Below are 72,089 nucleotides of genomic sequence, written 5' to 3'. Positions count from 1 at the left end.
AGGAAGACTGAAAATCAGATTGTGTTTATTCTTTCCACAATACATTAAGTTGAATGAAATAAGGTAGCAAATCCAAACTGTGAAGCTCGAAAGCAGACACATTTCTCATTCACACTGCTATGAATTAGGTCTAATTAAAACAACTTCAAGTTGATTTATCAATTAATCAACTGAACAACTGGGATCTGCAGCAAAATGTTGTAGTGTATTTGCAGTGTATTTGCAGTGGTCTTATTCAGACAGCCTCCAAGATACATCATTTTTCTCTCACACACCTTTTCTTTCTCTTTCCCAACTGAGATGCAATATTGCATGGCTTCTGAGTATGTTCAGTCCTTACTGCTAGTGTGCTGCTGCTGTTGTTTTTAAGGAGGGTTTCCCTTCTAAAAACAGCATCCCTGAATAATCTGAGGTCCCAAGGGACCTTTCGGCCTTCCAGATGCATTGGCTGTGGCTATTGCTTGCCTACAGTGGCCTCTTATGAATTGCTTTTAAAAAAGGACAGAAAATGCATTTTTCAGAGGACACAGATCTACATCAAAAATTGCATGTGCTAGACTTCCGGCGGCGACGCCATCGCCGGGTGGTCGAAGGCTGCCTCGGTTCCGAGGCGCCTTGTCCATCCCGGGGGTTAGGAGCCGCGCTACCGCAGCGCGCGGCTCCGTTTGGGGTGCGGGAAGAGCGTCCCGCACCCTGGGCTCCCCGGCTGTGCCCGCGGAGGCTCCGAACCCTTCCCCTGCCCCCCCTGTAAAGGGGGAGTGGGGGTGAAGGGACAACCGGAGCCGGGCTTCAGGGGACATGCCCCAACCGGGATGCAAATGCGGCGACAAAGCCCGCGGTGAGCGTCCAAGTTCTACCTGCGAAGAATGGAGCTAAAAACCCGGTGGTCGTGAGTAAAGATTTGGATTAAAAATCGCGCTTTTGGAACGATCCGGGGGGAAGGGGAAAGGTAGCCTGCCTCCCTCCCTTCGAGCCGAAGAATGTAACCAATTGAGGGTTTACTGCTACAGAACTGGTTTCAATGTAGCTAAAATTGACACATGAGACTGGCAAACTCTTTTTTCGGGCAGTTAATTAGAGGAAAATATCTCCATTTAAAGTTGCGGTGTTTGCGCTTCAGCACAGAAAAATGGCGTTGAACAAAGAGGAGAGCAGAAATACAACACCCACTTCCTCCTCCTCTGCCAGTATGCTGGGTTTTGTCCTTGAACTGGTATTGAACTCTGGACTAACAGATGAACAGAGACTCACTGCCTTGAAGGTGGAACTGGTTTATAGAAAAGTCAAAGTCTTGTGTGGGGATCTGAAAGGGAACCAATTGCCCACAGAGGAGGCTTTTAAAACTTTTGACACTTATGAAGAATGTCTTGCTAATGAGCTGAGAGAGTGGATGGAAAGATGGAGAGAACTGAGTGAGCAACTTCGGAGAAGAAATTCGCTTTTTGGGGGTGGCAGCCCCAAGGCGACGTTAAGATTTGTTATATCCAGTCCCCGGGGTGTGAGCTCGGGGGCCAGGGACAGAGAATTAAGGTATTTACAAGAAGAAAAGGAACGTTACAAAGAACCGAAGAAGCAGGGAGATGATGAGATGGACACCTCTGAACTCGTGGCAAGAAGAGACATGGACTGTGCCTGGATCTGTGGACGTTGGGAGAGAGAAGTTACACGGATGTTCAGTGCCGATGCCACCAGGAGAAGAATAATGGACAGAGGGGGTGTGGGGTGAAGTCTTAAACAAAATTTAAAGTAGTCTAACACGGCAAATCGAAAGTGGAGGGTGAATACTGTCAACAATATTCTGTTATATTTTTATTTGTATATGAAAGGAGATATTTCAAGTTTTTATGTTATTAGCAGTAATCTTAAGGATAGAAGAATTAGATTTGATGCGAGGAGCAAGATTAAGACTTAGATTAAGTTAAGAAATTGATAAGATTGAATTAAGAAGAACTAGGATGAGGTATTATTATGGTGATGTATTTACTAGTAAGGTGTTGAAAAGATAATTTGATGTAAATATATAATTGAACCAATTTTTTTTTTTTTTTTTTTTTTTTTTCTCAGAAGAAATGGTTATAAAATAGATTAAGGATATAAAATCGAAGGTGAAAAGGCAGGGGAAGTCAATGGTCAAGATATGGAAAAAGAAATTTTTCTTTTTAGAAAGATGCTATAAGAATTTTGATACCGTTTGTATTTGTCATATTTGTTTTGTATTTGTGGGTGTGGGTGAGGGTATATGTTGTTTGGAAAAATGCCAATAAATTCTTATAAAAAAAAAAAAAAAAAACAAAAATTGCATGTGCTAATATATGTGTATAATTAAAAATCCTTACTATAATTTAAATAGAAATATATCTTACTATAGTGGCTGGGACCAAATAACCTGTGTGCCTGCTTAGATGATGGGCAACTCACACACCCCAACATTTCTCTGGTGAAAATAGGGATGCCCTATTCAATAACAATAACAATAATAATAAATAATTTTATTTATACCCTGGCCATCTGACTGGGTTGCCCCAGCCACTCTGGGCAGCTCCCAACATATATAAAAACATAATAAAACATTAAAAAGATTCCCTATACAGGGCTGCCTTCAGATGTCTTCTAAAGGTTGTGTAGTTCCTTACCTCCTTGTCTCAGGGGTCACATCAATCTATACCAGGCTTCCTCAAACTCGCCCCTCCAGATGTTTTTGGCCTACAACTCCCATGATCCCTAGCTAGCAGGACCAGCGGTCCGGGATGATGGGAACTGTAGTCTCAAAACATCTAGAGGGCCAAGTTTGAGGAAGCCTGATCTATACCCACCAACATTTCTCAGGTGAAAATAGGGACGTCCTAAAGAAACGTGGGACATTCCACGATCAAATCAGAAACCGGGATGGTTTCTGTAAATCTTGGACTGTCCCTGGAAAATAGGGACACATGGAGGGTCTGGCAGCTTTGAGGCCCCTCCTGAACACAGCTGTCAACTTTTCCCTTTTCTTGTGAGGAATCCTATTCAGAATAAGGGAATTTCCCTTTTAAAAGGGGGGGGGGGAGTTGACAGCTATGCTCCTGAAATCCCTTCTTGTGGTTTGTTCTCTTTAAACTGAGCTGCCCTCTCTAAAATAGAAGTCATGACCCTCCTTTGTTTGCCACATTTCTAGAATCAACCAAAAACTGAACCTACAGCTTGTTCGTTTGCTTTTCAGGACTTAAGCACGTTGAATCCCAGGACTGGGCTTTTCCGTTTATAACTCAAGCCATAAGCGAGAGTCTGGCGGCAGCAGAACTGAAAAACAAAGAGTTCCTGCAGCAGCTCAGCTATCTGCAGACAAGGGTATTGCAAAATGTGTCATTTGAGGTGGATGCTTCTGATGAAGGAGCCTCTCAGAAGACCAAGAAGAAAAAAGAATTTGCTTGCAGGCTAGGCCTCGGCCCAGTTTCTCTCGCGGTTTGGGCGCCCCAGGGTTGGTTTGCAGATGTTGCAAAGTGCAACTTAGTGCCACCCAGTGTTGGCAACTCGAAAAGGAAAGGTTATGTTGGGTCACAACCGAGCGTTGCTGAGTGAAAAGCAGGAAAAAATGTAATCCTGCCTCTTACTCAGTGTGTCAGAGGTGAGCTTGCTTGTTTGGAGCAGTGCAGCTCTAGCGGAGCCTAGAAGCACAGTTTCCAGAAGACGTTGCTGCTTTGAGTCATTCTGTTTTGTTTTTTGCTCCTGTGGTTTTTAAAAGGCCTTTTCCAAATAGCTTAATATGTTTTGAACAAAGCGAGTTCCTTTTGTAATATGTCACGGCTGTTGTGAAACGAGGCCTCCTGCTCCAGCCATCCTGGACTCTGAAGTTGTTACGAGATTGCTGCAAGGCAGATGTTTAAGGCTGTAGCTCAGAAATGTTTGCAAAGGGTTTAAGAAGCCTCATTTGTAGGCCAAATGATTTCTCTCACTGCCCAAGGTGAACAAACGGTTCCACCCACCTCTTAAATTAAACTTGTGCCTTGAATTTTGCCCATAGGCATCTTTACCATATATTAAGGTTTTGTTTGTCATTTCAGACAAGAAGCACCTTTACAGTGTGAAATGTTTGATTTTTTTTTAAAAAGGAATAATTAAAACTCTATAACTAATCTTTTATTTAATATTTTCTTTTTTCAGGGTTTGTTTGTTTTTTACTCATTCATGGAAATGCTCCTTTACACATGAAGGAAATACATGCCTGCTTTTACTTGTGAGTAGGAACGCAGGTGGGCTTGCCGATCAGAAGGTCGGCGTTTCGAATCCCCGCGATGGAGTGAGCTCCCGTTGCTCGGTCCCAGCTCCTGCCAACCTAGCAGTTCGAAACCACATCAAAGTGCAAGTAGATAAATAGGTACTGCTGTGGTGGGAAGGTAAACGGCATTTCCGTGCGCTGCTCTGGTTCACCAGAAGTGGCTTAGTCATGCTGGCCACATGACCCGGAAGCTGTCTGCGGACAAACGCCGGCTCCCTTGGCCTGTAAAGCGAGATGAGCGCCGCAACCCCAGAGTCATCCGCAACTGGATCTAATGGTCAGGGGTTCCTTTACCTTTACCTTTACCTAGGAATGTAAGAAGGTATGGCTTTTCCTGTATCCTATATCTGCCATATGCAGCACTGTTTCCATTCAGCTGCAGTTCATCTTCTGCCAAACACTATGTTATTTGGCTTACTGTCCACTGGGGCTTAGGCAATTAATATCACTTATTACATAAATTATATATGTTCCATTGTCATTACATTATTCCACCACATTCATTTCAATACAGAGGAAACGCAAGGCACATGAGGAAGATCGTAATCAATTACGGATTGTTTGCAGATTGAAAGGAACAATAGCGAATACCTATAAAATTCACAGGATGGATTTCCATTCCATACATGGGGCAAATAAGAGAACACCACCAATTTCCATTTCTGTTTTGTTTTAGTCCGAATTCTCTAATATCCCTACTTGTAAGTCAAGCATGGATATGGCCAGCTATTCCTGGATACTTGGCATGTACCCATTTGTGATGAATGAATAAACCCAGCTGTAAACATTTTTTCAACGTTAGGATTTTTAGTTACAAGAATGATTTGTAGAATGCATTCCTGTGAACATCCTGATTATGGCAATAATTTACACCCCGCCTTCTGACAGAAGCTGTACTCAAGGCAGATTGCTTTTTAAACAAACAAAACAGACAGCAAGTTATTAAAATAGCAGTGGCTTGAAACATTATAAAGGAGACTGCATTTAACTAAAAGTTGGCTAGAAAAAGAGAGAGTGATGGAACCAGGGTGGGGGGTGGGCGCCATCCTACGCAGCTGAGAAGTTCCTCTTGCATGCCAAACCACTTCACCTCAGATGCCAGAGCTACAGTTCCCAGCACCCCTAACAAACTACATATATTCCCACTATTTTGAGGGGAATAAACCACACCATATATTTAAAGCACATGGCTTCCCCCAGATAATAAGGGGAAATGTAGTTTACCTCACAGAGCTACAATCCCTAGCAACTCTTAACAAATTACAGTTCCCACAATTCTTCAGGGGAAGCCATGTGCATTAAATGTGTGTTTTCAAACACGCTTTGTCAGTCACTGTGTTTTCTTAGGAATACTGCTATGCCTGGGTTTAGCAAATCCTGCTGGCCTTGTGGCAGAGTCTGGGTACACACGGCATCTGTATTCAGTGCCTGTGTTTCTTTACCGAAAGGAAGGTTTTTGGTAATGGGGCAAGTGTAGACAAGTTAGCACGCTAGCTATGTAGGGGGCGTAGTGGAAACTGGTGCTGTATGCAGCATTACTGAGCAGCCAGAGCTGTGCAGATGAGGCTCTTGAAGAAACAGAATTGTAAAGTTGGAAGTGACCTTGAGAATCATCTTAAGTCCAACCCCCTGCAATGCAGAAATATGCAGCAGTCCTATAAGGGGATCAAACCTGCAACCTTGGCGTTATCAGCACCATGCTTTAGCCAACTGAGCTATCCACTTGGATAGGGGAGAAAGAGGGGAAGCTAGAACCCCACCAATCCACCGTCTGGGAGAGGACATGTATATTTGGCTCCTCAGTATCTCCTTCCCACCAAACAGCTGAATGGCAGAATGTCTTCTTATTTTTCTTTAATGCACGCATTCCCTGATGTTCTACTCTGTTAAATCATAGCGGCTGTGTATTTGTGTGAGCCTGGCCTGACACACACAGTCCACAATCTGGGAAAGAAGGCTACTAGCAGAAAGGTTCCTCTATCATCAGGACCAGACTAAGACATTTTGGATACCTCTAATCCAAAATCATCCACATATTCCTTGTTGCCTGCATCTCTCTCTCTCTCTCTCTCTCTCTCTCTCTCTCTCTCTCTCTCTCTCTCTCTCTCTCTCTCTCTCTCTCTCTCATAAAGCCTAATAATAAAATAACTAACAGTTTCCCAGTGGCCCTACCATTGGGCAGAGGGAGGCAGCTGCCTCTGGCGGCAAATGCTAGGGGCAGGAGTTTCTCATCTGATGGGCCAGAGCCGCAGCAACTGTCTCCCAGCAGCAGAATCTCTGCTGCTTACCAGTAGAGGAAGGTGCTGACAAGGTCAGGAAACGCATTAACAGAGCCAATCCAGCACTCCCGCCCTGACCTCGCCACCGCCCCCTCCTGGTAAGTGGTGGCAACAGCATTATGGGGAAGCTATCGCTGCAGCTGTGCCCCATCCGATGACCCACTGCTGGCTATGAGGGACAGGCGGAGACAGCAAACTATTGGACGAGGTGGTTTTGTGTGATCCCTAAGCTAGCCTGCTGCCCTTAGATCTAGTTGGGGGGATGCTTTCCAATCAACAGCATTGAAGTCAGTTGCCAAGCCGGTCGGTCAGCTTGTGGAAGAGAGGTAAGGTGCCGTCCTTCACTGGCCTCAGGCAGCAAAAATTCTTGGGCCGGCATTGATTCCCCACCTCTGAATGGGGCTCAAAGCTTTCTGTCCAAAGAAGCTGCCTGGCCCTGGCATCATTCTTGCCTAAAAGGGGGCAGGTGCTCCTGTTTGGCTGCAGTCCAATAGGCGAATTATTAACACACGGGAGTTGCATACAATCAGAGAGCCGTGCTGAAAATCTGCACTTGGGGTTCCAAATGCTCGGCACTCTCTGTGTCGTTCTGATCCCAGGATGAGTAATACATTTGCCGTGTTTGTATAGAATGGCTGGGTGTTTTCCACCCTCCCTCCCGCCCCGGTTCGCTGGGAAAGAATCTGCAGGGCAAAGTTTTGCTTCAAAGCATATCTTCAAACATCTGCTTGGACTTATTGCACAAGTATTTAGTGCAGAGCAGCGCATACTTGCCTGTAGCTTCAAGGCAAACGTGAAGGGTGGGGGTGGGGGAAGCTAGTACACCGGATTTGGAAAAGAACGACAACAACAGCCCTGAAAAATTTTGAAAGCTGGCTTGTCCTCCTGGGTTGTAATGGAGACAGTGGTTCCACCTTCGGCCTCTTTGAGATCTGAACTGAAAAGGGCAGTGATTGGTTCTGTTAACATGCGCAAGCAACAACGGCCTCCGAATCCACGACGAGAGGACAATTTGCAAAGCAGAAAATTATACTCCAACGCTTTAGCAGTATGTCTTTATGCCACCACTGGACATATGATAAGCGTGCTAGCAAGTCAGCGGCCAGGATTTGTGCCAGCATCTAAAGTCTCTGGGGACTCTGCTGGTTTAAATAGCTTTCCTGACCTGAAATGCAAGGAGAGCCTCCGCTCCCTCTAGCGAGAGGAATGCCTCTTGGGTTTGAGGCTGTGTGCCAAATAAATATTCCCAAATGCTCAATTGTCTGGCAAGGAACTGGAGAGTTCTTTGCTCAGTTCCCCAGAAAGCTGTGCTGAACCGAAGCAGCAGTCCCCAGACGCCCTCATAGGACCTACCCTATGTAGAGGGAGAGGGAGAAAAGATGTTCAGTTAGCTGTCACTTACCTGAGAGTAAGCCCTTACTGAACCCAATTGGACTTTTTTTCTAAATAGACATGGTTAGGATTGTGCTGTAAGCGCTAATTGTTCTAACCGCTTGATGGTGCTGCCACGACCTGCAGGTTGCTGCCTAATGGTTGATGAAGTACCTTCCTGGTTGTACGGGTATCGCCATGGTTTGAGTGGGGTTTGGATCCGGCAGCCAGGTGTCCTTCCGCCTGGTATGCCCCTTCCCTTCTTCCGCCACACCCCTTCCACCTTCTTCTGTAACCATAGTTTAGCATTCTGCACTGATTGGGACTGCTATGAAGTCATCAAAACCATGCTGTGAAGTTGATGGTTTGGAGATGGAGAACTTTACAGTTGAATAAATCTATCTCTTTTAACACTTCCCTCTTACTTCGTCTTGGACAGTGTTTCTCAACTTTTTTAATTTTAATGCCCCCTTTTAGCTAACACCCATTTCAAACCTGGCTCCCATGTTTATTTTATTTGAATTTTTAAATGGAGTGAATTTTGTGCCTCTTTCTTTCTTTCTTTTTCTTTCTTTCCTTAAATTGCACACCTTTTTTTGAAAGCACTCATACCCCTCCACATAGATCTTCTGCTGCCCCCCCCCTTGAAAAACATTGCTATAGACGTTCCATGATAACTTCTGCTCTGTATTATAGTTGGAAGATGGCTGTGGGAATAAAGGACTTAGTTAACCCCGATTCCTTGACGCAGGAGGCAGATCCATTCCTGCTGCCTTGGGCGAAACATGTTAACTTAATTGTGCCTTTTTTAAAAAAAGCATGCTTAATGCTGCCACTTCTAACTTGGAGGAAAAGGTGCCCTGGGGCCCTGATCTTGCACCCAGTTCTTATATGGGACTCTCACCAAGCCCCCCTGGGTGCTGTTATGGGCATAATAATATGACTCTTATTTTGAGGATTAAAGGTGATTAGTGCCACTGACCCCTAGGGAACACACACACAGAAACTTTCTGATTGAAAAGTTTGTTTGTCTGTTTGTTGACATATTTTAAAAATATCAGGGATATAAGAAGGTGTCACTTTCCATTCTTCCACGTCTTCATCACTTGCAGTACTGCTTCCTTTCCACTGCAATTCAGCTTGCAAAAAAAGCTACGTTATTCATCCCATCGTCCGTTGTGGCAAAATTTTACCCAATCAATTGTGTGATTAATGTCATAGTTAATTATAGAATCATTACGTTATTCCACACCATTCATTTCAGTGCAGAGTAAAATGTAAGGCAATTTGGAAAGAAAGTCATCAATTACGTATTGTTTGCAGACTGAAAATAACAACACTGAATATTGATCATGTTTGCTGGATTGACTTCCGCTCCAGACAGGGAATGAATAAGCAAACACCAGCAATTTCTGCTCCTATTTCTGTTTCCGTCAGAATTCTTTGACAACCCTGTGGTACATAGCATACAGAATTACAACCAGGGTCATGCCAGACAAAAAGACACCTTTCCTCTTCCAGCACAGTTATATATTTCTTAATGAGCAGTTAGAATGTTTTTCTTTAAATAGAGTAGCTCAACCAGACCAAAAGAGCTGACTGAAAACTTCCAAACAACATGCCAGTCAACAGACGGCAGTTTTCTCTCCCCACCACCACACAAAAAGCCTACAAAATTACTCAAGCAACAGAAATAATATTTTTTTTCTTGCCCAGAAGGTTGACCAAACATGTTTCCTGAAGCTTAATGATCTTGGCGCAGTTGTTTCCATAAAGCCTTCTGTTTCTGCATGTGTTCTAGAGGCCAAGTGCTGGGGAGGAAGGTTATGTTTATTTTGGAATGTGAGCATCTAATTTTTGCATCAGCCGTCATGCACTATTTCAGGGGGAATCCAGATTTCACTCTCTCAAATTCATATGTAGGTAACACAAGCATTTAGCTGACTGAATATCCTGAGGACATGTCAAAAGTGGTAGCTTCCTGTGCTCTTGTCTCAGCATCGCAGTGTCCAACCAGAAAATCACTTTGGGAAAATCCAGATACCATCCCTCCTGGGAATGGGACACTTCCATGATCACTGTGGGAAACCAACCATTTAGACTGCACAACCTGCTGTCAAAGCTGTAGCTTTGTTGCCCAGCAGGAATGCCACTCAGTCTGTCCATTGGCACAGCAGGGAGTGGAAAGACTAGAACCACAGACAATCTGATCCCTTGAAGTTCTTTAAGGTTAAGGTTAGGTATTTTGTGGTTTTATATTTTGATTTTATTCTGTGAACTGCCCTGACACCTCCAGGTATAGGGCGGTATATAAATTCAATTTTTTAAAAATCACCTTCGTACTTGGATGTCGTTTCCAGAGGGTGATGCTTGGGGAGTGTTCTTTGGCCCCATGGAGCCTCAGGGTTCAGTTTTATCCCCTGTGCTGTTTAACATCTACCGTATTTTTCGCTCCATAAGACGCACTTTTTTCCTCCTAAAAAGTAAGGGGAAATATCTGTGCGTCTTATGGAGCGAATGGTGGTCCCTGGAGCCGAATTGCCCAGGGGCCAAAAGAGGATCATGCTTTCTATTTTACAAAGAGAAAAGGGAGCATTGAAAGGACCCTGCTCAGCAGCTGATCAGCAAGAGATCGGGAGAGAGATAAGAGTCCCGGCTTCCTTTCAGCCCCACCCTCTTGCCCAGGCCTCCTTTGTTGAATGTGCTGCAGAGGGAGGTTGTTTGTTTCCCCAGCGACATGTGACTGGCTGATTAGATTATATGTCTGGAAACTGTAGAAAAGGCTCCCTTTCCTTTAGAAGCTACAGAAATGTGAGTTGAACCCCATAAAAATGGGGCTTTTCCTCTTTGCTTTTCCCCCTTTGCAAAAGGAGCTTTGCTTTTCCCCCTTTGCCAAAAAAAGCTGCAAAACTTTTAGCTGATCCTCAAAAAAACAGGGCTTTTCCCTTTGCAGAAAAAGCTGCACCACTTTTAGCTGATCCTCAAAAAATAGGGCATTTCCCTTTGCAAAAAAACAGCTGAAAAACGTTTAGCTGATCCTCAAAAAAACCAGGGCTTTTCCCTTTGCAAAAAAAACCTGCAAATCTTTTAGCTGATCCTCAAAAAAACAGGGCTTTTAGAGGAGGAAAACCAGAAAAAATATTTTTTTATCTTGTTTCCTCCTCTAAAATGAGGTGCGCCCTATGGTCCGGTGCGCCCTATGGAGCGAAAAATACGGTATATGAAACCTCTGAGTGGGGTTATCCTCAGGTTTGGAGTACATTGTCAGCAAACTGCTGATGACGCACAGCTCTGCTTCTCCTTTGCATCTGCAGGTGTGGCAATGGATATGTTGGACCATTGTCTTGCCTGGGTAATGTACTGAATGAGAGCCAACGAACTCAATCCGGTAAGATTGAGGCACTGTTAGTAGGAGGTTCCCTAGACTGGATAGATGGGAAGGGACTGCTCTTTATGGGGTTACACTTCCTCTGAATGAGTGGGTATGTAACTTGGGGGTACTTCTCGATCCATTGCTGTTGTTTGAGGCACAGGTGGCCTCAGTGGCATGGAGTGCCTTCCACCAGCTTCAGGCGGTGGTCCTCCATTGCCCCTATCCGGATAGAGATTGCCTAACGTCTGTCATCTATGCTCTGGTAACCTCTAGTTTAGATTACTGCAACGTATTGCACATAGGGCTTCCTCTGAAGATGGTTCAAAACTTTCAGCCGTTGCAGAATTCAGCGGCCAGATTGCTGACCAGGTCAAGACAGTTTGAGAATGTTACACCAATGCTGGCCTGATTGCATTGGCTACCAATTGGTTTACAGACTCAATTCAAAGTGCTGGTTTTGACCTATAAAGCCCTAAACAGCTCAGGACCACAAACCTCAGGCACCCCTTCTCCCCATATGAACCAACCCAGACCCTGCAATCAAAGGCCCTTCTTCGTGTGCCTCTTCCACAAGAGGTCTGGAGGGGGGCAGCACAAGAACCAGGCCTTTTCTGCTGCAGCTCCCTGCTTGTGAAATGCTCTCCCCAGGGAGGTTCGGCTAGAGCTTTCATTACATATCTTTAGGCGCCAGGTGAAAACATTTCTCTTCAACCCGGTGTTTGGCTGATAAATATTCTATGGCTTTTAAAATGTGTTTTGTGGGAAGCGGGTTTTTATTACGCATTCTGTATTCTCATTTTATATTTTTCTGTCGTGAACTGCCCTGGGATCTTCAGATGAAGGACCATATACAAATTTTTACAACAAACTCAGTGGTAGAAGTAATCTGCCCTCATGAGTGAATGGCCCAAGACCTGCAGCTAGTGCAAACTGCAGTCACTAGGCTGTTGCGCCCATCTGTTGCCATGTAACACCTTTGCTGAAAGGGACCTGCACTGCCTGCCAATTTGCCACGAGGCCTGGTTTAAGGTTTGGGTATTAACCCACAAGGCCCTAAACAACTCAGCGCTGGGATACCTCAGGACTCTAGACCTGTTCAGCCACTTTGGTCATCGTTGGAGTGCCGGAACCTGTAGATGTCCAGATGGCAACAACCAGGACGTGGTTGGTGGAGTGGGGGTATTTGCCTGACCCCATATCACCATTGTTGCCAGTCTGGCTGAGCCAATCTGGTGCTCTTGCCAGCGTGTTTGCATTGTGCTGACCTCTGCCACTTTCCCCCAACCCCTCTCCCTCCCTCTCCCTCCCAGTATGCTGCAGCAGTGCAGCTGTCAGTGGTGACAGGGGGTCGGGGAAATGCCCCGAGCCCACTGGCCACAACTGGGGCCTTTTCCAGGGTGGTGCTCACACTCTGAAATAGCCTTCTCCCTGTGCCGAATTCATTAAAGTTTTGGCAGATGCTGAAAACCTTTTTGTTTGCCTTCGCATATGATGGCTCGTGATACCAGCTGCCATGGAGTTGAATGCCTGCTGTTTTTACTTTAGATATTTTGGCTGCTGATTATGTTATACTGCATTGTTTTTACTTACACTGCATATTTGTAACTGTTGTGTTGTTTTTCTTCTTGTTTATTGCGTGGATATGATTACATGGCAGGCAGTATATACGGTAAATATTTTTTATATTGGAATACATAGAATAAAATACACCCCCCCCATTGCACAGCTAACACCTGTTAAGCTAACAATTGGAAGACTGGACAGAAACACCAAGTGAAATATTATGGAATGTATCTTTGGCATATTGAGGCTATTGTATTCCACAGAAAGCAAATATTTCTTTCCCTGCTCTGCACATAGCTGCTTCGAAAATGCTTCTATTCAACATGTTAGTGCTAGCAACTGAAGAATTAAAGAACTGTCTCTATAGCTATAAACACCACTACAACTGCTGCTGATTTCTGCATCTAAACCAACTCGGCAATTAAATGTCTTCCTTCTGCAGGAAAGTCTCTTAAGCCTCAAACTGTTCACCCACAAAGAGTATTATTGGACTCCTTTAAAACATACATCAGAGGGAGAGTAATGAGTCCTATAAAAATAAAATCCGGAATTTAATTAAATTGAAAGAAGAGAAAACAGAGACCGTTATAAGCCTGTGCTGCTTCACCCTTCCTTGAACCACTGAGAGAAATACAAAAGGCAGAATTACGAAATTAATAAGGAGTCTTTACAGATGAAGCTGGGTTTGCATTATGGTGTTAAAAAGAAAATGTGCTGGAGGAGAAGGAAAAAGGTTAAGCTATTCATTTACCTCATTTACCAATGAGGCAAGCATTCAGGCATTGCTCACTATAAGAACTATCACAGATACTCCAGGGCTGTGAGACCACTCTGCCCACAAAATCAGCAGGACCCTCATGTAGTAACGTAACATGAACCTCTGAAGCACGGCTTCTGTATCTGTGAAGGCTTCCTATGAGATTAAGACCCCTGGTTTTGGCCACGTACACATTAACATTTACTCTGGCTCCAGTGAGCTCCCACCACTGGTTTTTGAAGCAACGTACACATGGCATTAATCACAAGGCATATCTCTCCTGTAGTATTCTTGATAAATACTACTGCTTGATGTGTTTTCCCTCAAACCAGCTTCCATCCAATTTGAAAACGTAACCCACATTCACTTGGCAGTTAAGCTGAGGTGTGCGCATTTGAGACGACCATGGGAGTTTGGGGGCAGAGTTGTATGCAGGGGAAATCCAACAGGTAATGTGCATCGATTTTGAAGTTGTGCTCCTCCAAACTCACATTCCCAGCACATTTGCACTCCTGTCTCAGTGACGTCTACGCTTGTTTGGTCATGATGGCAGGATCCCTAAGGGTGTGCTCTATGGGGGGCTGGCTTCAGGCACCAGGTCCGTTGGCAGTCCAGCTCTGTGTTACAAAGAGGTCTACAAATATGACATGAAGGCTGGCAACATCCACCCTGCCATGCAGGAATATCTTGCAGACAACCGCAGTGCCTGGAAGCCGTCAGTTAGATCTTGCATCCACAGCAGTGACCAGAGGAGGAATGGCCACTGGGAGGAGCACAAAGAGAAGAAACACCATGGCGCATCTGCAGCAGCACAACCAGATGCCTTCTTCTGCCCCAGCTGCAACAAAACATGTCTCCCATATTGGTATCTACAGCCACAGCAGGAGCTGTAACTCTCCAACTGTTTGACTTCACCCCGAAAGGCGCACCCCTCCAATGTCTCCTGAGAGAGATGGATGCCAACCAAAAATGTGCATCAAGTGAAGACATCCCTGCCCCCTCACTACCTTGAGATACATTCTCCTCTCTCTGAAGTCCTCTTCATATACTCCTTGTGTGAGTTGACAATGAGGATTATCAGAGGCTGTGGGGCGGTCCTGTTGTTTCCACAGCTCCTCCCAGCCTTGACACCCTCGCTTTAGGCATTGACATTTGAGACCGGGAAGCCTATGGACATAGGAAATAAACCCATCAATTCCCTCTGCCTGCTACTTGTAGAATGCTCTACTTTTACCTTTCGCCAGATGGTTAATGCAGCAAACGCTGCAAAGGTTTGTTAGCTCTCACTCAGAAGTTGAATAAAACAACTCCCACTGACAAGCCATTAAAAAAAAATAAAAATTAAAGACACCGAAAAGCAAGACACCCCGTGGGCAACATCAAGCACCACAACTCACTGTGTAATGTGCCAGGGCAGTGTGTTGCACTTACATGTTGCATAGTCTTCTTCCAGCAGGCAAGGTTTTAATCATTCTGCCCGAAAACAAGTAGTAACAGCTCAGTGTCAGCCTAACCTAAGCCACGTGGCACAAGAAGCAATGAGAAAATCCGAACTGTTTAAAATAAACTATCAGGCAGGAGCTATGACAACTGAGTGAACAAGGGGTGGCATATTTTGTATTTTCCAATTCTAGGTAACTGCACTCTCCACTCAGTTTCTTATATTCTGTTAGAGGAACATAGGAAGTTGTCTTATACTGAGTCAAACCATTGGTCTATCTAGTTGTCTACACTGACTGTTAGCGACTCTCCAGGATTTAAAATAAAGAACATTCTCAGTCCTTCCAGGGATTGAACCTAGGACCTGCTGAATGAGAAGCAAGTGCTGTAAGACTGAAATATGACTGTTCCCCATGTTGTGAACATCAGACGTCTGTGATGTGTCTGGACTGCAGTTTTCCAGAGCTTCACAAGCTAACACCAATTCCCAAACACTTCGCAAGGCTCGTTACAGATTATGCCCTATGGCATAATCTGATCTGTGCGCTGAGGCTCTCCTTCTGACATGAGCTGGCCTCGATGCCTCCACTCCATCACCTTCAGCACTAAGGACACCTACTCAGCCTATTCGGTGGGGTGCTCACTTGCTTGCCCAATCTTGAGCATCCAGACATCACATCAACTGTGTGAATTAAGGCGCTCGGCCCTTTCTTCAAAGGGAAACTTTAGGCGGTGTGTTGTGTTGGACCCACACCTTAGCTTCTGCCTAGCTCTGTCATGCTTGCCGACTTCGTACCTTATGTCTGGGTGCCGTAGTGAATTTTGGAATAAAGCTTTTAATCCCAACAACTGAGTTGAGAGTCCGAGGAGGCCCAAGTCTGCGAGTGGGAGCCAGGACAGTTGGCGCACCAGATGCAACCCTGCTGTCGACTTGGACCTGCGAGCCTGATCCTGATAAGGATCTGCTCTGTAGTGCCAAAAAGGTTCTCCGCCCCTGCTTTAAGCAAGCAGCGCTTTCCAGCATGGGTGGGTCCAACAATTAGGATCCAGCTGTGGCTGCTACTGTATGGGGCTGAGGCCTAGTTTGTTTCTTGCCAAAGCCGTGTTTGGAGCTCTGTGTTCCTAGAATCCTGCATCCAGCCTGGACCCCTCTCTACCTTGTCTTGCCACAGTGTGCCCTGCATCCAGCCTGAACCTCTCCCTTCACCCAGCCCGAGTTCTGCCTTGCCATGCCACACTGCAGAGCAGGACACACTGTTGTTAAATTTAAACACATGAACTGGAACTAGTTGTTTTATGGTGATAGGAACAAGCTGTGGCAAGACTCCGGTATACATGCTCCCCTCTCCTGTGAGGCTGCAAGGAGATTGGAAGCTTCCTCTTCTGTTTTTAGTTAGCTACAGTTTAGTGTTACGTCGGAATCCTAACTTGCAGTTAACTATAACTGTGGCTTATTGAAAGAAGCCAGCTTCATAATTCATAGTTTGAAGCTGGCTTGTTTCAAGCAAACCATCGTTACAAGCAAGCACGGTTTGTCAGGTTTGGATGAAATGGCAAGCTGCGGTTAATCAAAAGAAAAGTGAAAATGTCCAAACTCCTCATCATGCCACCCTGCAGGTGGGAGGGCTGGAGGCTGGATCTGCTGTCCCTGTGGATCTTGCCACCCGAGGCAGTCGTCTCAAGTTGCCTCATGGGCAGGCCGGCCCTGTGTATCTGCCATTTTCATTACACAGCTTCTAGTGAATGCTGAAGGAACACACCTCTTTTGCCTGGCTTTTGATGTGGTGTGTATTTTTTGGGACCCGCCTCATTTTTGTGACTGTAAGTTGCATTAAACTGCTTTTAATATTGCGTTTTAATGTTGTAACCTGCCCTGGGACCTTAGGGTGAAGGGTGGGTAATAAATAAAAAGGTAAATAATAATTAGTTACAGAGGTCATATATTGGAGCTGTTTCCACTATTACCTTTTTTGGAGGGGTGTGTGTGCAAAATTCTACAAAAATATGAAACCATCTCTTAACAATGATTCCAATTGAAAATTGCATGTATAGTAATATCTTTCCAAATTGCTTCTAATTTCAGGGCTCATAGAACAAAACTCCCTAATCAACAAAGCATAGTAAATAATTGCATGTAGATATGCATACTGTTTATTGTTGTTATACACAGTATTTCAAAGCTGTTATCAGAGCCACTCCCCCCCCCCCCCGAATACAAATGGCACATCCATCAATGATATTCATTCATTCCGCATGAACTGGTTTTCTTTCGTTACAGTATAATTTATTTCTATCAGTGCCATCATTCACTAAATGATCTTTATTGAAAATTGCTCAGATTAAAGATCCATATACTGTATTTAATTTGCTATTAACGATTGATTTAATTGTACTCATTAAGCCATGTAACCTTGTTTATTTTCTTTGTTTCATTAAAATCCCCTCCCTACCATGAATTAGTTTTCTAATTATGTTTCTTCAACAGGTTTTATATCCATAACTGCGTCTTATTCTTGTTAAAGGAAGGCTGTGCTCACGAGGTTTCTTTGTGCAACAGACTCTACACACTTATGCATAGGTTACACATTACTTAATGCTCCAAAGTATCTTGTTTCCAAGGCTTAGCAAAGACACAGATATAAATGCAAAGCAGCCATTGGCTGAAAGTCACCTTGCTGATGAAAACCAGAACCAAATAAAACCTTGCTAGTTCATGAGCAGTTAAATGTTGGGCAAAAAGACTGCAGCTCTTTAATGAACTTGCATAGGAACAATGGCTACAGACAATAACAGCTCTTCATGTTATGGGTGACAATTTTTGCCAACATCATCGCTCCTTACTCATCTCCTGTCCTGAAGGGGTGGAAACACTTTTATGATATCCTTTTGATAAGATCGGCCAAAGAATTAAAATGTACAGACATTATTGGCCAGGATCCAAGTTACCGGTATTTCACATGGTGCTTCTGCAATTTAAGCGGTTTTTATGTCTGGGAAATTCCAAATGTATGGCAATTCTACATTAAGGCCCCATCTGCGACGTACATTTAATAATAATCACAATAATTTATTACTTATACCCTGCCCATCTGAATGGGTTGGCCTAGCCACTCTGAGCAGCTTCCAACATAATATAAAAAACACAATGAAACATCAAACATTTACAACTTCCTGATACAAGGCTGCCCACAGAGGTCTTCTTAAAGTTGTATAGTTGTTTATCTCTTTGACGTCTGATGGGAGGGTGTTCTACAGAGTGGACACCACTACCCTCTCCCTGGAAAAGGCCCTCTGTCTGGTTCCCCGTAACTTCATTTCTTGCGGTATCATGCCATACCACGCCCCAAGAAATCTGGGAACTGTAGTTTGGTAAGGGTGCCAAGAATTGTTAGGAGAACTGTATTCCCCTCACAGAGCTACAGCTCAGGGTGGTTTAACGATCTCTCTTCCCAGGGAGCTCTGGGAATTGTAGTTCTGGTTCATGAATGGTTATGCAGGCATGGCCAAACTTGGCCCTCCAGCTGTTTTGGGGACTACAATTCCCCTCATCCCTGACCGCTGGTCCTGTTAGGTAGGAATGTTGGGAGTTGTAGTCCCAAAACAGCTGGAGGGCCAAGTTTGGCCATGCCTGGGTTACAGTGATAAGATACTGCTTAACTAGGGCCCTTTGGTTTGCGACATTACAGCTGTTTCTATCCACCTGCTGGTTAATGCAGTGTGTGTATTCATAATTAAAGCCTCCTGCCTAATGATACCCAAATATTTGCTTTAGTGCAGGAGTAGCCAATGTGGTACCCTTTCAATGTTGTTGGAATCCAGCTCCCACCATCAGTCTCTGCCACCTAGCACAGCCAATGGTCAGGAACATTGGGAGATGTTGTCTCACAAAATTTGGAGCAGTGGCAGATTTGGGGCTCTCAAATTTCAGTAGCACCCTGCAAGATGCTAAAATTTGGCACCCCTACCTCTCATGCTTCATTCTATCCACAGCATTGTTGTGGCAGCACAACGACCAGTCCAATCCCGTTCCACCTGCTTTTGTACATGTCCTTGCCGTCCTAACTGATGGTTAGTTGTTTTCCATCCTGCCTGCCCGAGGAAGTGCTCTATAGGCTATAATTCTTCCCTTGAATGCCCTTTGCTTGAATATTAGACAGGTGCCGTCTTTGGGGCAATACCTTCCTCTTTTCAACAAGTTGTTTAAGTTGAGATCTTTCCAAGTCTGCAGCTGTACTGGAACTGTTTTTAAAGATGCCGTTAAAGGTGTTTTTATTATTCTGTCACTAGTTGTTTGCCTCCAGGGGCTCCTTTGGGAAGATTGGGGGGTGGGGTGGGTATAAATTTTATAAATAAAGGATCAAAATATCGCATAAGCAAATATTTTGGCCCAGTAACAGGCATCGACATGACTCTTCAGGAAATGCTGAGGAACAGCCCTGTTTGGAGTGTACTATGAGCTTCTTTCCTGCAAGGCTTGTGTACCCACTGATAGACATTTTCCTCTCTTTTCAACTCTCTCGTGTCTCAGAAGACTCCCTGTCTGATTTCTTGCTCTGAGGAGATTAAAGTGTCTTGGGGGAAATACAAAAAACGACAACCAGTGCTTTACACGTTGCTCAAATGCTCCACCCCCACTGCTTCAGAAGCCTTAAAAAGAAAAAAGAAAAAAAAGGAAGGAAACTTGAGGTTGGTGGCTTGGCAGGTGCAACCCTTTTCAGGCAAACATCTGTTTTAGTGGTAGCTCGGAACCAGTGCATGAAAGCAGAAAGCCTGCCTCCGCTCCCTTCCCTTCCCCTTTTCTTACTGTTTTTACAGATATCGAGGTTCCTGTAGAGGAGATGCACTCATGCTGCAATTTCACTCAAGCTTGCACGTTGAGACTTTGCACTGTCATACTTGTAAAGGCGGGTTACCAAGGGTGAGGACGACTTCCTTTTAGACCAATAACTGTTTAATGCAGCTGTTATTGTTCTACATAACAGCCAAACTTTAGTTACTGCACAAACCTGGTGTAAAAAAAAAACACCCCTAAGCTGGGAAAACTTTGCATCACATTCACACCACTCTTTAAAGCTCTATGATACTGCTTAAAACAGTCATGGCTTTCCCTAAAGAATTCTGGGAGCTGTAATTTGTTAAAGGTGCTGAGAGTTGTTAGGAGGCCCCAGATCTACAAATTTCCAGAGTTCCCTATGTATCGGGGGAAGCCGTGATTATTTAAAGAGGCATCATAATGTTTTACATGTACCGGTATGGTGTGAATGTGATCTTTGTGAAGGCTGTTATCTTTTTTTGGAAGGATACAGGTACAGTTTGCTTTAGTGCAGTAAAATTGGCTTAATAAATACAGTTTGCCTTAAGGGGCTAGAAGGATGTTATTACCAAAGATGATGTTGGAGATGTTGCACCTGTAATGTAGGACTCCATTAAAAGCATTTTGCAGAAAGTAAAAGCAAAACAGCTGAACATGCAATATGATGAAAATTGTTGCTATGTCTATATTATATTATATATATAATAAAAAATTATTGATTTAAACACATACAAAAAACAGTAAAAGTAGTAAGTGTAACCAATACAAATGCATGAAGATAGAAAAAATAAAATGAAGATACAATGGGGAGGAAAACCTAAAAACAACTGAGAATACAATACAGCATTCAACTATCAGATATTTTAAGGGGGGGGGTGAGTCAATTCATTTCTCAGTAAAGCCTCTCCACAAGCTTTTCTGTAGAGCAGGAGGTTTAGTGGGCTGTTCAACGGAGTTAAAATAGAAAAACTTAATAGCATGTCGAATAAAAAGATGTTTTTTCATGAACCATTAAGGATTCTCCATCCTGAAATATCTTGGTTGATTTCTATTTAACACAAGTGGAAAAGAAACGCAAAAAGATTGTTTGGGCAACCGTATCAAACTAGGAACATAGAAAGCTGAATTATACCAAGTCAGACTATTGGACCTTGTAGCTTAATATTATCTTTGCTGATTGTCAGGTTTTCAAATGGCACATTCCAAGCCCATCCTGAGGAACCAACCCTGTAGATGCTTTGCCACTGAGCTATGAGCTTCCCATAAATGGCCCCTTTTAAATCTTTCTTTTACTACCTCTATTTATTACCCAGGCAGCTGACAGTTTAAAATCGTGGCTTAGATTTGCTCAGCAGTATTTCCAAATAGGCATGCCAGCCAATCATTCAAAGATGCAGGCTCCACACCTATTCAGAAATAGATTTCCCTGTGAGAAGGTGCCCCAGCTTGTTGCTTCATAGCACATTTTCATCATTTTCCTCACAGCTCTTTTATGTGTGTGGTATGGAGTGCAAATACTGTATGTGATAAATTGTGGAACAAGGGAGGGAGAGTAAGAGATTCCAAGAGGCCAGTCAAAGAGAAATCCACCACAATGAAGAACCTCTGAAGAAGAGTAACCCCTTATGTATGAAAAGTACCGTAGATCCTCTCATGCTGCAACTTGATTCTCTACACAACTCGCTATGTGTAATTTATTCTTCACAGATTGTATGTCTTCTTGAAGTCACTAGGTGGCGTGTGACTGTGACACTTGGTTGAAAAATTCGACTAACACCCTATCCTACCCTTTTTACATGGGAGCCAAAGCTAAAGTTACTAGATGTGAGAAATGCATAAATGTAACTCAAATGGATAAAGAGACATAAGAAGAGCTCTGCTGCATTAGACCAAAGGCCCATCTGGTCCAATATCCTGTTCTCACAGTGGCCAGCCAGATTATTTACTTAATTTATATGCCACTTAAATGTCAAAATAAGCTACTAAGCAATTTATAAAGTATAAAAAACAAGTTACACAAATATAAATATCCTTAATTCAAATACACAATAAAATAGCATCATTTTGGAGAATGGCAAAGAACATTTCTCCATGAGTGTGCATGGCAGTGGCTGATACAGGTGCCTTTCCCCACATTGATGGGCTCGGGGAACATGTCAGCACCATTTTGTGGCCCTGCCTCTTTTCCTGCTCTTTTAGATGTGGCAGCCATTTTGTGTTATGCCATAGACACGCACCGCCCCCGGCCGCCATTTTGTATTTGTTGCCTATGGCACTATCTCAAAATTCCAGATATGCCCACAGGTCCCAAAAGTTTGGTGACCCCCCTGGTGGTAAGGATATGTGGCTCAACATAACACATTCTTTCTTAATTAGTTAATGAATTAATACCTACTGGCATAAACAGCTGTTTACTGACTTGCTACATTAAAAACAACATCATCATTTTGGGTGGCTAGGAAAAACCAGCAGGGGAACTGAGTTTGAAGAGACAGTAACAGAGTATCTTACCTCTGAAACACTACATCCTCATAGATTTCTGAGCTCAGAGCTCTGAAATGACATGATGTGAGTTACAGCAAAGCATGCAATCCACTTTTGTCACTGGGAAAAGCAGAGACCACCCACTGATCACCAAGAACAGCTGATGTCTTTTCTTGGCCGAGAGAGTGCATTCACTGGACTCATATGGCCATATGGGCTCATCAGGAGAATGTGATAAGAAATACCACTGTTCTTTGCACTGCAAGGGAAAACAGGTGCCGTGAGAGCCTATCTTTGGGGTAACTGTGTGTGTGTGTGTGTGTGTGTGTGTGTGTCCCCACCATAAAGCATGTATGATTTTCAATAGGGAAAGAGAACTTCAATTGCGGTTTATTCATAATCAAAGTTATTCATAATCAATACTGGAAAATGTAGGCTATAAAAACACAACTCTGCTCTCATCTGCACTTGTATAAATCAGCCACTTGCTTGTTGTCCTCATTTTATTATTGATATCTCAATGTTCCAAAATAATCCATCAGGTCCTAAATCAGGCAAAAAAAAAAACCACCCCCCACTTCAGATGGACGCCGCTTGCTTTCAAGGCATGTGCCGGAGCCCAGGAGGTGATGAATGTTAGGCAGCATTGCCAAATTACCCATTTAGAACATGCTGTCTCAAATCCTCATGTTTCATTTTTGTTTAGTTTATTCAGAATGTTGCCTCATATTGCCATCCTCTTTCTTTCAATGACCCAGACGTATTAGCTGCTGCCTGTCATACATAGAGGCTTGCAAGCCCATCCCCCTTTGTCTCCTGCCCATCTGTTCTCTTGCAAACACTCTCTGCCTTTTTCCATTCCCAGAGGGAACCAGCTGACAATCCACATTGACAAACTGAGGGGGAGAGGAGAGAGAAGCAAGGACAAGGCAGCCCCCCACACTATGTGAGCAGGAGGGTTTTCACAAACATAGCAGCAGCCTTACAGCAGGGAAAAAGCAAATCCTGCCCATCAGCTCGTTCTCCCACTCAGCCATTTGTTCGAGTTTCCTGACTGTGATAAGAAATCCTAGTGTGCAAGTTAGCACCGTGTGGAGCATACCTAAATTATTCTTTTTTTAAAAAAAATGGGCTTCCTGTTTTCAGAATATACAAACTTAGTTGCATAACAACATAGTGCTTACATCAGTATAGATAACAATAAACGAACACCACCCGAATAACATTAAAACCCAGGTCTCGTAAAGTGGATGAGCAGCCCTAAATTCTTGTATCTTTTTGTACAAAAGTGCAAAAGCAGTTTTTGCTGTCTCAGATGGGACTCACTCCTCTCCTCCATTCTTCCACACTGCCAGCAGCCACAAGTCTAAGATAGCTTCATCAAGTCGGTGGTGAAAGACTTTGGCGAGTCTTGAAGAAACCTGTAGGAAGGCTGCTGACCAGACCACTCCTCTGCTGGAAGTGGGACAGTTGCTGCCCTTCAGTCAAATGAGAAAGGGGCCCAGCAGCAGCTCCCCATGACCTAGCTGGCAGGCAGAGGTTCCAGTGGTGCAGTAGTGATGCCTCATGGCTGTAATGATCCAGCAAAGCAGTGTGGTGGTAGAGACTCAGGCAGGTGGTGACCACAGTCACTTGTTTAGCTTCCCCACTCTCAGTCTTATCAGAATTTCAGAAATAGACTGGAAAGAGAAGTTGCTGAATTGCAACTCATTACCAAACTTAAAACCATGGAGAGACCTGGTCTGAATAGAGACATTGGATTGTTATCTCATTATACATGACAAAGCTATTTTTAACCTTCTCACCCCTTGCTTTTTCCTGTAAGACCAATTGCAGTCGTTAACAGTCGTCAACAGGTTTACCACACCTATCAGCCAACCACCCATTCCCACCACCCTTCTGAGTAATACCCCTCCCCACTCTCTCACTATATATAAGGGCCTGGTGACTCCTGTTTCAGTGTATCTGAAGAGGTGTGCATGCACACGAAAGCTCATACCAAGAACAAACTTACTGGTAGTTGGTCTCTTAAGGTGCCACTGGAAGGATTTTTTTGTTTGTTTGTTTATCATCTGAGACTAAGGATCTGGGAGGAATTTGATTCAGTTCACATTTAAAGCTGAATTTATCAAATTAGCACTTTCTGAAACAGTAGGAGAACTGAAAGCCAGTGTGGTGTAGTGCTTAAGTGGTTAAGAGCGGTGGACTAGTAATCTGGTGAACCGGGTTCGCGTCTCCGCTCCTCCACATGCAGCTGCTGGGTGACCTTGGGCTAGTCACACTTCTTTGAAGTCTCTCAGCCCCACTCACCTCACAGAGTGTTTGTTGTGGGGGAGGAAGGGAAAGGTGAATGTGAGCCGCTTTGAGACTCCTTCGGGTAGTGAAAAGCAGGATATCAAATCCAAACTCTTCTTCTCCTTCTTCTTCTGAAACATATCCAGCCTTCCAGATTCACACCGACGTGAATGTTGCAATAGAGTTCAGCAGCCGACCAATGGGTACAAAAATCAATTTACATATTAGGTAAAAGTGCATACAATGAATATATTAGTGAAAATAACAGACAAAAATGAATTATATAGGGATTTTTATTTATATTGTGCAAAAATCTGTACATTAGTACAGAAGTGTACAGAAGTGGCTTTTATGTTGTACGAAAGAAAACTCGAAAAGCAGAAATTAAAGGAAACATTAGGGAAACCGAAAAATGAGCTGTCTGGCATACCCACCACAGCGAGGCTTGCCAAGCAACAGACAGTAAGTTTTTGGTAAAATATGATTTATTCTGCCACTCCTACAGAGATAGTTGCCAATGCTGCTGACATGAATTTTATAGTGTTCTTACCTTAAGATATTCTATTGTTGAGGTTGTTTTATTGCATTGCTTTTATGTGTTTTATTGTACATTATTGCAGCTACTTTTGGAGAGACTGTTTATAAATACAAATAAAAAGAGTGGCATTTGGCACATACCAGTACTTCCAGATAAGTTGCTTAGGACTGAAACAGATGTGACACCAAAAAAAACCATTTAAAACCAGCCTCAGAGGGATTTTAATTTATGTCAAAGCAGACTGGAGGAAGGGAATGTTAACCCTGCTTATGTGTCATTATGAAGCTGCTAAGACATCCATCAATGGGGGTGGGGGACACAGACACAGGTACCTGTAGTGTAATTGTATTTTTCCACCAACAGGGCCAATAGCTACATGGGAGTGGGCCAAACTGAACATTGTTTTTCACCAGCTGATGGTGGTATGCATAAATTTCTGCAAAATGCACGTGGCTTTATTTTGCTTTATTCTCTGCCTTACAAAGGGGCCTGTGTACTGAATGGAAGTAGAGATTTGAGCAGCCCCGTTTTCTTTAGGAAATAGCATCTAAGAATCAAACAAGTGTGCTGCGACCAGATCTCCTGGTGACCTTTTGGCTACATACACACCATACATTTAAATCACACCTCCCCAAAGAATCATGGAAGCTGTAGTTTGCTAAGCATGCTGAGCATTGGAACTCTAGGGTGGTGGTAAACTACAGTTCCCAGGATTCTTTTCTTTGGGGGAGGGGAATGTTCTTCAAATGTATGGTGTACAATATATGCAGCCTCTATGTATTTGTGACTTGTCTTGGGATAGAACCTCTCTAAGGAATGGGTTAAATACCCGGAAGTTGCTAATAGACTCACTAAGGAGAAAAAGACAGACACTGAACTCAGTGGAGCTTATTTCTAAATAGGAATCCGAAGGATTTTTGCCAGCTCATCTATCAACCCATGTCTGTTTATTGTATAACATTTTGCTCATCAGCGCTCCTAACCAGGAAGGACCATCTGCTCAACACTCTCCTCCCTCCCCCTAAAAACCAACCACCTTGCATATAAAAATATGCTGTATGTGCTTCAAAGATGCAAAAGAACGATATCTTCCGCCCTAAGTGTAGTCAATAGCATCTTTGAGCTGAGGCGAGGGATGGGGAGGTCCGGGGCCAAGTCATTCTTTCCCATATCCACCCACAGTGGCTTTTTAAGATTTAAATAAATTATCAAGAGATCCAATAATGCATTGCCTGCATTACATCTTACTTGGCCTTAAGGGGCAGCCTTTCATTGGAAGATGACACCCTTAGGAGTGCTGTACAGCAATGAATAATGGCTATTACATTTTTTAGACATTTCCAGTGTCTAATAATGCTGATCTGATACCTACCTGGGAAATTGCCATTTTAGGCCTGGAGCCTTGAATCGAGTCCTTAGCTGCAAGTTACGGCTGTAAATTAATGCTAAGGTTTTCATTGCTATTTTAGATGCTGCACCAAAATTATGGCGCACTTTGGTGCTGTTCATTGAAAACTCCTTTTTTCTGCTCTCTGCAGATGTTCAGTCGTCTCCAGCTCAATAACATGAGCCTCTCTCCAGAGAGCTTTAAGTTCTTTAAATATCTTTAGGTTGCCAGATTTCTTATGTTCTCTATCCAGGAAACCAATTTTGTGTCTAAACTCTCGAGATTAGTCTGACAGCATCTTCCGTGTGTTCCATGCGGCCCAATAAAATGCTGCCTAATTGCTGCCTTTGCAGAGTCTCAGGAGTGAGTGGATTTGGCTTTAGACTATCATTGTGGACAATAAATTCTTCTCAGGCTGCCGTTAAGCCTTATTATTGAAATTGGAGCTGCAGTTCTCTAAGTAACCCCAAAGCACCTTGTACAGTTGCTCCCTTCACACACAATGCAAGGCTGTGATTTGCAGGCAACTGATATGATGAATGATGACAGAAACACCAGATTTCTTTCCTCTTCAAAATGAAAATCAGTGTTTCTCCAAACACAGCAGTGAGCAGCACTTAAGTGGAAACTGATAGGATTTATGTTAGTAGTGACAAAACTGTTTTGTCACCCACCGACCTAGAGACTTAAACATGACTAAATCTAGTTGGATCTGAGCTAATTTTATTAATTTAGTTGTATTTTTTATTTATTTACTCCATTTCAACGGGCTGGAACAGGAGGAAGGTACAGTATTTAAAACACAAACCCCCTGCTTCTGCTTAAATATGTTTAGTAACGTACCATTTTCTTTTATTACTGCTGCTAATTTTATTTATAATTATTAACAGCACAATCCTAGGCCCGTCTACTCTGAAGTAAAATCCCAGTGAGTTCAATGGGATTCATCCTAAGAGGCTGCAGGGTAAATGCATTTTTTTGTATCAAAAAGCACTGTACAGTAATGATGACTCTATACAGCTTTAATTATGTACACAACACCAGTTTTACGATGGAGGAAATAAAAGATATTTAATTTTACCATGATTTGTAAAGTTTAATAGAACACATCTTACTATATAGTCAGAGACTTTGTAAAAGCTTAATATGATTTTATTTGTATTTCTTCATAAAATTTATATACCACTTGATTGTAGGAAGAAAACTCAAAGCGGTTACCGTTTCCCCATGACTACATTAAGGATCTTGGTGGGATAAAAGGTGGGTTATTTAGAAGAGATAGGGCTGAATCCAGACCCATAGCTGACCCATTGACACGAATGGAGCAAGGCAGTCATGACTACCTTAATTCCCATTGATTCCAGCAGCATGACTATATGGCTACAAGCCGGAATGCCTATTTTATTAAAAAAAAATGTGTGTGTATTACACTATTATATTTTTACACTTTGTAGCCATGTTCATTATACATCAACCAAGCTTGCTTGCAATTAAAGAGAAAAGAAAAATAACATATGAAGGGGAAAAGGGGGCAGGATAGTAACACCCCCCCCAAAAAAAAATCTCGGTAAATAGATTAAAAGATAGAATGTTTATTTAAAAATGCTGATTTGAGCAGAAAACTCTGAATTGAGGAAGTTTATTCGGTGGGGGGAGGGGAGGGGGGCAGCAGAAACAGCCCGTTCGTTCGACCACGAAGATTCAAGTCTCCCTCCAGCAGGGGGAGGAGCGGCAGGAGCGCTGCACACACGCGTGCGCGCGCGCCCTTCCCCTCCCCTCTCTGCCTCCATGGTAACCAATCGCCGACGCTACCGCGCGCTCGCACCAACGAGGCGAGGGAGAGCCGGAGGGCTGAGCCCCCTCCTCTCCCTTCTCGCGTGCGCGAAGAGACACGCGCGAGCGCTCTCTCTCTCTCTCTCTCTCTCTCAGGCCGGCCTTTCCATCCTCCCGGCCGCCCCCTCCCCCCGCCCCGCGCGTTCTCACCGGATCGTCAGCCCAGAGTCAGGAGGATGCGAAGCCAACCCCCTCGCCGCCAGCCACGAGCAGCAGTGTTTCGTAGTTAGGCGTCCCTCCGCAGGTAAGCCAAGTCCAAATGGGTCCGGGGGGAAAAAAGGGATTTTCTCTCTCTCCCCCACCCACCCCCACTCCTTGGCGATGCATGATGGGAGTTGTAGTCTCGCCTTTGCCTGGTAGCCCAAGGAGACGCGAAGCTGACAGAAAGACTACAAATCCCAGCGAAGTTCTTGTCTCGGTGTTCGTGCTGCTGCTTTTTGTCTGTGAGTCTCTTTCAGCGCCCCCTCCCCGCTCCCACTTCATTTTGAGGGTCGGCAAGAGGTGGGGGTGGGGGAGAAAGGCAGTTATGTGGAGGAGAAGGTGGTGGGAAAGCGACCGCAATGTGGGGCGTCGCCCATATAACGGTGTCGAGAGGCCCCTCCCCTCTTCTGCCTGTAGGAGGCCTTATAAATTCGGGCTCTCGGCCAAGGTTGGGGTGGCAACTTTAGGTGGCTAGATCATGATGCTTTAGGTTTATGCGACAAGAAGGAGCTGGGAAATTAATGAGATTTATTTCCATGGCTGCAAAACCAAATAGAGAGGAGTCTGTACTTAGGGCTCTGCAGTAATGTCTCCTGTATAGATTTCAGGCTACGTGCAAAGGACAATAAAACCAGATAATTCCTTGCAGCTTTAATGGTGGAGATTGTTCTCCCCCTTCACAACATGATGGGATGAATTTAACATTTCAGGCTTTATTATTAATAATACTGCCCTATCTCTGCAGGTCTCAGGGCGGTTCACAGGATAAAATTAGAATATAAAACCACAAAATACATAATCAAAATAAAAACAAAAAGAACCCAATAACAACCCACCCCCAACACATTTTAAAAGGGCATAGGATGTCAAACATGATGCTAATCATGATGTAGCAATGGATTCATTTTGTATTTCATCTTGTTTTCCTTAAAACACTTAAGATTTTAATGGCAACATTTTAGGCATTTTAAAAGAAAATCTCTTCAGATCTGTATTGGATGAAGCATTTTGAAGTATTAAGTTGGGTGAAAGCTAACTGCAATCTCACCCTTTTCTAGAGCTGTGCCCTTTCAGAGTTCTGCAGTTGTAGTGGTGTGAGTTCTCACCTGGATATGATGCTTTGCATGTTTGAAACTGCCACCATCAGTTGAATGCCAGAGGTAGAACTCTTTCAAACACAGTACGTTCCAATAGAGGCATTTCACACAATCAGCCTAAAGTCACTGTGTGATGCTCATGAAGCAGCTATGAGTGGCATCCAAGTTAGCAAGGTGTGCTCAGCATGCTTTCATGTTCGCTCTAAAAATATTATCTCTATCTCCATGGAGGACCCAGAAGACAAGACCACATCAATGGGCTTGATGTGGCCAAATAAACATGCAGAATCCTGGCAAGACACAGGTCCTATGGGCAAATGGGTATTGATTTGAGAAGCTGCATAGGTAGCCTGCTCTGGAAAGGGTTGCAACCCTCCCCCCCAAAATATGATTGTGCAGCCTGGGGCTGTTTCTGCACCCAGCATTGTTACTTGAGGCACAGGTGGCCTCGGAGGCAACAGAGTGCCCTTTTCCAACTCTGGCTGATTCATCAGCAATGACCATTCCTGGTTAGAGAGAACCAGGCCAGAATGACACATCCTCTGTTAATCTCATGTTTGGATTACTGTAATGCACTGTATGTATTGCTGCCCTTAAGAACCACCCAGAAGTCATAGTGGGGGGTGCTGCCGCCAAAATATTGTTCAGGGCAGCAGGTAGGGATAATTTAATACCTAACCTGGAAGATCACTTCCAGCTGCTCTATAGGTGGAATGCTCTGTCCCAGGAGACTAGGGCCCTACAGGACTTAACCTCCTTCCGCTGGGCTTGTAAAACAGAGCTATTCCACCTGGCCTTTAATTTGAACTCAGCTTGATTGTTTATTTCCCTTCTCTTCCCACCCTCCCTTTTTTATGAAGATTACCGTATATACGTGAGTATAAGCCGACTTTTTCAGCCCATTTTTTGGGCTGAAAAAGCCGCCCTCGGCTTATACTCAGGTGAAGCGGGCGGCTGCAAAGGGACAAGCGGCAAGAAAGGGATCCTTTCTTGCTGCTTGTCTCCCCTGCCCTGCTGATGCCTCCTCCTGTGCCTGCTCTGCGCGAGGATCGCCTCCTCCTCCTCCTCCTCCTCCTCCTCCTCCTCCTCCTCCTCCCGTCCCTTCTCCCCGAAGGGGAACAGAGGTAGCGACGGGGCAGCGGGAGCAGGAGGAGGACAAGTATCGAGCAGGCGCGCGAGCCGGCTCAGCCCCAGAGAGCCTGTTGCTTTTGCCCCCATCCCATCCCAGCTCAGTCCGCCATAGAAACTGCCCACCCTGAAACTACCCACCCCTGAAACCTTCCCAGAAACTTCCCCCCTTAATTCCCCCCTGAATATGCCCCCTCCCCCTGAGCCCTCCCTGTAAAGAGACCTTTCTTTCCAAGCCTTCCCTCTTAACCCCTGCCCATCCCAGCTCTGCCCACTGTAGAAACTGCGCTGAGACTCTATGATCCTGTGCCTGCTCTACCCCTGCCCATCCCAGCTCTGCCCACTGTAGAAACTGCGCTGAGACTCTATGATCCTGTGCCTGCTCTACCCCTGCCCATCCCAGCTCTGCCCACTGTAGAAACTGCGCTGAGACTCTATGATCCTGTGCCTGCTCTACCCCTGCCCATCCCAGCTCTGCCCACTGTAGAAACTGCGCTGAGACTCTATGATCCTGTGCCTGCTCTACCCCTGCCCATCCCAGCTCTGCCCACTGTAGAAACTGCACTGAGACTCTATGATCCTGTGCCTGCTCTACCTCTGCCCATCCCAGCTCTGCCCACTGTAGAAACTGCGCTGAGACTCTATGATCCTGTGCCTGCTCTACCCCTGCCCATCCCAGCTCTGCCCACTGTAGAAACTGCGCTGAGACTCTATGATCCTGTGCCTGCTCTACCCCTGCCCATCCCAGCTCTGCCCACTGTAGAAACTGCGCTGAGACTCTATGATCCTGTGCCTGCTCTGCGGAAGGCATCGGGGAGGGAAAAGTGGGGAGAAAGTGCTCCTCGATGCTTTTCCTCTCCGATGCCTTGCACAGAGCAGTCACTGCTCTGTGCGAGGATCGCCTCCTCCTCCTCCTCCCGTCCCTTCTCCCCGAAGGGGAACAGAGGTAGCGACAGGGGCAGCGGGAGCAGGAGGAGGACGAGCAGGCGCGCGAGCCGGCTCAGCCCCAGGGAGCCTGTTGCTTTTGCCCCCATCCCATCCCAGCTCAGTCCGCCATAGAAACTGCCCACCCTGAAACTATCAACCCCTGAAACCTTACAAGAATCTGCTCCCTTAATTCCTCCCTGAATATGCCCCCTCCCCCTGAGCCCTCCCTGTAAAGAGACCCTTTCTTTCCAAGCCTTCCCTCTTAACCCCTTCCCCCATCCCAGCTCTGCCCACCCTAGAAACTACCCACCCTGAAACTTTCCCAGAATATGCCCCCTTGCCCTTGATGCCCTCCCTAAATATGCCCCAACCACCCCCGAAACATTCCCAGAATCAACCCCCTTCCCCCTTAATCCATTCCAGAATCTCCCCCCTTAATTCCTCCCTGAATATGCTCCCTCCCCCTGAGCCCTCCCAGTAAAGAGACCCTTTCTTTCCAAGCCTTCCCTCTTAACCCCTGCCCATCCCAGCTCTGCCCACCCTAGAAACTGCCCACCCTGAAACTTTCCCAGAATATGCCCCCTTGCCTCTCATGCCCTCCCTAAATATGCCCCACCCACCCTGAAACCTTCCCAGAATCTGCCCCCTTCCCCCTTAATCCATTCCAGAATATTCCCCTTGCCCCCTGAAATGTACCCACAATATGCCCCCTTACCCCCTGAGCCCTCCCTGTAAGAGACCCTTTCTTTCCAAGCCTTTTATTGGTATTTATTTTTATTTTTGAAATTTACCAGTAGCTGCTGCATTTCCCACCCTCGGCTTATACTTAAGTCAATAAGTTTTCCCAGTTTTTTGTGGTCAAATTAGGTGCCTCGGCTTATATTTGCGTCGGCTTATACTCACGTATATACGGTACCTGCTCTGGGACCCCACAGCTAATTCTCCCCATGCCTCCTTGCTGGCCCAAGTAGGACTAATTTAGCCAGCTAGCCCTGGTGACTATCTAATGTTTATTGGATGGATTTTCCCCAAATTGATTTTTGAACTTTTAATTTTATTGTTATTCATGCTTTTATACTGTATTTTATGCTGTTTTTATGCTGTATTACAATTAAGTGTTTTAAATTTGTTATTAGCCGCCCTGAGCCCGGGTTTCTGAACTGGGAAGGGCGGGGTATAAATAAAATATATTTATTTATTTATAAGTAGTTAAAAAGAGAAAAGGGGCAGATCTGGGATTCAGCCTTAGACCCCTCTGAGTCACTCCCTAACAACACCCATGCTTATTAGCATGTGCATCTGTATTGTGGAGTAAAGGCAAACTGAGGAAACGGGTCTAGTAGAGCATAGTGTTTGCTGGAATGGCAGAGTACAGAGTCTGCAAAAGTGTTGGGACTCTCTCTTTCCGAAATGTAATTAAATTTGAAACAAACTTGTATGCAGGGGATCCAAAAAAGGAAAAGCCTTTTAGAATATTTTAGATCATTGGTGTCTTGTTTATAATTCACAGAGAGAACTTATTTTCAAACCTTGGTTAGGGATCAGCTCAGCTTATGCTGTTAAGAGTGAAGGTTAATATCTTTTGTGACCTCCTTATCTTATCTAGTGTAAGATTTCTAAACCTTGGGCAGGAGCAGCAGCTTTTTGACATGCATATATGAACTCTCTTATGCATGATACATAAATGAAGGAGACTCAAAAGCTACCTGGGATTTTGTGATGGACTAATACAGGAGTCAAATTATAGTTTTTGCAAATTATGACAAAACTGTAAAAAAAGGGGGGGCAAACTGTTGGCATAAATGTAAGTAGCCAAAATGTTTTAAAGAGCCAGGATCTGCAGGCAGGAAAAAAAACAGGAACATGTAAGAAGAAAAATCATTTTTGGTTATACAGTGGAACCCCAGGTTACGCACGTGATCCTTTCCAGGTTGCCGTGCGTAACGTGGGCGTGTGTATTCCGAACGCCCGAAAAACATGAAAAACCGGAAGTGGTGCGATTTGAGTGCTTCTGCACATGCGCGAAGTGGGGGGGGGGGGTCGCACGTGGGTTGTGCACGCTCCGGAAACGCTTCTGGGTTGTGTGCATAACCCGGGGTTCCACTGTATCCTGTGCTGTGTGAGCAGCATTCCACTAATGCTGTAGGTCAGACTTTCCTTTCCTCCTTTCCATGTGCCCCTCAAATTACTCCAGAGGGTCCCCCACCAAATGAGTTGGGAAGGCATTGCAAGCAGTGCCCCAATGGTATGGGGACTGTTTGCTTTACATAGCAGAGGTCGTCTTGTGTTCATTTCAAACTGAAGAACATTTTATAGAGCCTTTTTGGAGATTCGTGCTCTTGGTTTGTGAATACTTAAGACTTAGAAATGTCTGGGCCTGACTTTTAAGACAGGTTTCCTGTTGTGTTTGTTATTAATAGGATACAGTAACCCTGCAACTTAGGAACATTTTAGTTGTGCACATTCAGCTTTCCATGCATGACAATTTTAAAAAATAAATTAAAAGAGGCAGAAGGGGGCGGAGTTATTGGGGAAATGATTTTGGCAATCCAATCTGCCATTGAACCCAGTAAGTTTTGACCATACGTGATTTTGGCTTTAGGCACAATCCCCAGAACATAATCTCAAGGTGTGTCCAGAACACTGCCTATTCCTGTTGTGTTGGATGAGTTTCAATTTGGAAGACTCAAGGATGTGGACAAGGTGCTTGGATCAGTCAGGGCGACCACTCGAGCTCTGGTCCCTTGCCATCTTGACTGATAAAGGAGAGGACAGTTGGCTGGGCCTGGGAGGTGGTTAATGTTTTCTTGTGAGAGGGGGTGGCTCCTGCCTGCTTAAAGGAGGCAATAGTAAAACCACTCCTCAAGAAACCCTCCCTGGATTTATTGGTTTGTTTTTGTATTATTGGTTTGTTTCTGTTTTAGTATGTAATATGTATTTTGTGTCCTCATTTTGCAGTTTTCCTTTGTGAACCTCCCTGTGATCTTTGGATGAAGGGCGGTACTGTATACAAATTTAATAAACAAATTGTGTCTTCCTTGTGCCAGAAATAACTAGGTGACATCACCTTCTCTTCAACCATTTTTTCAGAAGTGTCCTGGAGGGCTTTACTGTATCTTAAGTGCATTAATTTGTTTGGGTTGTCTGGAAAGAGGCAAGCTTCAAGTAATCAGCAGTTCTGTACATTTAAGCAAAAGAGCGTTGCTTGGCCAGAACCTGCAGTGTAGCCTATGTTTTGACTGCTTTGCAACTGTCATTCAGCAAGGCATCTTTTGTGAGGACGAGAATGAATAAAAAGCAACATAGAGCCAGCTTGTTGTGTGGGTTTTTTTTTTTAAAGATCTGAAGAACCTGCTCCTGTATGAAGACTATTTTTATTGATGAGATGCAGTACTTTTGTAGCAGAAACCTGTATCCTTGCCATTATTGGACCTCATGTGCATGAATACTGCTGTTGGGTCTTCATTGTGTAAAACATTGCTGTATATATTTCGGTCTTATTCACAAATGACACCTTTTCAGTGAATTTATTTTTAAAGGTAATATGTGAATGATGGCTGGGAATAAGTGTACCACAAGATGTACCCATATACTCGAGTATAAGCCGACCCGAATATAAACCGAGGCACCTAATTTTCCTACAAAAACCTGGGAAAGCTTATTGACTCGAGTATAAGCCGGTTCACCTTTGCCGCTGTGGAGGAGGAGGAGGAACGAGCAGCCCGAAAGCAACCCTTTGAGCTGCTCCTTCCTCTTCTTCCTTTGCCAATTTTGCATTTATGCGAGCAGTTCAGGAATGGTACAAGCTGCCTGGGGAGAGTAAAGAACCGCCGTTCTTGTACACTTCTTAAGGAATGGTTGACTGGGGAGAGCGGGTGGCGGCACGAGCGGAGAGAAAGGGCTTCTTTCTCGCCACCCCCACCACCCGCCTCACTCGAGTATAAGCCGAGGGCAGCTTTTTCAGCACAAAAAATGTGCTGAAAAAACTAGGCTTATACTCAAGTATATATGGTATATATCAGAGAGCTTGAATAAAATAAGGTTTCTGGTGGTGGTTGGAGGCTTCATGGTTAGCAAACCAGCAATCAATTGCACAGAACAGTAAAAGGTGAGGTTATATGCCTAAATTGCAATTTTTTAAATTTGTTGTTTTTCACACAGAGAAGACTGTCCCAAAGTGACTTACCGGTACAACATAAAATACATTAAAACTGTAAAAAATAACAATAATGCAGTACCTAATTGTGTCCATCCAAGAGTATTCATAGAAGGACAAATCCTACCCACCTCGACAGTGGAATTTGCTGCCAAGGAGTGTAGTGGAGTCTCCTTCTTTGGAGGTCTTTAAGTGGAGGCTTGACAGCCATCTTGTCAGGAATGCTTTGATGGTGTTTCCTGCTTGGCAGGGGGTTGGACTGGATGGCCTTTGTGGTCTCTTCCAAGTCTATGATTCTATGATTCTACTAAAGGATGAGCACTGAAAAGGCCCCAAAACAATAACTCACTACCCTCCCAATTAACGAGGCCTGGGTAAATGGATGTTTAAGCCTGGCACCTAACACAAACTCTGATGGCACTGGGCATAAGTCCCTTGGGAGAGTTTGCTGCAAACAGGGAGATATCACTGAGAAGGCTTGCTTACATGTTGTGGCTCTCTGCACCTCCCTCAGAGAAAGCATGTTGAGAAGAGCCTCTAGATAGGTTCAGATGAGGAGCGGTATTGGAGTCCTGAGCCACATAGAGCAGGGGTAGGCAACCTAAGGCCCAGGGGTCAGATGTGGCCCGGTCACCTCAATCCGGCCCGAGGATGGTCCAGAAATCAGCGTGTTTTTACATGAGTAGAATGTGTCCTTTTATTTAAAATGCATCTCTGGGTTATTTGTGGGGCCTGCCTGGTGTTTTTACATGAGTAGAATGTGTGCTTTTATTTAAAATGCATCTCTGGATTATTTGTGGGGCATAGGAATTCGTTCATTATTTTTTCAAAGTATAGTCTGGCCCACCACATGGTCTGAGGGACAGTAGACTGGCCCACGGCTGAAAAAGGTTGCTGACCCCTGACATAGAGCTTTTAAAGGTCAAAACAGGACTTTGAACTGAGCTTAAGAACTGATCAATGGCCAATGCAGTTGTGCAAGAATTGGACTCCTATACTCAGCAATACTGAAGTCTGTTCTAGCTGAAGTTTCTGAGCCATCTTCAAAGGCAGACCCATCCATGTATAATGTGTTTCTGTAATCTAACAATGAAGCTACCACAGCATAGACAAGAGAAGTTCGGTTATCTCTGTCTGTATAGGGTCATAGGTGGTGGAAGGCACACTATGCTACAAAGGTTGTTTGTGCCTTGATCAACAGTACATAATGGATTCACAAGTACCCCCAAGCTATGCACCAGTTCCTTCAGGGAGAATTTAGCAGTATTCAGAGCAGACTGAGTCCCACTCATAGGGTCTAACAACACCTCAGTTTTTTTGGTCTCATCCATTCCATGAGAATAAGCTCAAGTTACTACTTAATGATTTGTTAGACCTCATGTAATTATTTTCTTTTTATGTTTCCATGCTGCGTTACAGGTTTCTTAAAGAAAATGAATTTGGCCGAGATCTGTGATAATGCTAAAAAAGGAAGGGAATATGCACTTCTTGGAAACTATGACTCCTCCATGGTTTATTACCAGGGTGTCATCCAGCAAATTCAAAGACACTGTCAATCCATCAGAGACCCATCACTGAAGGGCAAATGGCAGCAGGTATGAAAAAACAATACTTGCATGACTAGATATTTTATTTATTGGGAAATATATATACTGCAGGTGGTGGCTCATGTGATGACCGGAAATAGAACAAAAATATTGAAAACATTAAAATAAACAATGCAAAACTTCATAACATCAACAAATTAGGAGCAGGGCAGGCTGCAACATCTATGGAATGCCCTCAGCTATCAGTCACCTTAACAAATGATTTTACTCTTTTTCTAAAATCCATTAGTTGATCTGGCTAGGTTAGCCTCACCTAGTAAGTGCACCACAAGAAAATGGGAATATCTTTCAGCAATTTTTAAACATATTGATGGTCATGTATGAATTCTGCTAAATTGAAGTTCATAAACATTTAGTTGACATTTGCAGATTAGGTTTTTTCTATTTATAGACAATGGTTTTTACATCTAATGGAATCTGTTTTCTTTTTATTAATAATATTTTATTCAATCTCTTCTCTTTCTGAATGCATATTCATCATTGTATTCCAAAGAAACACCCCCTGTTAACAAGCATGGTTAACTCTTCCTACTTCTCTGCTGCCCCCGCTTTCCCTTTCCCATCCTTCTCCCCCTAACCCTCTTTCCTGTGTCTTGCTTTGATCCCTCCTTAGTAAAGATAGCGTAGGTGCTATTTTGCAAGTTCTTCTTTCCTGTATCACCTAATGTGCAGGAAGCTTAGACGGATAAGCCTGATTTGCTAAAAGCATTAACTTAGTCTGGACACTATACAGTGCCATCCAAAATTTTGTGGCATATGTTTTGAGTTGATGTCAGAGATATTTAATTTTCTACAATTAGTTTTTGGTTGGTGTCAGTTCCAGATAACTCAAATTAAGAACAAAGCAAATAAGAGTCATTGAACTTGGTGAGACTATATATGAGGAAACTTTTTAGAGTTGGGCTAAAGTCACATCTTCTTCAACCACAATTCTGTTAGAGAATATTGCTTTCTTGGGGGCGGGGGCGGGAATTGCACCCATGTGTATGATGTGCTAAACTAGAAGAAGGATAATTTCACTGTTACTGTGTCTTTTTATTTAAACTGGCATTTTACATGAATCCTCTTTTCATATAATAAAAAAAACCTTAGCAGGATTTCATCGCACTATTTCAAAATAGATTTTTGTTTTGGCTCATTTAGCCTCCTTCATATTTGTTGGGTCCATTATGGCAGTTGCTCATTGCCTTGTCATAAATAAGCGCATCAATTTCTCCTGACATATTGTCATGACTCTATGACTGTGCAATGTACAATTGGGCCTTTTAATTTAGGGGTGCATTCACAAATGCCATCTTGCTGTACATGCAAGCAGTCCTAATCATCCGTATACATACATATTGGCAAATGTAACTTGTAAGGCATGCAATCATGGATACAGTCAGCAGCAACATCCATGATTGCATCAGCACTTTCCAGGGGCACTGATGGTGGGCATTGCTGTCTGCTGGGTCCCTGAGTGCCTACTTTGCATGTTACTTTGGCCCTACAAATGTGTAGTCATGAAAGTATCTGTTGCTAAGTTTTCTTGATAAAATCAGAGCTTGAAAAATAATTCTCCCTGCCAAAACTAGAAAGTCCAGTGATTTCAGTGGGTCTGTACTGAATGTCATTTCCTTCGATATTGCCCAATACCATTACATCTATTTAAAGATTTTTGTGGTGTAGCACATTGAAGTCTTTCTAATTTGTTAAACTCATGGAATCATACTATTGGCTTTCTGTGTGTGATGCTTTGATTTTGTTTGAGGTGTGTGTGGAATTGAGTGTTTCAAAGGCTACACATCCTTTGATCGCAACAGGAGCAGAAATAGGCCATATGTTTGCTGTTGATAGATAAAAGAGCAAGTTCATTGGAGGTTTCCGGTGCACTGTCTGTTCCATCTGTACTGGATCAGTTTTGATTACTGTGTCCTGAGGATGTAGACAAGCTGCTTGAAGAAGTGTGTCCGACCACCTGCCCCCTTAATACTTTTCCATCTTGGCTTCTTAAAGCTAGTGTTGGGCTGTTGACTGGGTGGGTCCAGGAAATGATCAGTGGTTCACTGGACAAATACCCAGCAACTAATATCCTCTTTTCAGGTAAGGTGCTCCAGAGGGTGGCAGCGGTCCAGCTTCAGGCATGCTTGGATTGAGACTGAATATCTGGACCCATTTCAATCTGGTCATGACACTGAAAGAGCCTTGGTTGCCCTAACATTTGTCAGGAAAGAGATGGGGGGAGTGTGACTCTGTTCATTCTTTTTAACCTCTTGGTGGCTTTCCAAAACCATTGACCATGCATGCTATCTTTCTGGAGCAGCTCAGGGAGGTGGGGTTGGGGGCACTCTATAGTTCAATGGTTCTGTTCCTGCCTCCACAGCTATTTCCAGAAAGTAGTTTTGGGAGGCTACTGGGAAGCCATGGGAGCCTTCCTGTGGTGTTCCCCATGCTATTTGTAACCTATATGAAACGACTGGGAGCTGCCATCAGGAGTTTTGCTGATGAAGGGCTGGTAATAAATTTAATGATGGTAACATAAACACATTTTTTTAAAATAATAAATGATATGATCTCACACAGAAAATTGAGCAAATAGGTGTTGGAGAGATTGACTGCAGTCTGTCTACTGCCTGCTGTGCAGTATATCATTTCTGCCTTATCCTGATGATGAGCATAATTATTTTGTAACTTAACTATGAATGCTTTAGTCAGTGTAATAAACTGCTTATTTTCAAGGTTCGGCAAGAACTACTGGAAGAATATGAACAAGTAAAGAGCATTGTCAACACTTTAGAGAGTTTTAAAATAGACAAACCTACAGATATTCCTATATCTTATCAAGATGAAAATTTTAGGGATCCAACTGTTTGGCCACCTCCTGTTCCAGCTGAGCACAGGTAATTGAGTTTAAAATAAGTTTGCAGTTTTTATTGGTGGATTAATTACCTGTACTTAATATTTGAGAGTGTATGTAATATAGTGACTAAGAAACTAGGTTTATTTCAAACCTTGTATTACTTCTTTCCCTGTTCTGGCTTCTTTAGACTGTTTTCTGGTAAGGGCTTCAACTTTACTTGTTGCTGGATCAGTTCAGAAAACACAGCAAACAACAGTGGTCTATGTGAACCATTGTTCATAACCCTAAGTATCGTTTGAGCATATAAAAATAGAGAAAAACTGATTTACAGTGGGCCCTGCTTTGGGTAGGGATTGGCTGTGCTTCAGAGTTCCCACTTGGGAACTCCATAGTGTAGCCAATCCCACTGTGGTTTGTTGTCAGTGCTGATCAGCTAATTGGGGCTGACAGCAAGGCTTGCCTGCCAAGTAAGAATTGGGAATGTACTTTAAGGCTCACAGTTTTTCCTTGGCAGCCATACCTCTACTTGTCCCATGCCTGACAACAAAATTGGGACCCGTGTTGAGTCTAATGTGGCTTCCGGAGCAGAGGTCCCGTCCCCCCGCTTTACAGAAATACAACCATTATGATTTTAATAGCCGTAGAAGGGATGACAAGGTAGTATGGGGGTACAATGTACTTTAATTCCACTCTCTGCCCCAAAGCATGGCTACCCACCCACTGGCTTCTCACAGATCAACTTGCACATCAGGTTTTCCCCACTGAATTGGGTAGCAAAACACAGTAGTAAAGCATTTTGTTTCTCTCCAATGCTAGCTGCATCATGTTCCCTTTGCTTGACAGAGCCCCACCTCAAATAAAACGACCCAATCGAGAAGTGAAACCTCTGAGGAGAGAATCGCCAGGATTGCAGCGTGGACCTGTGGGCAGAGCTCAACCATTCTCAAAAAATGAAAAACCTGCCAGCAGCCGAGAAAGGGAATCTAAAACAAAAGGAAAAGATGAAAAGGTAAGAATATAGGGGGCAGCTGGCAGGTACCTTTCTTTTGTGGAAAAAAAATGTATATTTTCTGTAGGCAAAAAAGCATGAATGTGTAATGAATGTATACTTACAAGAATATAATTTCCCTCCCAATATTTACAACTGGTTCAGATATTAAGAGAGATAAAGGAACAGACTCTGAGAGTTACCATCTCCTTTGAACAGCTGATACGAGATACAATTTTTAAATCGATGAAATTTAGAATGTTGAAAAGTTTGGTATTATATTCTTTGCTTCCCAAGCCAAAATATGTCTGAGAGACTGAACTCCCCCCCAAAAAAGAAGAGGGGAAGATATGAACAGTGAATCTGTTTTGCTGTGTCAACACAAGAGAACTGCATTTTTAAAATTACTCTGAAACTATTAAGTTGTATAATACAAATGTGGTCCATGGGGGGTGGCATATTTTCAGATAGCAGTTCTCTGCATGTCTTATGGTTTTGTCCTTGAGTTCATTATTACCTTAACATAAATAACCAAATTATTTTAATTTTGGGTTGGGCAGTAGATACTGATAAAAGCTGCAGCTTTTTAAAACTACTGGGTGCAAGCAGAGGATTTTAACACCAACTATGCATAAAATTGGAAGTTTTACTCTGCACCAACAGTGGCAAATGAAAGCCTGACAGATTTTTATTTTGGAAAGACTTTAAAGATAAAGTGAAATTGGCTCAAGGAAGGAAAAGCAATAATGATTTTCTTGAATTGTGATGAATGAAAGGTAATTATAAAGAGGCAGGTTTTTTCAGGCTATCTTAATGCAGAACAATATTTTTGTATTGGCAAACTGTTTTACTTTGGTACATCCTTTATAGGTTGATATGATTAGGAGATTATATCTCTGCCACAGTCTCAGGTTTGTAAAAATTCTATGGTAGATAGCTTTACTTTGTAAAGTATTGTTCTTTGTGACAATTTGATTTAGCATCTGGAATTTAGATTCACATTTTAGCTTACAGGGTGTGTAAAGGAACGCACACAATGTTCTCTGCACTAAGATTTTATATAATATATTTGTGGTTAGCTTGCAGAAGTAGGAAGTGCCTGTCTCTATTTCTGCTTTTATGCCTATGATGACAGTGTTCTTTATTGTTGTTGTCATTAGCTGTTCTTCCAAAATTTATATAAATAGTAGGAAATGGTTTTCCCACAGATTCCAGTGTGATGTTGTAGTAGGTAGAGGATCAGAGTTGCAGTAGGGCAATCTGAGTTTCAATTCATGCTCATCCATGGTGTTAATTGCAGGACTTTGGGCTAGCAATCTGTCCCTTAGGATTGCTGTGAGGATAAAATTGTCTAGCCCCAGGAATGTCATTCTGGGCTCATTGAAGGTGGAGAAGTATACAAATGGAATAGAATAAATGGCGTAGTTAATCATACATGATGTGTGCGTGCTTTTGCTTAAATGGAAGTGACCTCTATATAGGAAGACGGTGTATGAAGCAGCCATTAATAGCAGCGTGACAGATCCTTAAGCTGAATGGATCAACAGTGCCAAGGTGAAATTCAAGGTTATGGTTAGAATGGAAAAAGACATGGTAAAATGATAATGCTTTGTGAAACTTAGATGCATACCTGTCATTTGCATATATGGAAGATGGCACTTGTCATAAAACCTTTATATTCTACTAGGAGAGAGCTAGGGCACAGAGGGGAGGAAGATTTCCTTTTTCTTTTTGTCCACCTTCTCCACACATTCATGCACACCCTTTTTCTCTTTCATACACCTACATTCTCTTATAAGCATGCAGATATATATTCTCTTTCTCTCTTAATTTGCATACATGGAAGTATACACACATGCCTTTGTTCTTTCTCACCCCCCCCATGCATTATTTCCCCATTCATCTTCCCTGCCGCCGCTTTCCCACTCATTATCCGTCTTCATCCCTCTGCTCTCCCCGCAGTGTCTCCTATTCCAATTCCTTATCGGTGGCTGCCAGCAAGATTTGCTGGATTCTCTGGATCCAGGGAGGCTCCTTACCACATCCCGAGTGCGCTCGGAACAGTGTTTCTCAAACTCTGGTCCCCAGCTGTTGTTTTGACTACAACTCCTACCTTCCCTGACCACTGGTCTTGCTGGCTAGGGATGATGGGAGTTATAGTCCAACAGCAGCTGGGGACCCAAGTTTGGGAAACACTGGTAGATGCCTTGGGGCAAAGGGATCCTGCAGCTGAGAGCTCTTAGAGTTAACCCATCAGTGTTCACTTTGCGTAAGATAAGAAAAGCCTTCTCCCTTTGGGTGTAGGTCTAGCTTGTTGTTGTTGTTGTTCAGTCGTTCAGTCGTGTCCGACTCTTCGTGACCCCATGGACCAGAGTACGCCAGGCACGCCTATCCTTCACTGCCTCTCGCAGTTTGGCCAAACTCATGTTAGTAGCTTCAAGAACACTGTCCAACCATCTCATCCTCTGTCGTCCCCTTCTCCTTGTGCCCTCCATCTTTCCCAACATCAGGGTCTTTTCTAGGGATTCTTCTCTTCTCATGAGGTGGCCAAAGTACTGGAGCCTCAACTTCAGGATCTGTCCTTCTAGTGAGTACTCAGGGCTGATTTCTTTGAGAATGGATAGGTTTGATCTTCTTGCAGTCCACGGGACTCTCAAGAGTCTCCTCCAGCACCATAATTCAAAAGCATCAATTCTACGGCGATCAGCCTTCTTTATGGTCCAGCTCTCACTTCCGTACATTACTACTGGGAAAACCATAGCTTTAACTATACGGACTTTTGTCGGCAAGGTGATGTCTTTGCTTTTTAAGATGCTGTCTAGGTTTGTCATTGCTTTTCTCCCAAGAAGCAGGCGTCTTCTGATTTCGTGACTGCTGTCACCATCTGCAGTGATCATGGAACCCAAGAAAGTGAAATCTCTCACTGCCTCCATTTCTTCCCCTTCTATTTGCCAGGAGGTCTAGCTTAGGCATCCCCAAACTACAACTCCCATCATCCCTGACCACTGGTCCTGTTAGCTAGGGATGATGGGAGTTGTAGTCCCAAAACATCTGGAGGGCCAAGTTTGGGGGTGCCTGGTCTAGCTGTAGTCAGGGTGTGGGTCTTGATTTTTAAAGCAACAGGATTGTGTTTTCCAGTAGCCCATCACCAATATGTTTTTTGTCTAACAGCCAAACTGTTTATTTCTCAGTTTAGTTGCTTTCAGACAGTTTGAAGTCATGTTGTTCCCTCCCTCTTTGCGCTGGGAATTGTGGTCCCCAAGCTGAGGGTGGGGCCAGAATGAGCAGCACTTTTCTGCCACTTCCCAGTAAGCATCTGGCTGGTTCCAATTGTCAGAAGGCCTTTGAGTGTGCCTGCCCTTGTCAGAGCAATTTATCTGACGTCACATTGATGTCATGTAGGAGTTGTTTGCAGAATGTTTAGGGGCAGGGCCTAATATCACTGCAACGTGTAATTTACCAGGATTATATATCGCCCTCCAAGCATTGCTTGTAACCAGCACAAAATGATGAATTCTGGTGAGATGCATTACAGAACTTGTCCATGGGTTAAACCTCCACTGATATGCAGCTATTGCTGGGAATAGTAATCCTAAAACAGTAGCATTGTGCAAACGAGCCTTTATTGTACAAAGCAGTTCTTCTTACCTCTCAGCCTGGGATTTTTAATGCAAAGAATCTGGTCACTAGGTGGCAGAAATGAAATAATTGATACTTTATATTGCAAAATGGAGTACAAAATGTGAAGATGCATAGCCTGGGCAGCTGCATGAAGAAGTACCTTTGTGGGTTGCAGTACTATATTATTTCCTGCCTGCTGAGCTGCTGTAGGGCACAGATGATCAGTGGGCTTTGTGTGAAGGAGCCAGCACCCAGAGGACAAAGCTGCTGGCAGCCTTGCACAAGTTTAACGGTCTTCTTTTCTTTCCTTCTGAGATTCTGCACCCTTTGGTTACAATCTTCTGGTTTAAATGAGATTTTCGATGTTGCTTTTCTGTGCAAAAGGAAAGGTTGGTCAGAGATTTATGAATAGCTCTGCTTACTCTCTTTTTTTAAAAAAAAAGTGGGCTTGGGAAGGAACCAGACAGGAGAATTCTGCTTCCAAAGGGACTTGGGAAGAAATCGCTACAAAGGGAACCCCATAAATTACCACTCACGTACCCTCCTATTCCTCTGCCATCTTGCTTACCTGTGCCTCCCAATTCCCCAGCTGCATCTGTTCTCTTTCTCATTAGCCGCTTATCCCAAGCAACTAACAACACTTTTTGATACGATTTGAAGTATCTAGAGAACAAATTGTTTCTTAATTCTGTCTAGCTTGGCTAAAAACAACCAACCTGCAGATGTTTTTCTGCACTGCTGGGTACTGTAAACTTGCAAGGCAACTAAAAGGTTCTTTCTGAACTGTTTGTAGTGCAGTATGGAACTGCTGCTGTCACATAAACTTCATAAAACTAAAGTATTTATAGGAACACTGAACTGTTGGTTTAAAAACAAAATGAAGAGATCATTGGCATGTAGGGACGAGGATGAAATTTGATTCAGTTCATATTTAAAGGTGGATTTATATGATTTGCACATTCCAAAATCAAAATACAAAAACTGAAGCATAGCCATCCTAGGTGGAGCTGAGCTCAGAATCTCATTCCTCCCTGAAAACAGCACCCTCAAAATCCTCTTCAACTTGCAGCACCGCTGCCAGTTCTAGGACTTCCCTGGAAATCCTAAGTTGTTTTCAAGAACCTTTAATTTGCCCCTTGCTTTTAATTAAATGCAACCTTTCCCTATTTTCAGAATTCATAATTCCCTTTGAAAGAAAACAGTGGGAGCAGGTGACATAATGCTAGCAATTCTCAGTTTGTGATCCCAATTCCCCCCACGATGTGTATTGATCTGATGTACCTGCTTTTAACTCCCCCCCTTTAACTTTTTCATATCAAAGGTTCTTGAAATGTGCTTGTGCTCCACACCCCTCTTTCTTTCTTTCTGTGTTTGTGTGGGGGGGCTTTTTTGAGTCTGTTGCTTTCATGTCTTGTTGAGGTATCTTGATGAAGGGAATATGGCACAGAGAACAGCTCAAAAGAAGAAAAAGAAACATAGCTGTAGAATTATTTTAACTTTCAGTTGATTAGCTTTTAACATCTTGATCTAGGGAAAGAAGATCCCCCAGGATGGTGCCGGTGATGGTGAAATTCAGAAGTTTGATGGAGCAGGATATGACAAAGATCTGGTTGAAGCTCTCGAAAGAGACATCGTGTCAAGGAATCTAAGTATTCATTGGTACAGTGCTTACTTTGTAAAGTGAGAAATGCTAGAATTCTTATCTGCCCAAGAAACCAGATACCTTAATCCTGAGGTTGTGGTTACTGCAAGTAAAACTCAAGGAAAAAACAGGAAAAGTGGCTTGTGGCACCTTAAAAACCAGCATAAGCTGTGGTGGACTAGAGCTTAGTTGCAAAAACAGAATGCACAGCTACCTTTCTGCAACTTGTATTGTGAGTGCATTTTCTTCCTACACTACAGCCATTCTCTACACATTGAGTGCTCTGGACATATTCAAAGGCATGTTCCTGCCCCAAAAGTACAAGGTAAAAACTGATTTCATAGTTCTGATCCCCAATATTCAAAGTTAAGTTCCAGTGATCCAAGGCTCAAACTAAGCTCAAATTGGCATCAAGTCTGGTTCACGTGACATGGTAATCCAAGCTTTGTCTGGCTGTTGGAAAGCAGCTCACAGGTCATTTTCGCCTCCTTGGTCTTTTTTGCTTCCACTTGGCTTGTGGTTAGCGAGAAGAGAGCTTACCCCATGAACCTAGGCTTAGCTCAGCATAGTGTGTGGGTGCAAGAGTAAAGAAGACGAGGGACTGCAAAGATAATTTCTGAAGCCTCCCTTTTCCCACCTATGGCCATATAGCCAGTAATGGACAGGACTTGTAATGCACCTAGAAACAGAGGATCCAAAGTTCTCAGCTAACTAACTGAAGTCCTGCATGATGCTGTCTTACCCAGCCCAAATAGTGTGGGCCTTACAGTTTCTTTTAGGATCCTACCTCCTAAAAGGTGTTTGGTGATGTTCCTTGCTGTTAGGGCTATGTGAATGTGTTCAACTTCACCCCCCCCCCAATCCCTCAAAAGAGCAGTACTAGCCTAATCCTCTCCAACCTCCCCTTTTTGCTGGGCCCAGGCTACCATTTCAGCCTGAGACTGAACTAAAGGAGAGTGTTGGAAATCTAAAATACTTGGGGCATCTGGTACAGTTGTCTCAGTCACTCAGTGGATCTCATATATCATAGACTCATAGAGGGCTAGCTCCGTGTGTCATGATTTAGACAGTGGATATTTCTCCTATATCAGGACTGCCTGGTCCGCTATTGTAAACAGACATGTAACTAGCCTCTGTAGGCTTGACAGCCACACCTCCCACCTGGTTGAAGTGGTTGATTTGTGTTTCTGTTTTATCAGGAGAGCTTCTTTTGCTAATGGTGTACTGTTCAAAATATAAAGCAAGATCTTCATTCTTAGTACCATGAGCAAAAGCTTCAATACAGGCACTCATTAAAATGCCCTTGAGCATTTTCTCACATTTAAAAATGTTTCCTTGGTGATCATGCTTTCAGGGAGCCTTTATTATTATTATTATTCAACATCTTGTGGCAGGGTTAGCTGAAAGTCATTCTCCCCTACCCATGTCTTTCATGTAGAAAGCCATTTTCAGGAGGCTGGCTTTTACTTGCATCCTGCTTAAGAAAATGCTATTACTTATTTTAAAATAAATGAAAGATGTTACTTTTTTGAAGCAGAATATATTGTGCATGAATCTTCTAATCTTGGTTGATCTTTCACAGGGATGATATAGCAGACTTGGAAGAAGCCAAAAAATTATTAAGGGAAGCAGTTGTTCTTCCAATGTGGATGCCAGATTTTTTCAAGGGGATCAGGCGACCTTGGAAGGTGAGAACCATCAAACTATTGTATTCATGTCTGTGCAGTTGTAAGTACAAAAGATGTGTTTCTGCATAATACTGCATTGTGTATTTAGACGTTTCCTCCTATAATTGGCTGTCCGAAATTGCAGGGCTGCATGATAAATTTGATAATTTGTATTGGTTCACAAACAGTTAATCTGGCTATTGGGTGTGTTTTGAGATGATGCTCATTTTATTTGGGAGTCACAACTGTGGACACAGTTGAAATTTAGGGGATATTTGAGGCTTAGTCCTTTTTATGTGGATCAGGTTCAGTCAGTCCATTCTTTTAGATGATGGGTCAAGATGCATCTGTTCTGCCAAGCTTTTGGAGAAGGGTGGGGTGGTTTGGATGGATTTGTTTATTTATTTAACTTATTGGTCGCTTGTTACCCAAAGGTCTCAAAGAGAATTACAATAAAGAAAAAATATATACAAATGCATAGTAACAAAGGGGAAAGGAGAGACTTTGAGACATATTTCCCCATTGTACCATTTTATGTGTTGCTTTTTATGTTGTTGTCATTTTAATTAGGGTTGTACTTGTTTAATTTCTGTGTGCTGCCCTGTGATCATAAGGCAAGGGTGGTAGATCATAAGGGTGGTAGATCATAAGGCTGATCTCATTTTCAATTTGGATATTAACATTTAGCTTACTGTTTTGATCAACAATCACACGTTAGATACCAATGTGGAAATTGCAGCCTGTATATCCTGATAAACCTTTCTTCTGCCATGTATATAATGATCAAAGGACCTAACAGGTGTTTGGGAAACTGAAAAGTGCAGAATGTTTGCTAAACAATAAATACAGAAGCTGGGGAAAACGTGGAATGGTGCTCTCTCTGTCTCTCTCTCTCCATACATACATACATGCATACATGCATACATAAATACATGCATAATTTTGTTTGTACGCCACCTTTCCACAGCTCAAACCATGCTCAAGGCTTACAACATGAAAAAATACATAACTGCAACATAACAAAAGTAGTCGATAAATGAAGCATTAAAAAATACACGACCAAACGGAACAATTTCCACATATCTCACAATATCTAAAATAAAGATACAAAAAACCACAGCATCAACAACCTCCTCATCCCCTGGAGCAACACCCCAACCCAAGTGTCTGTTCAGCAGCCACAGCTTTTGTGGCTTCAGTCAGTTAGGGCCCTGCTCTCCCAGGCCAGGTGGGGAAAGGCCTGCAAGGCAGGGAGCAGTTCTTTCAAGACAGCCAGTATGGTCTTTACTCTCCTCCATCCCCTCTTGACCTTTGTTTGCATTATGGGGTGAGGAGAGGGTGATTTTTCACCGTTATTAGCTGAAATAAGCAGCATTTGGTGTCAGTCATTCTGAGTAATAACTCGGATAGCAACCAGCCAGCTCTTGTGTGCTCAGGCTCTCTGGAGAACAATTCTCAGGACAGCTGCTTTTATTTCCAAAGTAGGCCCTCTGTATGAAACAGACAGCTCCCCTCCTAGCTGAGCACAGGCATGGGTAGATATATTTGTGTGGACATCAGAGAGGTTCCGGTTTTGCTTCCTTTGAACTGTACTTTGAGCTAAGAAGGGCCAGGCGCCAGTTATGCTTCCCGCTGTTCAACTAGCGATGGTTACAACAGCAAGGCATAACCCTGCTGTGCTTCCATCAAAACACCCACCCTTTGCAGTGCACTTGAGCATATGTGGAAAATTCCTAGATTTGACTGAGCCAGAAAGAAAAGATAAGTTTTGTGTAAAGGATTTTAACTAGCCATTCATTGCTGGAATCTAATTCTCATAAAGAAACATAGCAAGGCGTTTCATAAATTCACTTTGTGCAACTGCTCAGCTTTGAAAAATAGGCCAACTTTGTGGAATGGAATACAGTGAAGATTAGCATCTGGGTTCCTATAAAGCAGAGATTGGGAATCTATGGCTCCCCAGATGAAGATAGACTCCCATCAGCCAACAGCAGGTATCGCCAGGAATGATTGGAGTTGTAGTGCGGCGACATCAGGGTGGGGCAGAGTTTCTTCTGCTATACTGTATAGGTATGAGTTTAAAGAGTCAAAACATGATTGGATCTCATAGCACTTTCACTTTAACTTATCTAGGGTTGTTTATGACTTCATGACTACTACAACCACCATAGAAATATACTAAATTGTCTCTTATTTATTTATTAAATAAGAAGAGGGGGAGGAAATGTTCCATTGTGCAAGCAGCAATTCTTGCACTAATGGAAGCACTTCATCGGATACTGCCCCATTTTTGTTCTTCCATACTTTTACCTGTATTTCCTACTGTAGCTATGATTTTATTAAAAATTCTGGTGGGTTTCTAAATCTACTTTTGTTTGTTTTCTTTTTCACCTTTGTTGCTAAAGAGAGTATTTAATTTTTTCAAAAACAAAATATATTTTTGTGGATCAGAGCCCATTTTATTACTATGGCCAAGTATTTAACGATATTACAAAATACTATTTTATCTTCTGCAGCTTTTACCTTTGATTTCAGGAGAATGTCTGCAGCCATAGAAATGCCATTTAAATACCAGCTGTATAGAAATAATATGAACACTTGTGATTTAATTACCCATAAACGTACGTTGGAGCCTACATTAGGAGAGTCCTTAAATGGCTATAGAGGTAGTGAGAGTTAATGGAAAATCTAGACACAGTGAGTCCATTATGCCCAAAGAATTGGGGAGGGGAAAACAATTTTGAATAATTGCATTTTCGGTTGATTTGTTTTTATAAGTCTTCTCCATGTCATTCTTTCAAAGTAATCTCCACCCCACTCTGAGGAGCAGGCAATTTTTAATTTGCAGAGTGGATAGCTTTTAACTGGTTATTTTATTGTGGTGGTGTTTTATGTAAGATATTAATTGCATAAAGTCTATTGTGATGTGCAGTTCTAATTTCGGCTAATTTTATTGCCCTGCAAAAAAGAAGTTCTGGTTAGAATTTAATCTGATCTTATGTTTGCAGGGGAATGAAATATGTGCAGTAACAGCAGAGTGTCTTGATGAGAGAGCATGGTGGCAACTGCTCTCCTTAAATTATTGCTGTGAATTTCTGAGGGTGAAAATCCTCTGCAGTAAGACCCCAGTCTTCACCAGTGATGGCCAAGTTCTAGCTCCTGAGCTCTTCGGGGCTCTTTGAAAATCTGAACATTGTCAACAGTTCAACAATGTGAATGGGAGAAAAGGGTGAGGGGATCCGCATGTGAACGAGGTTGGCATTCTTCCCACCTTTCTAATCCCCATCTTCCCAGCAGATGAAGGATTAGTTTGGGACACCAGGATAGTGAAACCTTGAGAATCAAAGGGCAGGGTTAGGTAGGGGCAAATTTTTAGCTTCAGGCTAACTTGGGTAGGGTGAAGAAGAAGTGAAGTGGGGTTAGGGTTTTAGAAAGGAAGGACATGGTGGCAGTTGAGACTATTATCCAGTAGCTCTTAGAGATATATATTTTTAAAGTACAGCTCTGGGTCCTCATCCAAAGGTGAACAAGCTTCAATATCTGTCTCCTTTGTGGCGGGTTCTTCATTGTACACAGTCATCTATTAATTTCAGTGCATGGTGTTTTCTCCATAAAGTGGCAAACTAAATTTGGGGTGGGGAGGGGTACCTGCTACAGTGGTATTTATTATCATTATTTATTAAATTTATATACCACCCTTCATCCAAAGATCACAGGGCAGTTTACAGCATAAAAATACAAAATGAAAACACAAAATACATAACAACAAAAACCAACAATCCCTTCTCACAAACACATTTCAAATGCCATAGATAGTTTAATCAGCCAAAGGTCTGATTATAAAGTTACTACATCCCACAGATTAGAGCCAAATACACTCTGCTGGTGCCCGGATCTTGGTACTTTTCTGGTCTGTGCTGCTGAACGGGAAAAGCCTCCAGGTAAACTCAACCTGTGGAAGAGCAGGTTGTTCTCATTCCCTCTTCCGCAGTCTCTCACTAGTGCCTACAAACTCCTCCTCCTTTCCTGGGCACCTTGCCAAGAACAAACTGTGCTGGTTCAAAATGTATTGCTCTGGAGAACCCACTAGGGTGAGCGTTTTGCTGAGAGGCACTTACCTGCTTGGACTCTGACCCTTGGACCACAACTAGCACACTGCTTGCTCATTGTAAACTAATGTGCACCATCAGTGCATACCTCCAGTATTAAAAAACAACAACCCATGTCTTATCATTTTATCCTGTGGCAGGACTTCTAGGCTTAATTTAGCTCAATATTTCTACAAAAGTAACTACAAAGGGGTTGAACTAGAGGAGCTACTCTCTAATCTTCCGTTACCTTTCAGGTGTCAAGTAACATTCAGCTTTGCATTAATGAAATCAATTACGGTTTTTATGAATCAACAGCCGCAGATTATCGTAATAGCACAACTGGCTTTGACAATGCTAGGCTGTGTTTAGACAAGTTCGTTTAATTTTATTATTCTGCACTGTTGTGCACTTGTACCTGCTTGTGCTTATTCAGTTGCCCTCATTTAATTTTAGGGAGTGTTGATGGTTGGCCCTCCTGGGACTGGTAAAACCATGCTAGCGAAGGCTGTCGCTACAGAATGTGGAACGACTTTCTTCAACGTTTCTTCCTCCACTCTGACATCAAAGTATCGAGGCGAGTCTGAAAAGTTAGTTCGCTTGTTGTTTGAAATGGTAAGTATTACTGATGCTCAAGTCTCACAAGTTCTTGTTGTATAAAAAGGTAAAGGGACCCCTGACCATTAGGTCCAGTCACGGACGACTCTGAGGTTGCGGTGCTCATCTCGCTTTACTGGCCGAGGGAGCTGGCGTACAGCTTCCGGGTCATGTGGCCAGCATTACTAAGCCACTTCAGGCGAACCAGAGCAGCCCACAGAAACGCCATTTACCTTCCCGCCAGAGCGGTACTTATTTATCTACTTACACTTTGACATGCTTTTGAACTGCTAGGTTGGCAGGAGCAGGGACCAAGCAACGGGAGCTCACCCCGTCGCGGGGATTCAAACAGCCGACCTTCTGATCAGCAAGCCCTAGGCTCTGTGGTTTAACCCACAGTGGGCATCTAAGTCACTCCAACACATTGGATAGTATCCAACTCAGTTTTATTCAGAGCAGACCCATTGAAATGAATGAACCGAAGTTTGTTGTGCCCATTGATTTCAATGGGTGTACTTAGAAGTCCTAGAACTATCATTACTAATTGGGGTAAGGCTTCTCAGCCACATTTGCCAACCATGTTATACCAACCAGCAACATTGTGCTACAGAGTGCCTGTAATATCCCCAGCTTTTAGAACTAATGGCATCTGTTTCCAAAATGACTCATTATGTGTGTGTTGTTTACCTGTAGTATGAAATCTTTCACAGCTTCCTTTAATGTTTTGCATTTATCAGAGTCAAGGCCTGATATTTCTTTAACTTTCTGCCTTCTGAGGTTGGGTTTTTTTCCTTCTTCTTCTTATTCAAAATGTTTTCTTCCTTCTATTTCATCTTTTGCATTTCCCCCTTTCATTTTCTGTAGCACTTGTAATGTGCAGAATGCTTTCTAAACACCATGTTACTCATCTTTACACAATTCTTGTGAGGTAGGCTGCTTTGATACCTGCTTTACAAAAGAGGCTCGTTGATTAACATGCATATGTAAAATGTAATGATTCAATCACCACAGCCCCATAACAAAAGGAAATAGTTTGTTTTTGTCTTCTGCTCCTTAGAATGTTGTGTCAGAGCTATGTCACACATCTGACTGATTCATGGTTTGCAATGTTTTAGAAATGACTCCAACAGTAGCTAGAACTTACGTTGCAGACACACAAACAGGGGCAAATCTGTCAAGTTTTATAAGGTGCCACAATAATTTTTTCAAGAGATTTGCAAAAAAATAAATAATGAAAAATTGAGTGTTTTTTTTGTACATGTACCATTTTTATGTCCATTCCCCCCTTCTCTCTCTCTCTCTCTCTCTCTCTCTCTCTCTCTCTCACACACACACACACACACACGTACACACACAGTCATAACAGTTGGCCAACACCATGTAGTGATCTCTACATCTGCTCTGCTGAAACTTTCCTACCAACAATGCAGCCCTGTGTCTTTTGTGCTGACAATTAAAAAACAAGCAAGTGTCTAAGCACTTGGAATATTAATAAACATTCAATAGCACCTTACCAGCTGAGCCAGTGGCTAGGGAGGGCTCATTTACTCCACTGAAGCCAGAGCACTCATAATCTATAATAGGGACATCTACATTAGTATCCTCCAGATGTTGTGGGACTCCAACTCACGTTGGCCCTGTTCAGCATGGCCAGTGGTCCTGTAACATTTGGAGGACACCATGTTGGCCACCTGCTGTCTGAAGCTACATAGGGTTAAGAAAACTGCTAGCCTAGCATTTCCCCCTATTGTTGATTCCCTCTCTTATTTTTGGAAATAAATTGACAAAAACTTTATTTTTCTATATCTGTGTGATTTAATTGGATATATTATTTGCCTTTCTGCAATCATGCAAGTGATTCTAAAAGAATATCCCAAACCAGCTTTGATTTAGCACTAGATACATAGATGCTGTTCCTAAGGCAGATATTGTAAGGTAAGCTGGACAGCACATCTTTGTCAAAGGGGCATAGTCAACTAAGCTTTGCTCAGAGTAGACGAAATGAATGAACATCACTTAAGGTACATCTTGTATATGATGGAATCTCACAAAAACTGAAATGTATTTAGTATATGCTTTCTTTGTTTCAAGGCCCGATTTTATGCACCCACAACCATTTTCATTGATGAAATAGACTCCATCTGTAGCCGCAGAGGCACCTCTGATGAACATGAGGCAAGCCGTCGGGTCAAATCTGAATTGCTTGTTCAGATGGATGGTAATGTTTGCTATCTGCACTGGAGCTTCCCTTTGCTTTTTATAAATTGCTTGAAGGCTTGTTTTGGAGAATGTGTGTAGCCGGTTAAAAAGCCGCATATTTACCAACATGTCCTGAAATCTTCTCATTTTAAGCTATCTACCTTTTGCTGACATAAGTATTCTGCGCATGGTCAGAGGACACATGATGCAGCCATCTTGCTGAAGTTAAGCTGTTCTGGGTCTGCATGGGGGACCACGAAAGCTGCTTGGAGTTCTATCATAGAGGAAATGTGAAATACGAAATGTAAATGTAATTCAAATGAAGAACATGGCATAGTTTTATGCTCATTTTTCTTTACAAAGACCACTTAAAATGCATTTTACCAATTAAGTGGCAGATTTTATATATATGTTATATATATATATGTTTGATTATGTAAAAAGTTTTATATACTGTTCTTAAGACTGTCCCCAGGGTACTTAATAAAGATGATTAAATATAAAAAATAAGAATAAAATATAATATATTACAATGCACAAGACATGGGAGATTAATAATCACATTTTTTGGGTTTTGTTTTATAGTAATTAGCAACCCTTTGTAGCTGCTTTGAAAACTGGTAAAGAGTTGCTGGGGGAAATTAACCCTTCTGTCCACCCCATTTCCTGCCATCCAATCCTACTTACCCTCCAATGCTGTTTGGATGTGTTTTTCTGAGCATCATCAGTTTCCTTCTGTGGACTGGGTTACTTTGTTGTGCTTTGTGGAAGCAAATACAGTGGAACCTCGGTTGTTAAACGTCTCCATTGCTGAATGTTTCGGCTTTTGAACGCCAAAAACCCAGAGGTAACTGCTTCAGTTTTCGAACGATTTTCGGAAGCCGAACGTGCCACACGGCTTCCGTTTTGAGTTTCCTTATTATATTGAGGCTACTGCTTTCAATTTTCAGTTTTCGAACGTTTCGGAAGTCAAATGGTCTTCCAGAATGGATTACGTTCAAAAACTGAGGTTCCACTGAACGTGGTTTGGTATTGGGCCTCATACACTGCCTCTGTTCTGTACTCATCATATTGTGCCTAGCCAAGTGCCCCCCATCACCTGTGTTATGGTGCTGCCCACAATAGGTTCTTAGATTTCTCTGCACCCCTGGGCTCCAAAAAGTTTGGGGCCTTAACCTCTTCATTTCATGGTTTTAGGCTGGTGTTCTTTAGTTGAGGAGGATTTAATGGCTCCCCTGTATCATGTATTCTGAGCTGGAATCTCTGCTTAGCTTTTGTTGCACTAGTTTTATAGGATCTCTGTGTTATATAAACTAGCTTTATTGGAACTGTGATTTAAATTGTTTGGCTGTTTTGTTTCTTTGAAGTATAGGATAAGCTCAGCTCTTGGATGTCTGAAAAATCTTATAAATAGTACCCTGTTGGCAGCTATGTCTTTTGTTGATGTAGGAGTAGGCGGGGCTCTGGAAAACGATGACCCTTCGAGAATGGTGCTGGTGCTGGCTGCTACAAATTTTCCCTGGGACATAGATGAAGCTTTGAGAAGAAGACTGGAGAAAAGGATCTATATACCATTGCCAACAGGTGGGAGAGCCATAATCTTTTCTGTCCAGATGCACTTTTCTTACATTTTGTTATTTGAATAATACATTTGACACTTCGGTCGCAAACATTTGGTTGCATTTTCAGCAGCTAATAACTTGCCAGTGCTCTCTCCCTCACTCCCTTTTTCCTTAAGCGTCGAGATTGGAGAATGAAAGGGTTGCAGTATTCCACTGCAGACCTGGTGAGAGAGATGGTAGTTCATTTTAATGAGCTTGGACTTATTTTGAATGTTTAACAGTCCTTGATTGAGCATCAAAGGCCGCCTTCAGACATCTTTTAAAGAAATATTGCCAATGCATTTCCATGCACTTGCCGATTAATGCAGAGAAGCGGATCCATGAATTTTCACTCTCAGGCTGGCTGTGCTGTAAATCAACTCTTGCCTGACCTTTACGACTAGATTTCCAGCCGTTCAGATTGTAGCATGCTGATTGTTCCCCTGCCTGAGGATGCCATATCATATATTGCTTCTCCTTGGCTGTCAGTCATATATGCTATTAATTTCAAGATCCTTTATCATTTTGGCTTTATAAAGTGGCGTCTTCTCTTGATACATTGGGATGCCTGCTTGCCTCCATGACCCCTCGAGATAACAGAATAGAAGTACAGTGTGGTTGTAAACTCTTAAGGGTTGAAACAACATATTGGAACACAGCATGGGGCTGCTGACAATAATAGCATCTCTAGCATACATTCTTCCCCTCTCCCCTTGTAAGGTTGAGGTTGACTTAATATATATCATGATGGCATTGGTGTGAGGTTCCCTACTCCACACCTTCGATTCCTGTTGGTAGGATGGGAGAATCACCACCGTGTGATGTCTTGAGACATGAGAAGTGAGAAGTGATCCAAAAGGTTACAGAGGATAGGGGAAATGCTTAACCTAGAAATTTAATTTTGCTATGTCAACTTCATGTTGTATGTAATGTGTGGTGTGGTGTCTAGAGTGTTGGACTGTCATCAGGGAGTCTCACATAGCCATTAATTCACCTGGTGAGCTTGGACCAGTCACTCTCTTGGTTTTACTTTACAAGGCTGTTGTCAGGATAAAATAGCTGACGGTCATTGGGGGAGAAGCATGCGTGCTACCTTGAGCTCGTTGGAGAAAAGACTGACTACACACATTCAATAAATACTAATAGTTCCAGCTTATAATGGGAGCCCTGACTTTATGGCTGATTGGGGTATTACATATGATTTAAATTGCCTTGCAGATCTCGTATCACGTTATTGATCTAAACTTCCCACTTATTGCTAATGCAAAAGAAAAGATGAAAGGCAGACATTTGTTTGCATTTATGGTTTTAATCATTTGAAGCCATAATTGCTTTCAGCCCTGTTTGTGGGGCGGGGCAGGGGAAGTACCTCATCTGAAGTTCTACCACGTTATTGGTTCTGGCTTCTATCTGTGCAGTGCAGAATGGGCACCTTGCTAAGGTGTGTCTACTTCTCTTCTCCACCGAGACAAGGATACAGTGCCACTTCCAGATTGCCACTATTTTGTGGGTAGGATTCAGTCACACCAGCAAATCTAGGTTGTGCAGTTAAAGTGGGTTTGGCTCTCTTGCATAATGATCACACTTTTAAAAATAAGACTTTTTCTAGGAAGGTAATTGATGGGAAATTGCACTGAAAAGTGTAGGATAGCAACGGCTTGATCTGACATCTTATAGCATCCCCACCTTTTGCAAACGGATCCGGAAGAATGTTCAATAAACAGGTCATCTGGAAGAGACTAGTGTTGGAAAAAACAGAGAAATAATTTCCACTGTTGCTGTTTTAGGTACTCTGCAAAGTTACCTATGGTGAGACATTGTATGCAGAATCTTCTTAAAAGATCAATTATTATTCTGTGTTTTTTGAGACCACTATTTTTTAACTGTGAACACAGTACAGAACTCCCAGCTACAATGTGTGCATGGAATGTTTTTATACCAGTACAGTATAGCTTTCCAGAGGCACATTGTGATGGATGGGAAGCTTGTGTATTTTATATTTTTGATGTTTATACTATGCCATCAATGTTCATTGTGCCTTGCAGCACCATAAGGGCAAATTGGGCATCTCTCTGCTCACAAAGAGCTTGCACTCGAAAACTCACAATGAGGGGAAAGGGAAAGGAGAGAAGAATGTGGGCAAAGGCCAACACATGTACTTAATTAAATTAAATTAAAAAGAAACATTGTTCAACTGAAACCTCTGGGTCACTTACATCATCAGGGCCATCATTTTCATTATCTAAAACTTGTTCAGTGGTCCCTCCTCAGCAGCTGGGGCAAACACTCTTTAATAGGGAGGGTGTTAAATTCAGAAACTGAAGATAATACAGCAAAATCTATTGGACAGAGGGAGAGGAGGGACTTCTGTGTGTTTCACAGGGGAGAGGGAAGGAATCCACCCATCCTCATTTAGAGTGTATCCGTTCCACTCGGCTTCCCCCATTGTGTAACCACTTCCTTTTTCTCATAATTAAAAGGATCCTTCCCTTCCTATTTTTCTGTTTGTCTAAAAAGAAAGTGAAAAAGGATCAACCTGCTTTAACAGTAACTTAATACCTTAACCAAATAATTCATTTAATGCTGATTGCTTTAACAAATACTGTTAGCTAAATAGGACTAAATTTGGGGTGTTTTCTGCTGAGCTGTCTCTTTCTACAGCTTCTTATTGTCCTGTTGTCTTGTAGACCAATAGAACAATGTGCTTCCATGGTCTCCTGTGAGATGCTCAGCGCAACACCAAGTATGCACTTAGCAGCACACTTTTCATGTTGGCAAGGCATGGGCCAAGGTGCTGCCTTAGGTGGCCTTGCCCTTTCATACCTTGGGGAGGAAGGGGGGGTCAGCAGATGTAGGAGGTGTGGGAGAGGGCCCAACAAAACTTCAGTCTCCAGCAACTCCCCCCCCCCCACAAACTATGCTAAAGTTTGATTGCAGCTAGGCATTAGCAAAGGCTGCACAGAAAAGGTGGTTTGGAGAAATTGTTGGCACTTGATAGAAGGTTTGCTGAAAAATCTTGGGTAGCTTAGAGTAGAGAGTGTATGTTTATGGATGTATGCATATCTATGGATGTTTTCATAGTTAATGGCAAAATGGCTGTTGGAAATCTCTCTCTCTCTCTCTCTCTCTCTCTCTCTCTCTCTCTCTCTCTCTCTCTGTGTGTGTGTGTGTGTGTACACCTTGCTTCATACAGAATTCACTAAAATTATATAATTAATTTTCTTTTCAAATGCACTTTTTGCAGGTAATACAGTGGCAGTGTCTTTAACATTCAAGAGTCGTCACCAGCGAAATTGCTTTCAGGCTGCTTTTGCTTAGAAATCCCCCCTACCATAAAACCAAATTACAGGGTTAAATATTATTGAATTTCTACATGTTTGCAAGCTCTGATCAAACAACATTTATTTTTGCAGCAAAAGGCCGAGCAGAGCTGCTTAAGATTAATCTTCGGGAAGTAGAACTGGATCCTGACATCAGCCTGGAAGAAATTGCTGAGAAGATCGAAGGCTACTCTGGTGCTGACATCACTAATGTTTGCAGGTATCCTATTTCCCGGGTTTGCAAGCTAAAGAAAAATGGAATTGCTAGGCAAATTACACATACTGAATGCTTTTTTGAGTACATTGCTGACGACTCAATCTTTTGCCTTTACGTCAGTGCTTTTTAAATTCTCCTTCCCTGGAAACCCTTTCTGCTTCAAATAGTTTGCTGAGGAACCAGCACAAAGCCCAGAGTGTTGCATAAGATCTTGGAACCGTGTGGCAGGCCATACACTCAGTTCACACAGAAGGCAGATTAGGTTTCTTAGGTCTTACCGTTGCTCCTTATTAACTGATAACCCGAAAAGACATTTAGTATTTCTCTGTGCCATGTATTGCAGGGGAAGCTTGTTTGCCATTATGGATCTTCTCATTGAAGGACCATTAATGGTCTGAGGAATGTAAGTTTCTCCTAGCACTAGAACTCAGGGTATTTCCAATGATCAAGGGAATGGAGCAACTCCCCTGTAGGGGTTGCAGCATTTGGGACTTTTTAGTTTAGAGAAAAGATGAGTAACAGGTGACATGATAGAAGTTAATAAAATTACACATGGCATGGAGGAAGCCGATAGAGAAAAGGTTTTCTCCCTCTCATAATACTAGCACTCATGGACATTCAATAAAGCTGGATGTTGGGAGATTTGGCACATACAAAAGAGTAGTTCATGAACTGAACAATTGCCTCAGCATCTCCATAAATCCTTGCAAAAAGGGGCGGGTAGGTCTTTTTTATCGTTTTAATTATCCTCTGCACATTTACCAGATGCCTTAGTGGATTTCCGTTCCAAAGTGTTGTTTTATGTTACATTAACGTTGGGGATGTTGGAGATGCGCAAGCTTGTTTCGCCACAGGGGAACGCTGAGATAGCTAAGAATAAATGCTTCTGCATTTCTGCTAGAGGCTTGCAACACAAGAGAGGTAATCAAAATCCATATAGTTCCTAGCACACAGTGTTAGTAATTAGTTCTTGTGAATTTTCCTTTGCAGGGATGCTTCTTTGATGGCAATGAGGCGGCGCATTAATGGCTTATCCCCAGAAGAGATCCGTGCATTATCTAAAGAAGAGCTTCAGATGCCTGTTACCAAGGGAGACTTTGACCTGGCCCTGAAGAAAATCTCCAAGTCTGTTTCAGCGGCAGACCTGGAGAAATATGAGAAGTGGATGTCGGAATTTGGATCTGCTTAACAGACATCATCTCACAAAGGATTTTAGCTTTTCAGTTATAAAATATTACGAAGACTTAGAAATCTTTTAAGGCTTGAGTTTTTCCTATGGACAAGGACCCTTTTAAACTTTTTTTGCACTTTAAAGGGAAAAAAATAAAAAAGTTACACAATGAAATCATGGTATTTCATGGATGAATACTAAAAGCTGTAAATGTAGCAAGGAAATCCTGTGTGTTTTTGGTTGTCTGCACTTTTTTTTAAACACTAGTTCCCAGTGTGCTGATTTTCACATTCTAGTCTTTCCTGGCTTTTATCTGCCAATCAGATATAGGACTCTGCAGGAAAAAGTTGACAAACTGACTGTTCTGTACTCTTGTTGTTGGGTCATATTGTTTGTCTAGTTAGAACCTGATTCCTTGAACGTAGGACTGGCATTTTTATTCTTTGCCTCTCCCCCTCTATTTAGAGAGCTCATCAGTATGATCTAAGTTGGAAATACCGAGATCACTGCAGTCATGTTGTCATGGCTACAGTCGTATTTGCTAGAACACTAATAATCATATAAAATGTGAAAGGGAGGTGCATACCTCCAAAATATACAGTGTAGATCTGTGGCCAGTTACAGCTCTTTGGCATCTTTTGCTCCCAGCTCTGAAGCACATGTACTTTTCTCTCTGCTTGTGTTCACTGCAGCTGGCAGCCAGTCATAGAAATCATGTTGCATCACAACCTTGATGTTTGAAATCTCAGGGCCAATATTGCTCTTGTTTCAGTTTTACACTGAATATTGCTCTTGTTTCAGTTTTCCAGTTTAGAAAAAAAACCCAGGAATGTCATCTTAATCGGTCATAGACATCTTGAAATGATCAATAGTCATTTCCAAGCCACCTGTTAATTTGGCAACTCATCTAAAATAATTTGCATTTCTGCCCTTTAAGGCATTGCAAGATGTAGGGGTTTTCAGATGTCAAGCATGCTGATTTAGCACTTTTGGGCAGTATCCAACCAAACAGTTCCACTGGCGCAAGGATGTTTAGCTGTGCTTGGAAATTTCCCTCCATCCCTTATCCCCACACATCTCCTAAATTTGCTCTAGAAGGTAGGAAAAACCTCCAGAACAGATTTAGGGGTCACACAGAGAATTTCTATGGTGTAGATAAGAGTCCTTGCACTGGCAGAACTGTTCAGTTGGATATTGCTCTCTGAGTCACTTGGGAGTCGAGCTGCTCCCTGTATAGTTTTACTGGTCTTGCCACCTCCAGCCGTGTTAGACCGAGGACAAGCATGTTCTATGCTGTGTGGGTGGCACAGTAAAAAAAGAAAGAGTGTTCAAGACATCACATTACCTGGTGTCTTTTCCTGAAGGTGTCTTTCCCCCAGTTTAGTACTGCAGTGCTAAATCAGTTTTCAGGAAAACTTCTGTCTAGGCCCAGCCTTAGTTTAGTTCCCACCTAGATCTCCAAGCTATTGACACAGCATCTCAGAGAGCTTTTCCTTATAAGGGCTCCCTGCATTGTTACTTATTCGTTGTAATAGCCACCTTGTCAGCATAGCACTTGCTAGGCATGTCCAGAACTACAGATGTGACTTGGTTCCATAAGAGAGGCAAAAGTGTTTACGTAGCAGAGTCCTATCATAGCATATGCGGCCAGCTATAAAGGTTGTGTTGGGTTTCTTTACTTTGTTTTAACATAGAAGAAGATGTATTGGGTCAAGACCCTGAATGATGCACTGTGTTCATTTCCAACAAAAGGCAGCTCTACTTTGGGAAAAATAATAAATGTCCTAATGGTGACTCGCTTTTTTCTTTTTACGTGGTGCTGTGTGTTCTATGTACATATTCTGTTGTGTTCCTGGTGTGGCTGAGTTGGGTTTCCTGCTTTGGAAGCATAAGAGAAGCACGACACCTCATGGAGCTTTGCCCCTGTTTTTGCCAGCATTATCTCCGGTAGTTCTTCTTGCTGTCTCCCTTTGGGAAGGTAGCAGGCAACATCATCAAAGTACTTAAGGAATGAAAGGGCTGTCATGGAGAAGGCAACACTCTCTTGGGACCCACTGCTTTCCCTCTCGCAGTAGGAGCTGTCTGATTCATGCCAGTAGCAATTTGTATACTTCGGAAATGGCAGAACTCTCTGAATATAAATGCAGGATGGTTTTGATCCTGTTGTATTCTAGTGCACATTTGTGTGCACAAATACGTTGGACATTTCAAAGATAACTGGGTTTAATAGAATGTATTTGTGAATAAGTTAAAGGGGTGTATGGGCTGTTATGGGAGGGGTAGTACATCTTGTGGGGGACATGTCATGCTCCTCCTGGGCTAGTTTGTCCACCTTTGGTCTCCATCCTGCCCTCAGCTCTCACCTGTGGCTCCTGGAAGCTGTCAGCCCATCTAGGAGCAGGAAAACTCTGATCCTAAACTTCTGCTGCCTTGCAAAATATCTTTGGGAGAAGGAAAGGGTAAGGAGTAAACCCTACACAAATTCAGAGTGGAGTCTCTAAGATGGTTGGATGATGCCTTGTACACCTCTTCCAGGACGTTCCTGCAGCTAAACTGGTGTCAAATGTCTTGCTCTGCTTTCCTTTGGACCACATCAGCAAGGCCAAGAGGGAGGGGGTCTTGTCATCTGGGCAGCCCAGGACCTCCATACACACAGCCCAGGCTTGGGAGGGTACTGCTTTTGTAGATTTGGAAAGGACCCCAACCCCCTTGCAACCCCCCTTTTTTGGGGGAGGGGACATTTGTTGACTGGTCACATTCACACCATACATACAAAACACATTACTCCCTACCCCCTGAATCTTGTGAACTGCAGGTTGCCCATCACCAAACTACAATTCCTGGCACCCTTAACACACTATAGTTCTCAGGATTCTTGGGGGGAAGACATGCACTTGAAATTTATGATGTGGGTAGGAACAGCAGTTTGACCATGGCGCGACTCCACTGTGATAAAAAGTTGCTGTGTTCGGAGCAGTTTAATTAGAGTAAAGGCGTGTAAGAGGTGACATGATCAAATTGTTGACAGCATAGAGAAAGTGGATAGAGAAGTTTGTTTCCCTCTCAAGCACTAGAACTTGTGGACATGCAATGAAGCTGAGTTTTAGAAGATTCACAACAGATAAAACAATTTCTTCATGCAGTGCATAGTTAGTTGCTTCCACACGAGGCAGCAATAGCCACCAACTTGGATAGCTTTAAAGGAGCATTGGATAAATTCATGGAGGGGAGGGTTGTTGATGGCCACTAGCCAGGAAGGATATGTTAAGCTTCCACTGTTTTGAGGAAGCAATGCTTCTGAATTCTTGTTGCTGGAGGGGAGAGCACACTTGTGCTCGGATCCTGCTTGCTGGGCTCCCAGTGAGAACAGGACTAGATGGGCCTGATTCAGCAGGCACTTACTCTGTTATTAATAGAACTAATTACTTTGAGGGGTGGTGAACTCTCCCTTGCTGGAGTTCTGCAAACAGAGGCCGGTTGGGGGTACTCTGTTTCTGCACCAGACAGGGAACTGGATGAGATGATCTGTACAGCTCCTTCCAAGGGAGGGTTTTCCGAAGACATTTTGGCAACTGAGGCAGACCCTAAAATGCTCCTCACCAAGAAAGAAGGGGGTCAGGGAAGATCTACATCAGGAACAGGGGCAGGCGAGAAAGATTGACTTCGGGATCTGCTGTGCCTGCTACCTGAGGTGGTTGCCTCACCTTGCCTCAAGCGTGGGCCGGGACTACATCCAAGTCTCTGTCTTGTCCGCATAGAAGCACAAAAAGTATCAATACTTCTCACTAGAAGGAAGTCAAAATCAGTTCTAGGTTATGTAACTTAATAGGCCAAAGTATTGTCCTTCATGAGTCATTTGTTTGTCTGAAATTACTGAAATTTTCTATTTCTCATCACCAATGTTCCTTCTCTTACCTATGGGGGGGGGGGTTTCTAACATTTTGCTTAACGGCGGGTGCGCTTGTATAGTCTGGGGCAACGATTATACCTGAACTGACAATTGCGTGCAAGAGCTCAATGAGGGCTGGGTGGGCGGGAGCCATTGTAATGATGAAAGTGAGAGCCGTATGCCAAATGGGCTGCATGTAATGGAAACCATAGCAACTCCAGGAGAGGTTTATAAATACCATATCACACAGGCTAAGTGAATTACTCCAAGGATTTGCAGGTAACACTTCAGGAACCGGGCAGAGAAAATGAGTGCAACATACAGGAGTGCAAGCCGGGAAGGTGTGCTGTTACCAAATGGTGGATCAGATCAGTGGCCCCTCTAGTCCAGCATCCTGTAAATGGGACCTGACCACTGTGGTGTAGTGGTTACGATTGGTAGACTCGTAATCTGGTGAACCGGGTTCGTGTCTCCGCTCCTCCACATGCAGCTGCTGGGTGACCTTGGGCTAGTCACACTTCTTTGAAGTCTCTCAGCCCCATTCACCTCACAGAGTGTTTGTTGTGGGGGAGGAAGTGGAAGGAGAATGTTAGCCGCTTTGAGACTCCTTCAGGTAGTGATAAAGGGGGATATCAAATCCAAACTCTTCTTCTTCACAAGAGCACTCTCCCCTTCATAGTTTCCAGCAACTGTTATTGAGAAGCGTTACTGCTGCCAGTTGTGGAAGCGCAGCACAGGCCATCATAAGTCTCCATTAATTTATCCAATCCTCTTTTAAAAGCATCCAAGCTGGTGGCAATTGCGGCCTCCTGAGGGAGCAGGTTCCATAAAAGTGCTTTCTTTTTTCTCTCCCGTGTCTTGCAACATTCAGCATCACTGGGTGCCCATGAGTTCTAGTGTTATGAGAGAGGGAGAAAAACTTTCTCTATTTTCTCTATGCCATGCATAATTTTATAAACTTCTATTATGTCGCCTTTTCCTTGCCTTTTCTCTAAACTGGTTTAGAGAGCAAAAGAGAGAGAGAGAGAGAGAGAGAGATGACCCATAGTTACTACCCCTTGCCTGCTTTTTTGCAAATGCTCCTTTGGACTGGTTGGATGCAGAGGAATGGTAGGAGGACATGGACTGGTTGGATGCAGAGGAATGGTAGGAAGAACCAGCTCTTGCGACAAGCTTCCCACCCCACTGGCCTCCCAGAACCAGGAGAGGCATGAAGCAGGAGGGGCAAAGACGGGCATGCAGGCGCAGTCTCTGATTGTTTGCGGCGGGGGGGGGGGGAGAGACTGGAGAGGAAGAGACCTAGACAGCTGTGGGGAGGTGGGGACCTTTAGTTTTGGCAACTGCTTCATGAGGAAACACCTACTGGAGATGGGTTGCTGTGCTCCTTAGGTCTGGCACTCCTGTGTAGATCCTGTTTTGCTAATAAACTCGAACTTGCTTGGTGTGATTTACTGCTGCCTAGCTCCTGTCAATGAAGTGCATAATTGGATTACTGGGCTGTACTGGTTACACTGTGGGGCTGGTTAACCTGCTGTGACTGCACTCCTAGATGTTAAAGGAGGGAGTCATGCTGAAGCTGTCAAACTGGAGACTTGGCTTCAGCTTCCTGTTCCCCTAACTCTCTTTTTAATATAATAATTTTTATTAATTTTTCCCATTAATAATCCAATATGAGCCACATTGATAAAATACCAAATCATAATACAATTAAAAGAGCCAATTATTCCATTCCAAATTAATCATTTTTGGGTGACTTCCCATGTTCTGATTTTGGGGAGATGCTGTTGTTATTCCATCTTCCTGCTTTCATTCTTATTTAATCAAAACAATAGAGTTCTGATGTTAATCCTTTATCTTAGCCACTGACGTAATGACTTTCGTTCGTATTTAACTGTTCCATATCTGTTAATTTGCCAGAGGGGTTTATATCTTGTAACTTTCTGTGTGGAATATATTTTAACATTTGTCTTTCCTTTCCTGGCTTGAAAGGATAATTACTCTCAGATTATCCTTAATTGGCTGTACGTCCAGCCTCTGCTATCATGGGAGCTGCTGTTCACCATGGCGGCTTGAACCGGAAGTCCCTGTTCCCCTAACTCTCAAGGAGACCACCCTAAGGCAGTGGGAATCCTATACCCCCTGGTTGTGGCAACAGAAAGAAAGAACTGCCCAACCCTACAGGGAACCAGGGACTGCCTGCCCACCCATTAACCCGTAGACCACCCCAATGCCATGAATGCACAATAAAGAGACTGTCTGGAGACCCTTCTGTTGGTCTTTAACCACAGGACATATAGAAGTTTAATATGCTTTGGATTGGGCTATGTTCGACACTGAAAACTCCAAAATGGCTGTCCTGTTAATTTCTGGTTCTGGTTGCTTCCAGGTGATCTGAATGCTGAACACTCATCCAGATCCCCCACCCCCACCCCTTTGCAGGGATGTTGTATCAAAGCATGGGTCATTCCACACTTTCTTGTGTGTTTCTCAATCACTTTCCTTGTTGCAAAAAGTCTGATGGGGGAGGGGAATCATGACTGTTACACAAGACCTCCCAATCAACATCAATTGTGCCACCTGAATTTGCTGGTCTGTGATTGAATCCCACCCAAAAATAGTGCCAGTCTGGAAGTGCTCTTTGCCAGCTTGTTTGGTTCAGCTTGGCACATGCAGCCCTCTGGAGGGGACTTTGAAGAATCTATTTCCAGCATGCAAAGATTAACACATTATCAGCATATGGCACCATCGCTTGGCTTCTTCTGATGTGATATGTTGTGTGTGTGTGCTGCTAAAGAGCTACGTGCAAATATCCGTTTGCTGTAATTATCTTGGCTCTTTCTTCTGCGATGCTTGAAGCTCAGGCCTTGCAATATTATGTTCCTCATTTCCTAGTGCCGGCTCCTGAAAAAGTGCTGAGCTGTGGGGTGGCAGCCAGCAAACACAGAATAGACAGTTTTGTGGGAAATGCAGCAACCGCAGCTTTCGTAGAGCTGGGAATTGCAGGCTCATTTTGCTGTACATAACAAGCACACCAGTGTGACTCGGGCTTGAACAAGAAAGGGAGAGGACTGTAGCACTTCAGACTGCAGGTCACAGTTCTGCGTGGTTGGTTGTGTCTAGTAATTCCTTGCAAGTGGAAAACTAGCATAATAGGGAGAGGGCTGGCGAGAACCCTTTTCTCTGGTGTGCTGGTTCTTGCCTTCCACAATGTTTTGGTTTTTAACCCAGCACAGCAATCGACAGCAATATGTCACTCTTATAGTCTGAAGTGAAATGCTCCATTCATGCACTCCTCAAGTGCCTCTTTGCACAGCCTGTGTGCACCAGGCTTCAATCAGCTTACTTTACGACACATTCTAGAAGTTTCTTGAGCAATCCCCTGACCAGGGGCCAGACCATGAAATGTTGGCACCTGAAGCAAGCCACAAAATGGCGCCTGCCTCAAGCCATCAGGGATGAAAGGAGAAGTGGAGCTCTACATGTGATGTGTTCCTTGGAGGCCAGATCTTCTGCCCCATAGGTCCTGCCACTTGAGGCAGTCACCTCACCTTAGCTCATGGGAGGGCCGGCCGCACCCCTGACCAAACTGCAATTCTCTGACCAGCAGCTGTGAGCGCCTCTCATTAAATGATTGAGAGCAAGATTGAGCTGTATGCCGCCTTGCCAATGTTAAAACCATGCTCAACTGGGCTTACGACATATTAAAAAAAACCCCACATAATTACAAACATAACAAAAGCAGACACAAACAATTAATAAAGCATCCAAAAGTATGCAACTGAATCGATCAATTTCCACATAAATCATTTGTTGTTGTTGTTCAGTCGTTCAGTCGTATCCGACGCTTTTTGACCCCATGGACCAGAGCACGCCAGGCACGCCTGTCTTTAACTGCCTCCCGCAGTTTGGCCAAACTCATGCTAGTCGCTTCAAGAACACTGTCCAACCATCTCTCCCTCTGTCGTCCCCTTCTCCTTGTGCTCTCCATCTTTCTCAACATCAGGGTCTTTTCTAGGGAGTCTTCTCATGAGGTGGCCAAAATCATAAGAGGAGCCAAAATAAAGATTAAAAAAATTAACATCCCCAACCGCAACAACCCCCCCCCCCTAAACAGTACCCCAGTGCAAGAGTCTTGTTATGCGTTTGTGGGTGTTAGACATTTCTAAATTCCTGGATTCAGTAAGTGTTAGATTGTAATCAAATTTGGGGGTGTTAAGATGTGTGCCAGACTACTGTAATCCCTGGATCTAACAACTGTTTAAAGCTACTGTAATTAAGCCAAGCTAGCTTCCTTGACAGCATCTTAAAAAGCAGAGACATCACCTTGCCAACAAAAGGTCCGAATAGTTAAAGCTATGGTTTTCCCAGTAGTAATGTACGGAAGTGAGAGCTGGACCATAAGGAAGGCTGATCGCCGAAGAATTGATGCTTTTGAATTATGGTGCTGGAGGAGACTCTTGAGAGTCCCATGGACTGCAAAAAGATCAAACCTATCCATTCTTAAAGAAATCAGCCCTGAGTGCTCACTAGAAGGACAGATCCTGAAGTTGAGGCTCCAGTACTTTGGCCACCTCATGAGAAGAGAAGACTCCCTAGAAAAGACCCTGATGTTGGGAAAGATGGAGGGCACAAGGAGAAGGAGACGACAGAGGATGAGATGGATGGACAGTGTTCTTGAGGCTACTGGCATGGGTTTGGCCAAACTGCGAGAGGCAGTGAAGGATAGGCGTGCCTGGCGTGCTCTGGTCCATGGGGTCACGAAGAGTCGGACACGACTGAACGACTGAACAACAACAAAAGCTTCCTTTTGTGGTGATAAAACTCAAGTGTTGGTCCATTAAGAGGACAAAGCATCAAAGGGGCTCTCCATGCTCCAGGAGCATCAATCCCACAATAAACACCCACCTGGAAGCACCTTAGAGCTCAAGGTGAAGAGCTCTTCATGTGAAATCTCAAATAAACAGAAAGTCCTTGTCTTTCTCCCCTGATAATTTTTTTCCTCTCCCTGTTGGTATTCTAGGTTCTCTTGGCACACACACACATTCTCTCTCTCAATCTCTCCCTCCGGGTTGTCATGACAATTCAAGATATTTTACTGTGTAAAGGAGACAGCACCAGGAAAACGAGAGTTGTGCCTGAGCGGCTTACACACAAAGCATCTACTCAGCATGCTTGTCAGTGAGCTCTCAATTTAAACTATTGATTCACCCATGGCCTTGTTATCTGTCGTTAAAGATTCTCGGAATTCCCCTGTGCATAAAGATTTAGGCTGCTTCCAGACTAATCTTGCAGGTATGATTCAATCATATGCTGGCAAATTTAGGATGCACGATTAAAGTGGATTTGGTGTGCCAAACAAAGCTGATAATGGATGCTCTGAGCCACTGAGTTCACCTGGGCCTCTAGTGACAGCAGTGGATCTAGGAGCACCCCCAAACTACATCCATGCTCTTTACAGAGAAATTTAGTGGGTTTCATGACCACCTGGCAGTGTCAAGAATGACTATACAATCTGTGGGAAATTGCAGTCAAACATAAATATTCATGAGTAGTAGTTAGTTCATGAAGGGGATAAGACCACAGTTAGATTCATAGACTCAGCTGGGTAATGCTCCCTCTTCTCTGATGGGGCTCTGAAATACACTTTCTGAAAAATATAGTAGATGAGGAGACTTCACAAGCTTCACCTTCAGCAGTATAGGGTGGAATCTACACACATATTTTAAAAATGCTGTTATAATGCTTTTTTAAAAAAATGTTTTGAAAAATACATTGAATTTGGCATAGCTCGCTGTCGCCATCTAGTGTCACATTTGTATATTGCACTTTACAACACATTTAAAACGTTCTCTTTGCAGCTGTATAGCTGAGTCCTAGGTCTCCTTCTGGGGCAATGCAGAGACTGTAACACAATGCTATTGCCATAACAATACTCTTTAGTGTCTGTCTATGTAAACCACAGCATTGGGCAAGGGGCTGGCAACGAGAATCACTGTGGTATTTATTACTGGTGGTGGTTGTTTGGAAGTTTCCCCTATTTTGCATGTTGCACTTTATGTATGTAAAAAATGAATGTGAAATGTTGACTGTTGGCTGTTAGTAGCTCTAGATGAGTCCTGATAAACTAGATCTGTTTGATCCCACTGATTGCAGTAGGATTAAAGAGCCTGAAACTGAATCTTGTCCTGTTAACAGGTCTCTGGATCTGCTGCAAGCAGCTGCTGTTCCATAAACAATTATTCTTTGGGTGGAGCTGCCCTCTACTGTTCTGGTTATGTAAGACTATGCAATTGTTTATTGTTTCAGAAACTATCTGCATCATTTTTCACAGCTGCCACCGTCCTCTAATACTGAACCAGATCAATGGACCAGCTATTTGCGGTTATGTTCATTCTTGCCTTGAAGCAAAGTCATATATAGGTCTCTCTCCCGTCCCTGGTACCTGCAAGAGATGTAAGAGAGATGCTGGGATTAGACCTGGGAGCCACGTGCATGCCAGCAGGGTTGGATTAAGGCCCTTACAGGCCCTAAGCACTGGAAAAATTAGGGTGCCCTTCCACCATGTAGTTCAAAATAAAAACGCAGTTAAACTATAAAATAAAATTTAAAAATTCCAAAATAACACAAAACTTAAATGTATAATGTGTCATGTGCAACCTGTCAGGATCTGATTTCCTTGCATTATTTTGATCTATGTCAGTAGGATACCCCCTAGTTTAGGTGGGGATAAGTAATAAAAAGGGGGG

General features: G+C 43.2%; 1 protein-coding gene across 1 annotated transcript; it reads left to right on the top strand.

Annotated features, from left to right (window-relative positions):
- Positions 1 to 28,516: 28,516 nt before the first annotated feature.
- KATNAL1 (katanin catalytic subunit A1 like 1) lies at positions 28,517 to 61,628 on the top strand. Its single transcript, XM_033146433.1, has 11 exons — positions 28,517 to 28,632; positions 37,317 to 37,492; positions 40,223 to 40,383; positions 41,187 to 41,352; positions 46,484 to 46,611; positions 48,177 to 48,282; positions 52,806 to 52,964; positions 55,038 to 55,164; positions 56,595 to 56,729; positions 60,160 to 60,286; positions 61,274 to 61,628. Exons 2-11 carry the CDS (start codon positions 37,331 to 37,333, stop codon positions 61,470 to 61,472), a joined length of 1,470 nt encoding a protein of 489 aa, XP_033002324.1. The 5' UTR covers positions 28,517 to 28,632; positions 37,317 to 37,330; the 3' UTR covers positions 61,473 to 61,628.
- The last annotated feature ends 10,461 nt before the right edge of the window (positions 61,629 to 72,089 follow it).

The sequence above is a fragment of the Lacerta agilis genome, chromosome 4 (genome assembly GCF_009819535.1).
Source record: "Lacerta agilis isolate rLacAgi1 chromosome 4, rLacAgi1.pri, whole genome shotgun sequence".
NCBI lineage: Eukaryota > Metazoa > Chordata > Lepidosauria > Squamata > Lacertidae > Lacerta > Lacerta agilis.
The sequence above is the reverse complement of the archived record's forward strand: the minus strand, read 5'-3'. Positions and strand labels throughout refer to the sequence as shown.

Excerpts from the sequence above, each read along its gene's own strand:
- KATNAL1 (XM_033146433.1), top strand. The coding sequence starts at position 37,331 with ATGAATTTGGCCGAGATCTGTGATAATGCTAAAAAAGGAAGGGAATAT. Across the intron at positions 40,384-41,186 it reads CCTGTTCCAGCTGAGCACAG|AGCCCCACCTCAAATAAAAC; the intron begins GTAATTGAGTTT and ends TTTGCTTGACAG. Across the intron at positions 46,612-48,176 it reads AGGAATCTAAGTATTCATTG|GGATGATATAGCAGACTTGG; the intron begins GTACAGTGCTTA and ends GATCTTTCACAG.